We start from the raw sequence: 70,660 nt of genomic DNA on the forward strand, positions 1-70,660 counted from the left end.
GCAGGCCTGGTTTAGTGGTTAGAGCAGAGGGACAGCGAATCAGGACTCCAGGAATGTGTTCGCAACTCTGGGGTGAGAGTGGAGCCTCGTGATTAGAGTAGGGAGGAGGATAGGCTGAGAGCCAGGACTCCTGGGTTCTATTCTCAGCCCTGGGGTGGGAGTGGGGTCTAGTGATTAGAGCAGGAAGGGGGAGGGGTTGAGAGTCAGGACTCCTGGGTTCTATTTCCTGACTCTGTTGTCTGGGGAGGTGAACACAGCTTCCCACATCAATAACATGGCTCTCCCCAGCCCAGCCCTGCCCCCCCACCACCTCAGCATTGGGCTCTCTCCCCCCCCCACATCCACACCCCCTGCCGCCCCAGTACTAGGCTCCTCACCCCCAAACGTGGGATCTGCTACCAGCACACAGCGGCTGAGCCCTGGCCCAACCGTGACTCCATCCCCATGTGGGTGGAGCTGCTGGGCAGCACGGAGCGGGAGTTCTTCCAGGCGGTGGTGCAGCTGCGGAGCGGCATGGAGAACACAGCCCACCCCCCTGGGCTTCGCGGCGCTGCTGGTGGCTGAGGTGGATCAGTTTGTGCTCACCGCCCTCAGCCCCGACATGCTGGTGCAGTGGCTGCCCGGGACCTGGAAAGCCCCCTGGACCTGCTGCTCTTCAGCCTCACCGCACCCTGGCCCAGCCCCGGTGGGTGGGAAGGCGAGGATCTCCGGCTGCGGGGCTACCTGCTCAGCACCGACGAGCCCAGCCGGCCGCTCACCTCCTCACACGCTCCGGGAGCCCCTCTCGCCGCTGCAGCCCAGGCTCAGCTCCAGGGGACCCCGCTTCCCTCCCTCCCCGGCTCCTCACACACTCCGGGAGCCCCTCTCACCGCTGCAGCCCAGGCTCAGCTCCAGGGGACCCTGCTTCCCTCCCTCCCCGGCTCCTCACACACTCCGGGAGCCCCTCTCACCACTGCAGCCCAGGCTCAGCTCCAGGGGACCCTGCTTCCCTCCCTCCCCTGTCCTGGGCTGGCTCCCGATGGGGGCGGCTCTGCAGAGTTCTCTCCAGGCTGCAGGCCATGGGGCTGGGCATCCTGCTGGGCAGGGAGAGGGGGGTTCCCTTGGCAACGCTCAGGGTCTCTCCCAGCCCTGCAGGTCTGGGCCACTGTGAGGTGGGCAGCCCAGGGGACCCGCTCCCAGTGGCTGGGCTTTGGTGAAGCATGTGGGAGGGCAGGGATGGGGGCTCTCTCCAGGTAGAGCAGTCACAGAAACACCTGCCCCAGGGGATGCTGGGATGCTGCCTTCTCCTGGGGGGAGTGGGAAGGGGGCTGTCCCTGCCCCGTGCCCTGGAGGTGCCTGTCACTACAGCTGTTACCGATACCCCTAGAGACGAGGTGGGAGCCACACGAGCCCTGCTTCAGGGCTGGGCACGGCCGGCCGCGCATCAGAGCAACACACAAGGTGCCAGGATTGCTCAGTGTGAGCCGTTAGCACCTGCTTGAAGAGGGCAGGCGAGGGAGAGTGGCCCGTTAACATAGGACAAACAGGGGGGCTAGTGGGTTAGAGGTTCAATTCCTAACTGCTAGACCAGGGGTGGGCAAACTACGGCTCGTGAGCTGGATCTGGCCCATCAGGGCTTTGGATCTGGCCCGTGGGATTGCCACCCCCATGGCGCTGCAGGCCCCACACTGCTCCTGCGGCCCCAGGGGGCGGGGGGGGGGCAGAGGGCTCTCCACGTTGCCCTCATCTGCAGGCACCGTCCCCCTGCAGCTCCCATTGGCCGGGAATGGGGAACTGCGGCCAATGGGAGCTTTGGGGGAAGTAGCCGCAGGCGACAGCAGCACACAGAGCCCTCTGCCCTCCCCCCCAGGGCCACAGGGACGTGGTGCCCTCTGCTTTGGGGCCAGGGCAGGCAGGCAGCCTGCCTGAGCCCCATTGTGCACTGCTGCCACCCGGGCCGCTCCATGTAAGCAGCGCCAGGCCAGAGCCCAAACCCCAGAACCCTTCCTGCACCCTACATCTCAACCCCTGCCTGAGCCCCTCCTGCACCCCAACCCCTGCCCTGTGCCCCATGCCACACCCCTCATGCACCTCAGCCCCCAGCCACACCCCTCCTGCACCCCAACCCTCTGCCTTGAGCCCCCGCATAAACCCAATCCCTTGCCCTGAGCCCCGTCCTGCACACGCACCCCTCCCACACCCCTCCCTCCTGCACCCCAACCCCTGCCCTGAGCCCCATGCCACACCCCTCCTGCACCTCAGCCCCACCCCTCCTGCGCCCCAACCCTCTGCCTTGAGCCCCCTCATAAACCCAATCCCTTGCCCTGAGCCCCTTCCTGCACACCGCACCCCCTCCCACACCCCAACCCCCTGCCCCAGCCCTACATTCATCGCCCTGCATGCAATTTCCCCACCCAGATGTGGCCCTCGAGCCAAAAAGTTTGCCCACCCCTGTGCTAGACACTGAAAATCATGGGCTAAACAGACACTGGCTCTATGGCTTATTACAACCACCTGTAACCCACCAGCCCCCTTGTTCTCCTGCACCTACAGCAGTGTTAATGCGCCACCTCACATGGTCACTTACACCACGCGCTAACTCCTTATGCCGAACAATCTGTGCACTCGCCCATTGCCATGACGCTGGGAGACCCTCAGACCTGAAGAAGGGCTTGGTGTGGCTCCAGCAGAAGTTGGTCCAATGAAAGAGATTCCTCCCCCCGCCCCCGTCTATATCCTGGCACCCACTCGGCTACAGCTACACTGCAAACACCAAGTTCCCGGGCATAGGCAGCTGCTCCTTGCCGAATGGCTGTCTGTGAGGGCGCCATGGGGGGGAGAAGTAGTCTCCTCCCACCCATCGGGTTCCACTGCACCATGCACCTACCTGGCCTGGATCGGGGACATCAGCTGTAAGTTCAGCTCTGTGCTCCCCTGGCCAAGCTGGCTGCAGCACCGTGGAGGCAGGTAGCTTGGTACTGCCAACCCAGTCACCTCTACTGCCCGCACCCTTGATTCTTCCACACAAGCCCACCACACCAACCTGCTACAAGACAATCCTTGAGCAACACCGCAAAGACAACCTCTCTCCTCCACTACAACCCCCAACTTTGGTACCCACCAAGCATCCCTCCCAGCTCAGCCCAGACCGACCCTCCATCACGCACCCAGCATCCTCCCAGCTCAGCCCAGCCCAACCCTCCAGCACCGCCCCCCACATCCCTCCCAGGCCAACCCCTCCATTGCCTGCCTAGAAACCCCACTCATAGGACATCTGAGTGCAGGAGCTGCCTCCCCACTGCAGAGAACGGGCTGGGGGGAGCGTGGAGGGTGGACACTGCTGGGAAGGCAGCCGCAGGGAGCAAAGGCCGCACTGGCTGGCTCGCAGGCACCGAGAGGTGGGCAGAGGGGAGACAGGGCCGTAGAGCCAGGCTGGACACAGGCCCCGGGAAGCGGCTGGCCAGGAGGCGCCCTGCATGGCTGGGGGGTGTGCCAGTCTGAGCAGTGCTACTCCTCGCAGCCGCACACAGGGCCGGCTCTAGACCCCAGCGCGCCAAGCGCGCGCGTGGGGCAGCATTTTGCCGGCAGGGCGGCAGGCGGCTCCGGCGGACCTTCCGCAGTCATGCCTGTGGAGGGTCCGTTGGTCCCGCGGCTCGGGTGGACCCCCCGCAGGCATGACTGCAAGAGAACACCAGGAGCCGTGGGACCGGCGCCCGGCAGTGCGCCCCCTGCTGCGTGCCGCCCTGCTTGGGGCGGCCAAATTCTTAGAGCCGCCCCTGGCTGCACAGACTGGGCACTGCCTCCAGGGGCGTCCCCTGCAGCAGCAGGCCCCCCAGTGCTGCCCCCTGCAGGCCTGTGGTGTTACCGTTCTTCAGGAAGATGAAGAGCAGGATGACACGGATCTTGTCATAGGCCTGCACGCTGGGGTCCAGCAGGACGGGCATGATGATCTTCATGGGGTCCTCGATCATCTCCCCATCCCTGTCCGTCCCCATGGCCAGGTCCTGGGGGACAAGGGGGGCAAACACACAAGGCCCAGGTCAGGCTGCTCCGCTTCCTCCCGCCCCTGCAGGAATGGTTTGATAGGATAACGTGATTTAGTCAATAGGTCAATAACGTGCGACCACTGGTAATTAGTACCGAGGGTCAATGTTGGGATATTTTTCCTGAGTGTCTGGCTGGAAAGTCTTGCCCGCATGCTCGGGGTTCAGCTGATCGCCATATTTGGGGTCGGGAAGGAATTTTCCTTCAGGGTAGATTGGCAGTGGCCCTGGAGGTTTATCGCCTTCCTCCAGCATGGGGCAGGGTCGCTTGCTGGAGGATTATCTGCTACTTGAAGTCTTTAAATCAGGATTTGGGGACTTCAACAGCTGAGTCAAGGGAGAGAATTATTTCAGGAGTGGGTGGGTCAGCTTTTGTGGCCTGCATCTTGCGGGAGGTCAGACTAGATGATCATAATGGTCCCTTTTGATCTTAAGTTCTATGATTCTATGCAGCGGGATGGGGGACAAGAGGGCCCCACAGACCACAGCTCGCCTACCCCGTGTGCCAAGGCCCCCTTCTCCCTGGGGTCTGCTCCCCCTGGGGTGAGCAACAGGCCCCCAGGGAGTAACCCAAGCCCCATGTCCCCCTTCTGCACCCCCGGTGCTGCATGGTGGGGCTGGCCCTGGCTCCATCGAGCCTGCGGGTCTGAGACCCCTCTCTCCGGGCTGAGTCATGAGCCAGACTCTGCCCCCGAGCTGCCTTCTGCCCACAGACCCACCTGCTCCACGCTGCACAGGTTCTCCACCGATCCTTTGAAGTGCCGCATGCAGTGCTCAGCCAGGTTCAGGTGTGTGGAGTACTGCGGGGAGAGACCAGGGCACGGGGGAGTTTACCACATCACTGGCTGGTCCAGAGCACCTGCACCCCCCAACCCCCAAGGAGGGCCCCTCGGCCAGAGGGGCAGCCCCAACCGGCTGTATAAGGCAAGTATATAGGGCTTGTTTTGCCCAGCACTGAGGTGCAGCCACCTCTGGGATGGAGCGGGGCAGCTGGAGGGGAGGATCAGGAGGGAACCTGGGGGGGAAATGGCTCTGCCTGAAGGGACAGGTCAGCAGCTCTCATCAGGCAGTAAGGCAGTCCCATCACTGGGGCAGGGCTCCTGTCTAGATCTGGACAGAGCCCCCCAGAGTGCCCTGCCCCCCAGAGAGTCCCTACTGTCCCTCACCAGCCCCACAGAGCACCCTGCCCCCCCATCAGCCCCACTGAATGCCCTGCCCCCCGCCCACTAACAGCCCCAGCCCTATTACCTTGTTCAGCTCTTTCAGGTACTCGGGCATCTTCTTCAGCATCTGGGACAGGTCCTTGATGTTGGCCTGGTGGGAGGCAGTGGTGAGATCCTGGCCCCTCCCAGTGCACGGAGCCCCCTGCAGGGCAGAGCCCTCGCCTGGGGACAGCCGCAGCAGCCCAGCCACGCATGCCAGGGCCAGGGCGGGTCACTCAGGCCAGCTGGAATAAGCCGGGAGCCCCGCAACGCGAGTGCCCCCCGGGGTGTAAAGCGGCAGGAGGCCGGGGAGATGCCAGCGCTGGCTCTCTGCAGCTCTCCCTGCGCGGCCCCGATCCTGCTGTCTGACCTCGCCCCATGGGCCTCCGCCCTCCGCCACCGTGGGGAGTTCCAGAGCTCTGGCTGGGGGGCAGGGGGCTCCACATACACCTCTTAGCCCTTTATAGGCAAACCCTGGGAGCAATGGGACAGCCTCCCCCCCAACTGCCAGCCCCTCCTGGTGCAGCAGGGCAACCTCTCCTCCCCATCAGTGGCACTGGGATGGGTTCCCCCGTCCCGGACTCCCCAATCGCCCCCTCCCCAGCCCCCACCGCACCTTGTCCGTGGTCAGCCTCTTGCTCTCAGAGAAGGTGTGCAGCAGCTCCGTCACCTTCCTGCAGCAGGGAGAGGGGTCAGACTGGAGCCAGGCACTGCCTTGGAGGTAGGGGGTACCCTGTCCTATGCTACAGGGGATGGAGCCCCCGCCCCACAGGCACCAGAGTTCTCTGCCTCGAGAGCCTCAGACGGGATGGGGGGGCACTCTTCTTAAGTTACCCCAAGGCAGAGAGTTCAGTGCACCTCTGGGGGCTCCTGGCATCCTGCTGGGGGGGGGAATGGGGGCAGCAGCAGGCCCAGCAGGAGGTCGGTGAGGGACTCACTCAAGGGGGCTGTGAGGTGCATGGGGAGATCCTGGGAAGTGTCCAGGGGGATCCCTGAGAGGAGATGCAGACAGTGGCTCTGGAAGAGAGCGCTCAGGGGTCCTTTGGGGAGAGGGGCTGGGTCCAGGAGGTCTCAGCACTCAAAAAGGAGCATGTCTGAGGGACGGGCCCCAGCACTGGGGGGGAGGGGGAGGGGGAATCCTGGCAGTGAGCAGGAGAGGAGTGTGTTGCGGGGGTGTCCCTGCACTGCGTGAGAGAGGAGTGTATCCAAGGGGGGGTGCGGTTCCAGCACGGGGTGGGAAGGGAAGGGGAGGATGGGGGAAGAGGGTATCTGGCCTCAAGGAAAGTCTCCCATCCCCAATGCAGACAGTCCCAGCAAAAGTCCCCTGCAACCTGCCCAGGTCAATACTCCCCTCTCCCTGCTGCGTCACAGGCACCCACGCAGTATTCAGAGAAAACATTAAGAACATTCCCACTTCGTCACACCCCTTCCCCCGGCACACTCACTTCCGGTAGCGGATGGCTGGATACTCCTCCAGGGTTTCACACAACATGGCAATCTGCTCTGCCAACATTTCCTGCTCCTTGTTCTTTTCCAAGGCGCGGTAGGGGTTGAACCAGATGTGGAAGGTCTGTGGCCTGTCCAGGGAGTACACCTGGGGGGCGAGGGGAGCAGAGGTCAGACCCTGGTGCCAACCGCTGGCAGCCAGGCCAGCTGTGCCCCATACCACGCCCCTAAGATGCGCTGTTGGACCAGACCAGCCTGGCAGAGCCATAGCGAGCCCCTAGTGAGGGAGATCCCTTTGCCAGAGCCACTCCTGTTGTGGCAGAGGGACAGCGGCCCAGAGATTCACGCACCAGCCTGGGATGAAGACTCCCCGGCTTCAGGTCCTTACTGAGCTGCAGACTCCCAGGTGCCCTCGGGGTGTGTCTCTGCCCTGGAGAAGTCAATGTTGGGGGAGGGGGCTTGGCCACGCTTCTAGTCTGGTGAAAGCCCCAGTGTAGCCACGGGCAAACCTGGCATCAACACGTGCCTGCCGCTGTCGCTTATTTCACCGGCCAAACAGAACGAGCCATTGGGGCAAACGTGCTTGGACACCAATAAAACAGTATTGGCCATGAAGGGTTCGCTGGCGCAACAGGACGGGTGAACCAGCAAAGCCTCCTGACGGACACTCAGCTTATACCTGCCAGAGCTTCTCTTGGCACAGCTGGCACCAGTACCCCAGGTGAAATAAGCTACAGTGACGAAAGGACTGCTTTGCCTACCCAGCATCTACCCAGGGGCTCTGCCACCACATCTACCCAGGGGCTCTGCCACCACAGCTGCATCAGTTACAGGGGGGATTTTTGCTCTCATGTCCCCATGACAAACCCAGACCAACAAAGCTTTTGTGTGTAGACCAGACTCATGTTGCTCTGTGCCTCAGTTTCCCCATCAATGCATTTGGGATTGACAACACAGCCCTCCCCTCAGGGGCGTGAGGGGGGAAATCCAATGACGACACAAGGAGGGGATGGGGCGGTTGGGCAAAGGGCAGGCGTGTGGAGTATCGGGCTGTCTTGCAGGCCTGGTATAAACCATCAGTAAGAGCTGGTAAAGCCGGGGAGGCAGGGCCCTCCTCCCCCAGACATCTAAGCCAGCGATTCCACGTCTCACAGGGTGTGAGTAGCCGGCTAGTCCCTGCTGCCCTGTGCTGGCGATAAACCCAGGGCCCTAGAAGGGAAAGGTTCCCCCCACCTGCCCAGCCACGTTGAACACTAAGGGTGGGGTGTCGTACGTCACCGTCTGCCCCGCAGCCTGGCTCCTCCAAAGCCCAGCCACCCCTCACCTGGCTCTCGTAGGGCAGGAAGGCCACGTTGATCTCTTTGAGGGTTTTGATGGCCTTGGTGACCCGTGACTTCCTCAGCTTCTTGACCAGAGGCTCAGGACAGGCTGCAAGGCAAAGGCAGTGGGTGGGGGTGACAGGCACAGGGCTCAGGACCCCCAGCACAGTGCCGCCCCAGACAAGGCCAGGATGGGCACATCAGGGGCAGTAGTGCTGCACACCTGTGGGGAATCTGGGCAAGCCAGAGGGGACACACAGGAGTCAACGATGAATCCAGCCCCACCAAAGCAGAGTCACGCCGAGTTCTCGCCTTCTGCAGCATCAGCAACGAGGGGGGGCCACAATCTCTCCTGTGCAGCCCCGTCTCACACCCTCCCTCAGCCCCTCCACAGGGGGAAGTGACTGGAGTGTACAACTCAGGATGATGCACAAGGAGGAACGGGGATTTGGGCTCCCCCTGCCGCTGTAATGGGGAGAAGCAGATGTGACCCTGACACACTGAGTATTGTGGTGGTGTCCCATCCCCCCACCCCAGTTGGGACTGATGGAGCAATGCATGCTGGGAATGGTAGCCAGAGGCGGCCTTTCTGGGCGCATGCGGTGAGCCGTGTTGGCTGGAGGCAGGCCCGTGGGGGAGAAGGGGGGGAAGGGGTAGGTGGGGTCGTTCGGTCTGGTCTGCTGGGGCACTGGCCTGCTGGCAGAGAGAGACCCCCCCACCCGCACTGTGCCGCTGGCCAGGCTCCCAGCTGGGGAATCCGCTGTATCCTGATACTCACGGCTGATGAAGAAGACGTGAGCCGCCTTGTAGTTGAAGGTGGGGGTGCCCTGGAAGTCACTGATCAGAGCCTGCACCGACTGCAAAGGGGGGAGGGGGATTGTCAGCACCAGCCGAGGCCCCTCCCTGCTTCCCGAAGGGCCCAGCCCATGCCCAGCCCCTGGGGACTCAGGGTCCAGCATGATGCCGTCAGGAGGTGGGCTGGTTTTCAGCCCCCTGGCTCTGGGCTCCCTCCCACCTGGAAAGGGCATGTGCCCATGTGCCCAGGACAGCCTCAGGGCCCAGCCCCGTCTCTCGCTGGCACACAAGTGTCCGTGCTCGGCCACAGACGGGACCTGGCATTGGCCTTGCTGCTGAACTAAGTGAGCTCTGAGCAGTGCCCAGGGAACAGCCGGCCGAGCAGCAATCCCAGGCAGCCGCCATCAGGGCCCGCTCCTCCTGGTGCCACACTGGGCACCTGCAGCTTAGCCACACCAGCTAGCCAGGCAGGGTGTTCGGAAGCTGTTCAGACTCCGTGACCGGCATTGTGACAGGTGAGAACCTGGCTGCCCGGTTGTCACGTTATTGACGTGAACAGGGACCATATAGAACATGGTTGCGACCAAGGTCCTGTAGTGGAACCAAATCTTGTATAAATGGGGTCAAATAGGGTGTCTAAGACAAGGTTGTGGTTTGCTGGATGTATATGTGTATCATTTATGTAGTTGAAGTTATGAATATTGGCTCTAGACTGTGTGTATTTCAAACTTCTGCTATGCTTCTGGGTGACACCTCAGACAAGTTGGTGTTAGCTCTGCCTAGCCTGCTTGATGGCTCACTAAGGATCATCAGCTACACAACTGACCTATTGAGAGAAGGCAGATATGTAGGCAGACTTGCCTAGGTGACTCCAGACTCCATTTTGCTGTAATTTTCCATAGTAAGAACAAAGAGGTGTTCTTACACCTGGAAAAGATTATAAAAGGCTGATGCCTCATCTCCATCTTGTCTTCAGCCCTGCTTCATACTTCTGGAGGGACTTTGTTACAAGGAAGCTCTACACAAAGGACCGAATGACTCATCCCAGCTCTGGATGTACAGTACTCCAGAGACTTGATTTGAACCTGCAGTTTATTCTATCACTGCTACAAGCCTGAACTAAGACCTTTGCCATTACTGTATGTAACTGATTCCATTTGACCAATTCTAGCTCTCATCTATATCTTTTTCCTTTTATGAAAAAACCTTTAGATTTTAGATTCTAAAGGACTGGCAACAGCGTGATTTGTGGGTAAGATCTGATTTATATATTGACCTGGGTCTGCGGCTTGGTCCTTAGGGATCAGGAGAACCCTTTTTCTTTTATTAGGGCATTGGTTTTCATAACCATTTGTCCCCATAACGAGTGGCACTTGTGGTGATACTGGGAGACGGGAGTGTCTAAGGGAATTCCTTGTGTGACTTGTGGTTAGTCACTGGGGTAAGACCAAAGTCCTCTGGCTGGCTGGTTTGGTTTGCCTCAGAGGTGGAAAACCCCCAGCCTTGGGCTGTAACTGCTCTGTTTTAAGCAATTTGTCCTGAATTGGCACTCTCATTTGGGGCCCGCCAGAACCAGCATCGTTACACCTGGTCCTGAGCCCCAGCCCCCAGCTCGCAGGCCTCTACTACAGCGCTCCGTCCGCGGGCAGCACCTGTGGCTTCTGGGCTTCACCATGCTCCCCATGGGACTGCACTGCGGAGAGGTCTGTGGGACAATCTGTGCTTCTCGTGGCAAAGAACACGAAGCCCAGCTCCGGGGAAGCAGCCTCTTGGGGGCCCATACTAGCCCCATTCCCATCCTGAGGTCGTGCTGCGCATCCCCCCGGACAGCGCCACCTCCAGGCAGCACAAGGAGCTGCCCCAGGGTCTCCCCTGCTCCCCATCCACCTGCCCCATGCCCGAGCTCCTACCTTCTCCACAGGGCTGAGCAGGTAGATGGCCTCCAGGCTGGGGATTGGCTCCCGGCACTTATCAATATCTTCCACAGCTAGGAGAGAGCAGACACTGGGTGTGGGTCAGTGCGTCCTAGCCACCCACCCCAGCTGCTCTCCACTGGGATGGGGAGAGGGAAAGCCAAGGGGAACAGGGATGTTTGCTGGCAGCAGGCTGGGGGGTTCTGCAGGCTACAGTGCAGCAGCTGCTTTGATGTGGGGCCATGGGCTGCGATGCTGCCACAGTACGGAGCAGGAGGAACATCCCTGTGTACTATGCTGGGGGCACCCCGCTAGAGTCCTGGCTCAGCTCTGTGCCCTCCACCCTGGAGCAGCGAGCCAGCATTCCCCCTCCCCAGCCAGGACCCTGCTTGCAGCATGGGGGAGGAGCAGCAAGGAGTTAACGGGAGCTGAGAAAAGTGCTGAAGAGGTTCCAGGGGCTGAAAGCACCGGGCTAAGGGAACTAGAGCTGGCTGGGAAGGTACCAATAGCAAGGAGGGCGTCTAGGGGGCTGCAAAGGGAGGAAACTAGATGCAAACGTGAATGTAGACAAGTCAACTCCCCGACTGTGAGGTGTGTCCAAGGGGGAGGGGAGCCCTGGCGGGGGGAGCAGATGGGAGGGAGGGGCCACTCACGTGTGATGCCTTCGTCCACGATGTCGGACATCTTGCAGCACGACGAGAGGATGCGCGTGCTCGGGTGGTCCATGATCAGCACCTGAGGTAGTGAGAGGGGAGCTAGTCACTGCCCTGAGCCCAGCCGCCCACCAACATCATCCACGGCACAGCCAAGGGAGCCGAGCGACTGCTAAAGGCAGAGCTGACGGCTCCCTGCCCAGCCCTTCCACAGCAGAGCGGCAGGGCCATTACCAAGCCTGCTCTTGGCTGAGCTGGCCGTGCTAAGGACTGCGTGAGGAGCGACAAGGACAGCGGCTCCGAGCAGAGTGGCTGGTATGAGATGTACGAGATGGAGACAAACCGGGACACCCGGCCATTGGGAATGGTTCTACCCTCCTAGACTGGAGGAGATCAGCCTCTTCGCCCAGGTGACAGGGTGAGTCCTAGCTCCCAGTTCCCTGCTCTGATCCACCAGATACCCGCTCCCCAGCACTCCGACAGAACCAGGATCAGGGCACGGAGAAATGGAAGAAGGGGTCTCCGTGTTCCCCTAGGAAAGCCCTGTAGGCCATCGGCCCAACATCTCCACCGCCTTCCTGCCGTGCCGAATGAACCCATTGCTCTGTGCAGCCCAGCATCCCGCTGTACCAGATCTGGCCACTGGGAAAGCTAGTCCCTGTGCACCCTCTGCAGCACAGTCCTAACCCAATGCTCCACAAACCCCAGCCCAGTCCATGCCGGGGCTCAATAACCTGCCTGCCCAATGGTGCATACTGCCCCATGCTTGGCGCTCTCCTGTTCCTCCTCCCACCCAGGCTGGCTCACTGGGCCCAGTGGTCTGATCTGGTGTGTGTGGGGGGGATATGGGGCTAGCTGGACAAGCTGGGTCTGATTCAGCGCAGCGGGAGGGCAGACATACCCAAGCCTAGCTGGGGACGGATGGGATAGACAGAGCAGGGATCTGATCCAGCCTGGAAAACCTCAGGTTCCTAATGAATCCCAAGAGGCTGGAGGAGGAGCACAATATATGGATACAGCATATCCCCAGGGGGACACCAGGGCAGCAGGCCCGGCCGGCTTACCTTCCATTCTCCTTCCTTCTTCACGCTGCGAAAGACAACGCTGAAGATCTCTGTGAGGGAAAGAGACGGGGATTAGTGGTGGGGCTCGGACAAGATGGCTGTGCCCTGAGCCAGGACCCACTGGCTGGTGGAAGGACCCCTCGGGGAAGTGGCTCAGAGGCTGCTTTCAGGCCAGCTAATGATGTGCTCCTAGCGCCCTCAGTCAGCGACCGTGGTGGGCTGGCAGGCTAGATGGGCCATGGCTCTGATCACCCTTCCTTTCTGCCAGGCCAGATACGAGTGCAGCTGAACTAAGGATCTGGCCCTGTGCAGCAAGAGAGAGGGCCGGCTCTAGGTTTTTTGCCGCTCCAAGCAAAAAAATTTTGGCTGCCACCCCCAGAGCCCTAAGCTCCCCCCTGCCCACAAGTGCCCCCCCCCACCCTCACTCCCTGCCGCCCCAGCACTGGGCTCCCCCAACAGCACACAGCAGCCAAGCCCTGGCCCAGCTGCGACTCTGTCCCCATGTGGGTGGAGCTTCTGGGCGGCATGTAGTGGGAGTACTTCCAGGTGGCGGTGCGGCTGGGGGGTGGCGTGGAGAACGCGGCCTCCTCCCTGGGCTTTGCGGCGCTGCTGGTGGCCAAGGACCTGGAGAGCCCCCCGGACCTGCTGCTCTTCAGCCTCACGGTGCCCTGGCCCAGCCCCGGCCTTTTAAACCCCAGGTCTGTGGTCTGGATTTAGCCACAGGCCCCGTCCACTGGAGATTCAGCAGTGGCCTGGGCTTCTGAAGTAACGCAGCCCTCGCAGCAGGTCAGGGTGTTGCAAGAAGACATGGACTAACACATAGCAACTAACACCTCAGAGTCCAGCATGCACAAGGCAGCAGTGGCCATGCTGATCGAGTGTCAGGCTTTAACTTGTTCTCTCCTACATTACAGCTGTAGCCTAGGCCAGCTCTGCGATGGGGCTGGGCTGAAGCGTACTGTTTCATTATGGTACAAAGTGGCTATGATGTCATTTTTCTCCTCACACGCAGCCATTACCCGTTCTGACAGGCTGTTTATAACACTAAGATTACTAGTTTTCAGAGGTGGTCGGTGGGGAAAGGTAGGGGTGCAAGATGGAAGTTTTGCCTAGGGCACAAAATATCCTTCCACTGGCCCTGGTGGGAGTCATCCCAATGGAAAGAGACACCCCCCCCAAGGTGCAGCTCCTATGGGAGGGGGCAGCCCTTGGGGGTGGGACAGACACCCCCCTTCCCCTTCTGCTGTGTGACAAGCAGGTGATGGGGGAGCTCTCTGCTCTGACTGACACCTAATCCTCCCCAACTGGGCCCTGCCCCCCCAGACCTACACCCAACTGGACCTTGCCCCCAGCTCTGCACTTACTCTCACGCACCACTGCCTTCAACCCGGATGGAGCCAGCTTCACCTCCTGTCACGTCCACTCGAGTCCTGTTGGGGGAAGTGGGATTCAGCTGTGCGTGGGGCAGGGCTGGAGTCAGGACTCCTGGCTTCCGCCCCTGCTCTGCTCCTACCCTTGTGCGCGCCCTGGCCTCTCCCTGCCGTGCTCTGGGGAGTGTCTGTGACCCCTCACAGATGGATGGGCCCAGCCCCCCCTAGTGTCACTGATGGATGGGCCCAGCCCCCCCCAATGACTGATTTCAGTAGAAAGCAACTGGGGTGCTGGTGGGTCGATGTCTGCAAGGCTGATGATGTCCGAACACCGCAGCCCCCCACTTCTGGCGCTGCGGGGGCCGGGCCTGGGCACCCATGGGCAGGCACCTGGTGACAGGGCCACGCAGGTCCCCACTGAACCTCCACCTGGTCATGTGGGGTGCAGAGGGAGGTGGGGGCCTCGGGCAGGCTTAGAGCAAGGACGGGGTTTGGGTAGTAGGGCCTCAGCTCACTCCGGTCAGGGCCCCCCCCTGAGCTGGAAGTCCCCCTTCCAACCAGTGCCCCCCCCAGCCAGGCCCCTCACCCCGCCCCCGTCCACCCAGCCCACCCCCAGCCAGGCCCCTCGCCCCCACCTGCACCCAGCCCCCAGCCAGGCCCCTCACCCCCACCTGCACCCAGCCCCAGTCAGGCCCCTCGCCCCCTGTGACGTTATTGATATAAATGGGAACCATATAGAACATGGGTTGCAACCAAGGTCCTGTAGTGGCACCAAATCCTCAGTAAAGGGGGTCATATAAGGTGTCTAAGACCAGGTTCTGGGTTGCTGGTTATGATTATGCTGTCTGTATGTCTGTGTATCATTTTGTAGTTGAAGTTATAAGTATTCGCTCTGTACTGTCTGTATTTTGTATTATGCTCTGCCTCTGGGAAGTGTCCCAGACAAGCTGATGTTAGCCCTGCATAGCTGACTTGATGGCCCATTAAGGACCATCAGCTACACAATTGACCCATGGAGAGAAGGCAGACACGCCTTGTGACTCAGTGAAGTATGCAGAGACTTGTCCTTGTGACTGCAGACTCCATTTTTGCTGTAATTTTCCACAGTGAGGACAAAGGGATTCTTACACATGGAAAAGTCTATATAAGGCTGATGCATCATCTCCATTTTGTCTTCAATCCTGCTTCATACCTCTGGAGGGACTTTGCCACAAACTGAAGCTCTGCACAAAAGGACTGACCGACCCATCCCAGCGGGGGATGTTCTCCAGAGACTTAATCTGAACCTGCAGTTTACTCCAGCACTGCTGCAAGCCTGAACTAAGAACTTTGCCATTACTGTATGTAATTGATTCCATTTAACCAATTCTACCTCTCATCTCTACCTTTTTCCTTTTGTAAATAAACCTTTAGATTTTAGATTCTAAAGGATTGGCAACAGCGTGATTTGTGGGTAAGATCTGATGTGTATATTGACCTGGGTCTGGGGCTTGGTCCTTTGGGATCGATGGAACCTTTTTCTTTTATTGGGGTGTTGGCTTTCATAACCATTCATCCCCAGGACGAGTGCACTGGTGGTGATGCTGGGAGACTGGAGTGTCTAAGGAAATTGCTTGTGTGACTTGTGGTTAGCCAGTGGGGTGAGACCAAAGTCCTTTTTGTCTGGCTGGTTTGGTTTGCCTTAGAGGTGGAAAAACCCCAGCCTAGGGCTGTGACTGCCCTGTTTGAGCAATTGGTCCTGATTTGGCACTCTCAGTTGGGTCCCGCCAGAACCGCACTGTCACACCCCCCCCCTGCACCCAGCCCCCCCCAGCCAGGCCCCTCGCCCCCCCCAGCCTGGCTCCTCACCCCCCCATCTGCACCCAGCCCCCTTGCCCCCACACCTGCACCCAGCCCCCCAGCCAGGCCCCTGGCTGTACCAGGAGCTGGAGCGGGTTCGATGGAATCTCCTTCCCTCGCTCGTCACTTCGGGCAGAACGTGCTGGGCAGGCCTGAGCCACGCACACAGTCACTGGGATGGACTGCGCCACTCGGCTGGGAGCTCAGTCCCTTCCTGTCTTTAGTGGCGGGAAAATATGGTACAGTCCTAGCAAGGGTGGAAAACAGCCTGAGGTGACATTGTCCTTGGAGTGGCCAATAGGAGGAAAAACCGGTTGGATCCAGTTAGGACTGGGCCATGATAACAGTAAACAACAAGATGGCGGTCACAAGATGGCAGTTCAGATTCCATCTTGGATTGCTGCTCTAGCTTTACAAACTACACATTGAATTTAATAGACACATATTTTAACAGACTATAATCCTATAACAAAACACACCCAGCAGTATAAACAAGTCATTGTCTGTAGGAAATGTTAGTTTGCACTGACTTTGCTAATGCGTTTTATGTAGCCTGCTGCTGTACCCCCTGGAAGACCTCTGCGTACCCCCAGGGGCCCATGTAACCCTGGCTGAGAACCACTGGATTAGAGGAATGGTGGATGGTCTAGGAGTCAGGACTCCTGGGTTCAATCCTGACTGCAAGCAGAGTGGGGTCTAATGGTCAGAGCAGAGAGCCGGCAGTTAGGATTCCTGGGTTCTAGTCCAGGCTCTGCAATTGATTCATTCTGTGACATGGTTCGTTCTGCCTTGTCTGTGTGTGACATGTGGAGTGCAGAGACCTGCCCCAGCCCTTCCCTTCCAGCTGGGTGGTGCAGTAATTAATGGCCGTAGAGCCTGGGCTCCAAGATCCTGGAGCAAAGCCTCCTGGAGAAGGAATTTGTTTCCCCAGGCTTGACTGGCTCCCTACCCCATCCCTTCCTCCATCAATCAGAGCAAATCCCTCATGGCAGAGCTGTTGTGTGGTTAGCTGCAGTGCAGACCCAAGCTATTGTGCCCTGGCTGCTGTTCAGCTCAGGTTACAGAAACAGAACATGCTGTTAAACTCCCCCAGAAGTTTCAAATGGAAGTGAGAGTCTTCTTTGCACCCTGTTGTAAACTGTTCAGCAGCTGCTGCATTCCTACCCCAGAGGTGGCATCATTTCAGTGCTGGGTGAGTGATCCCTGTGTAGTGTTGTTAGACTAAGGTCAGAAGGGACCATTAAGATCATCTAGTCTGACCTCCTGCACAATGCAGGCCACAGAATCTCACCCATCCACTTCTATAACAAACCCCTAGCCTATGTCTGAGTTGTTGAAGTCCCCAAATTGCACTTTGAAGACCTCAAGCTGCAGAGAATCCTCCAGCAAGTGACCCGTGCCCCATGCTGCAGAGGAAGGCAAAAAACCTCCAGGGCCTCTGCCAATCTGCCCTGGAGGAAAATTCCTTCCCGACCCCAAATATGGCGATCAGTTAAACCCTGAGCATGTGGGCAAGACTCACCAGCCAGCACCCAGGAAAGAATTCTCTGTAGTAACTCAGATCCCAACCCATCTAACATCCCATCACAGACCACTGGGCATACTTACCTGCTGATAATCAAAGATCAATTGCCAAATTAATTGCCAAAATTAGGCTATCCCATCATACCATCCCCTCCATAAATTTATCAAGCTTAGTCTTAAAGCCAGATATGTCTTTTGCCCCCACTACTCCCCTTGGAAGGCTGTTCCAGAACTTCACTCCTCTAATGGTTAGAAACCTTCGTCTAATTTCAAGTCTAAACTTCCTAGTGTCTAGTTTATATCCATTTGTTCTTGTGTCCACATTGTTACTAAGCTTGAATAATTCCTCTCCCTCCCTAATATTAATCCCTCTGATATATTTATAAAGAGCAATCATATCCCCCCTCAACCTTCTTTTGGTTAGGCTAAACAAGCCAAGCTCTTTGAGTCTCCTTTCATAAGACAGGTTTTCCATTCCTCAAATCATCCTAGTAGCCCGTCTCTGAACCTGTTCCAGTTTGAATTCATCCTTCTTAAACATGGGAGACCAGAACTGCACACAGTATTCCAGATGAGGTCTCACCAGTGCCTTGTATAATGGTACTAACACCTCCTTATCTTTGCTGGAAATACCTCGCCTGATGCATCCTAAAACCGCATTAGCTTTTTTCACGGCCATATCACATTGGCGGCTCATAGTCATCCTGTGATCAACCAATACTCCGAGGTCCTTCTCCTCCTCTGTTACTTCCAACTGATGCATCCCCAATTTATAACTAAAATTCTTGTTATTAATCCCTAAATGCATGACCTTGCACTTTTCACTATTAAATTTCATTCTATTACTATTACTCCAGTTTACAAGGTCATCCAGATCTTCCTGTATGATAGCCCGGTCCTTCTCTGTGTTAGCAATACCTCCCAGCTTTGTGTCATCCGCAAACTTTATTAGCACATTTCCACTTTTTGTGCTAAGGTCAGTAATAAAACAAACAGTTAAATAAAATTGGTCCCAAAACTGATCCCTGAGGAACTCCACTAGTAACCTCCTTCCAGCCTGACAGTTCACCTTTCAGTATGACCCGTTGTAGTCTCCCCTTTAACCAGTTCCTTATCCACCTTTCAATTTTCATATTTATCCCCATTATTTTCCAATTTAGCTAATAATTCCCCATGTAGAACCATGTCAAATGCCTTACTGAAATTGAGGTAAATTAGATCCACTGCATTTCCTTTGTCTAAAAAATCTGTTACTTTCTCAAAGAAGGAGATCAGGTTGGTTTGGCACGATCTACCTTTTGTGAAACCATGTTGTATTTTGTCCAAATTACCATTGACCTCAATGTCCTTAACTACCCTCTCCTTCAAAAATTTTTCCAAGACCTTACATACTACAGATGTTTCAAACTAACAGGCCTATAGTTACTCGGATCACTTTTTTTCCCTTTCTTAAAAATAGGAACTATGTTAGCAATTCTCCAGTCGTACGGTACAACCCCTGAGTTTACCGATTCATTAAAAATTCTTGCTAATGGGCTTGCAATTTCATGTGCCAGTTCCTTTAATATTCTTGGATGAAGATTATCTGGGTCCTCCGATTTAGTCCCATTAAGCTGTTCGAGTTTGGCTTCTACCTCGGATGTGGTAATATCTACCTTCTGTGACGGTGCTGCCCGTGGGAACCAGCTGAGGTCACTCAATTAGGGTGAACTGCAAACCAAACGGGGCAGACAAACCCCAAACACTGGTGGTTATTCCAATACTTAGATTTACCAACCAGCACAAAACAGCTTCTACAGTACCTCACTGGTCACTTAGAAGTCCAAACCACGCAGTTCCCTTAAAGTACCCAGCCTCAGGCCTCCATCCAGACACACCTGTCAGATATGATGATGATTCCTGAGAATTTTACTTCATCATATAAAAGAAAAGGTTCTTCCAATCCCAAAGGATCAGCCACATATCCAGGTCCAATTATAACTTAGATCTTACCCAAAATACACGCTATAGCCAATTCTTATTAACTAAGCTAAAATTTATTAAAAAAGAAAAGAGAGAGTGTTGGTTAAAAGATCAATATACATACAGACTTGAATTCAATTCTTGAGGTTCAGAAACACAGTAGAGATAAGCTTGTAGTTGCCAAAAGTTCTTTTAGAAATAGTCCATAGGTTACAGTCCAATTTCCATATTCAGGGTGGCTCCAGTCAATGACTGGGGATCTCAATCCTTGTGGCTTAAGGTTTCCCCCTCTTGAAACCCAAAGCAGATCTGAGATGAAGAAGGATCGTGTCCCAGGCTTCTTATACATTTCCAGCAGCCTTTCGGCCTGAGAAAACAATAGGCTTAACTCCTTCTCCCAAATCTCCTGGCAATTAGCACAGAGTAATTTATCCATTAAACAGTTCAGATACAGGTTAGCACAACCTTCAAGGAGACACATAGACAATAATACTATTTTACTCAAGTATCATTATAAATGTTAATATTTCTTTTTTTATCTTTGAATTAAAACTATAGCAATAGATGAGACTTGTTTGCTGACATCACAAGACCTGAGCAAACATCTCCCCTTCTACCTCTAACAATGCAGACTTGCATTTCAAAGCTCTAGTCATTTACATATCTTCCTAACCAGTCCTCAAGGTTCACCCATGGGTCAGGTCAGTCTATGAGTTAATTAACTCTTTCTGGCCCTGTCACCTTTCAATGAGATATTATATCACACTCATAACGTCACACCTTCATATCCTCATTCCCAATTGTCATCCTTCCATTATCCCTAAGCTCCTCATTAGCCTTATTAAAGACCGAGGCAAAGTATTTATTTAGATATTGGGCCATGCCTAGATTATCTTTAACCTCCACTCCATCCTCAGTGTTTAGCGGTCCCACTTCTTTCTTTGTTTTCTTCTTATTGATATGGCTATAGAACCTTTTACTATTAGTTTTAATTCCCTTTGCAAGGTTCAACTCTACATGGCTTTTAGCCTGTCTCACTTCATCCCTACATGTTCTGACCTCAATAAGGTAGCTTTCCCTGCTAATCCCGCTCATCTTCCACTCCCTGTAGGCTTTCTGCTTTTTCTTAATCACCTCTCTGAGATGCTTGCTCATCCAGCTTGGTCTACAACTCCTGCCTATGATTTTTTTCCCCTTTGTTGGGATGCAGGCTTCTGATAGTTTCTGCAACTTTGACTTGAAGTAAGTTCTTCAGTCCAATCCACTTGCCTAACTAATTTACTTAATTCTTTAAAGTTAGCCCTTTTGAAATCAAAAACCCTAGTCCAAGATGTATTTTTGTTTATCCTTCCATCTAGTTTGAACTGAATTAACTCATGATCACTCGAACCCAGGTTGTCCCCTACAACCATTTCTTCTATGAGGTCCTCACTACTCACCAAAACCAAATCTAAAATGGCATCCCCCCTTGTTGGCTCTTCAACTACTTGATGAAGAAATCCATCAGCTACCACATCCAGAAAAATCTGAGTCCTATTACTACTACTAGCACTTGTCCTCCAGTCTATATCTGGGAAGTTAAAGTCCCCCATGATCACACAATTCCCATTAGTGTTTACTTCATGAAAAACATTAAAGAGGTCTCTATCCATCTCCAAATCAGATCCCGGCAGTCTGTAGCAAACCCCAAGCACTATCTCAGGGGAGGCTCTAGTAGCTTTCTTTCCCAATGTGATTTTTGCCCAGACAGACTCTGTCTTATCCATTCCATCCCTTCTTATTTCTTTACAGTTAACCTCATCATTGATATACAATGCTACTCCACCACCTTTGCCTTTATTTCTGTCTTTCCTAAACAGCACATAGCCTTCAGTACCTGTACTCCAGTCATGACTACTATTCCACCATGTTTCTGTTATCCCTATAATATCCGGTTTCACTTCCTGCACCAGTAGCTCTAGTTCCTCCATTTTGTTTCCTAGGCTCCTCGCATTAGTGTACAAACAGCTTAATTTTTGCCGTTTGGCTTCACTGACATTCTTTATCCGGTTAGGCACAGACATTCTACCACCAGTATCACCTATTAGACTGGTATCTACACTACCCTTCCTCCTTATGTCCATTCTTCTGCTCATGGCTGTATCCTCTCTTACTTTGTTTTCTTCCCTCTCGGTGTTAAGTTCCGGCGTGGAGATTACCTGGACATCTCCCAACCATCTCCCCCAAATTCCTAGTTTAAAGCTCTCTTAATCAGTTGGGCGACCCTCCATCCTAGAAGTCTATTTCCCTCCTTACTCAGGTGAAGTCCATCCCGAGAGAACAGTCCTCTGTCCATGAATGCTTCCCAGTGGCCGTACATCCCAAAGCCCTCCTTATAGCACCACTGCCTGAGCCATCTATTGATTGCCATAATCTTGTCACACCTTTGTTGCCCTTCTCTAGGAACAGGCAGAATCCCACTGAAGATCACCTGAGCTTCGATTTCCTTAAGCGTCTTCCCCAGCCTGGCATAGTCTCCCTTGATACGTTCCAGCGAGAACCTAGCCGTATCATTTGTTCCCACATGAAGGATAATCAACAGATTCTTTCCCGCTCCCTTTAAGATCCTTTTCAGCCTCAGGTCCACATCCTGTATCTTAGCACCCGGCAGACAGCACACCCTTCTGTTCTCCGGATCAGCTCTAGTTACAGGCCTGTCTATTCTTCTCAGTAAGGAGTCCCCAATCACGCAGACCTGCCTTTTCCTGGTGACAGTATGATTCTCTGGTCTATCGCCTGCTCCCACTGGCCGCAAGTCCTCTCGATTCCTGTTCACCCTTGCAATCCTCCGCAACCCATCCTGTAATCTCCTGGGGCTCATATTTGGTGTTGTCTCCATTGACTCTTCCCCTCTTCCTGTAGGGCTAGCTGCTCTTCTCTTTTTCCTTGCCCTCTCACCTTCAGTGACCACCTGCTGTGTCCCTTCTTCATTTTCCAACTCTGCAAACCTGTTCTTGAGCTTTATTTCTCCTTCACTGGCCCATCTTTTCCTCTGCCTGGTTCTTAGTTACATGCTTCCATCATCCACTTTCCTCACCCAGCAGTCTCCCCTCAGAATTCTTTGGCCCTGCTTCCATCTGCAAGTCTGAGAGTATCCCTTCAGCCGCCTCATATATTTGCTCCATTATCTGCTCGAACCCCCTTCTAGACTCGACCAGAGTTTCCACCTGCACCTCCAGTCCTCAGATCTTTTCTTCCATCTGCTCTATCAGGCAGCACTTCATGCAGACAAAACTCTTTTCAGGTATGCGCTCCAGGATCATGTACATGCCACAACTTCTACATCTGGTCATCCTCATTGTGACTTTAACTGCTGCCTCTGTATCAGTCATAGCCTTCCCACTGAAAACCTGTTAGTCAAAGAAACAAAAACCAAAACAAACCCCCAACAGGCACCAGAACACTGGCAGACCGCCACCCCCCTTCACTAACCTGTTGGTTCTTCTGCCACGGTCTAGGTCTCCCCTGAAAACTCCCCCTGTAAACTCCCAGTGAAACTCCCCTGTTTACAGCTGTTTGCTGGCTGCTGTGCTGCTGCAGCTGTCTATGCCGCTGCCTGACTGGCTGGCTACCTTTATAGGACCCCTAGGCAGATAAGCCCCGCCCCCTAAGCAATGCTCAGCTTCTCTCCCAGCACCCTGCCCCTAGCAGCCTCCACACATACAAACTACACAAAATACAAAAATACAAATACCTGCTCCTCCAACAGAACTCCCAGTGAAACTCCCCTGTTTACAGCTCTGTTTGCTGGCTGCTGTGCCGCTGCAGCTGTTGCACATCAGCTGTGCTCCATTCAGAGATGTCTGCATTTCAGTGCCAGGTGAGTGATCCCTGTATAGTGTTGCTGTGTTACTACACTGCTGCTGCGCTCCACCCCAGAGATATCTGCATTTCAGCACTGGGCAGGCAATCCCTGTGCAGTTTTGCTGTGTGTTGTTATGCAGCTACTGCCCTTCACCCCAGAAGTGGCTGCAATTCAGTACAGGGTGAATGTAAGTCCATGTCTCATTTTGCCCGGGGGTGGTTGTTATAGAGCCACTGCAACCCCTCACCTGCACCCCAGCTTGTAGGAGGGCTTATTGAGCCCCCCGAAGGCCAGAGAGTTACAGCCCTTGCCCTCAGCCCTGTGGTTCTTTAGGTAGAACCCCTAGAGCTCGGGCTCCCCCATCACTCCCCAGGGTCAAGCCACTAGCGGGGTCTCTCTCCCCCTTCCTGAGAGCCTCACACAGCCCCACAGTGAGCAGGCTCGGCCTCCGACTCACCACACAGCTGCCTCCCATTGGGCCCTGGGCGCCCCCCCCCCTGCATTTCCATAGGGCAATACGAGTGCGGCGGGGCAGAGCGGCTGTCAGGGAGCCCCTGTAGTAAGAGGAGGTCCTGAAAGATAAACCCTTATCAGAGGCCCAGTATGAGGCCTAAGGCTTGAACTAAAGTAATGGTCAAGACTTTACTAACATAAAGCAAAGTTAAGCTGTGAGCCAGAGGCAGGCCCTGCTCTCAGAAGCTGGCAAGAAAAGGGCTGATGCTGCGAAAAGAGACACCAGTTATCAGAACATTTGCATACTTGTATACTCCTCACAGATAACAAGGAACAGGTTGACCCATCCCAATGACAGGGCCAAAAGGGTAATATGATGGAGAGTTGTTTTGTTCGAATCAACATGTACAAAGTGAGAGGCGGCACCTTACTACGTAGAAGGGTTGTACCTTGCTAGGTAGAAGGGTTGCACCTCAATATGTCAGGAGTGATGTGTAACATGTTTGTACCGGTGTATAAGAATGCATCCCTGGGGCAGTGTCTTTGGCCAGCCTCGGGGCAGTGGAAAGTCCCACCACTGACTGAGCTGAGTCCATTGTCAGGGAGCACATAAGTACTAGCTAGCCACACCTCAGCAGCACCTTGGACTTCTATGCCGGGGAGCTGGAGACTGTGTTTTTCTTCGACAATTAACCTGGCCGACGTGCCTTCGTTTCTTACTAGAGTCTGTGGTCATTGGGGGTTTTCTCGAGATCTGCTGTGTCAGCTGTGTGCACAGAGCTGGGACAGCACACAGAGGAACACACGCACGCAGCCACCCCCAACCCCCTGAGGGGCTAAATCTAGAGACGGAACCACCTACTGGCTGGGGCTCGAGCCGCTGCCTCAGCACCCAGCTCCCCCTGCCCTCCCCCCGCCCATCACCCAGGGTGGGGATCTGGGGCTACAGCCTGGCCCCGCGCGGCAACCATCCATGGGCCACTCTGCCCTCAACGCCCGCCCAGGAGGTGCAGCCGCCTCCCCAGCAGCGCAAGGCAGCAGAGGCCTTTCTTCCTAACAGCCCCCCCCCAACACACACACACGCTGAGGAACACATGGTAGTTTCAACAGCTGCTTTATTAAAAGTTACAAAGGCCAACACAGTGCAGGGACACACACCTCCCTGGTGACATACACTTAGAAACCTCTGACAGTGTAGGAACTAGTACAGAGAGTTGATATTTCTTTAAAAGCTGCAGCATAAACATAATAATAAAAAGTTTCTTAATTGTGAGTAAATAAGATTACATTTTTGTACTGTTAGCTTTGTTACTGGTCCATGGTGCATTTATACAGTCGAGTTATTTTTCTAAGAGACTTTGTACATTCAAAGAAGTCACTGCAGTGATGAAGATAAAACAGAAATTACTTCAGCAGGCAAAGAAATCCTTGCCTTTCTCTCCCTCTTCATCCTCAAAGAAACAGGCAAGACCTCAGATAGTTAATTATAAGCCAACAGAGCAAAGTAAGGGAGGAAAAAAGAGACAAGAGAAAGGAAAAACTATACAGAGGAAGTAGAAACAAGGACTGGAAAGAAATTAGAAACAGACAGATTAGAGGGTACACACAGTGGTGACTCTGGGTGAAACACCAACTTATTTCTTTCCCTCCTCATGGAGAGTAGTCAGCCATACCGAAAAAGTTTGTCGAGAAGAGGGAAGAGGCAACGACATTTGTTACCAGCCTTTCCTGAAGTCCTAAGGGAACACTCACTCAGAGGACTAGTTTGTGAAGTAATGCAAACAGATTACATATAAATATATATACATTTTTAAACTACCTTTGGCACTGATTCTACACTGGAAACATCTTGCTGGCTTGCAGAGAAAAGTTTTCACTGAACTACTTTTTGGCGAAAGACAAAAAACCCAAACAAAACCAACTTTGGTAAGTGTCTACATTACAAACACTAAACATTTTTAAAGATACTCTTTCAGATTAAACTGACACCAAAAAGTGTCTTTTGAAGAGAATGTAAATACCTTCTAGAGAAGTGTTTAATCAGAAATACCACAAGGCAGCACTAACGGTTCAGTGCTCCAATATTTAGAACTTCAATAATAGAATTTAACTGCATATTCATAAAGGGTGGCAGGTTCTTCCACAACTAGTCAGAAGGCATTAATGGAGTAAGGCAAGGCAGGCAAAGTCTGTTCAAATGGCAGATGTGTTAAGAGTTTCTTCCAAGAAGGCACAAATTTAAGATTTGGTTCCCATCCCTTAGTAGTGTGTCAGAAGAGACACCTTTAAATTGGGGCATGAAGGAGACAGCGAAGAGGACAGATACCCAAACATACTCTTCAAATTTATCTAGAACGCAGTAGTCACTGGCAATAATACATTGCTTCTAGATTCTGAAATGCAAACATGAAATCCTCTTCACCAGCTCATACTCAAGATTACCAAGGCACTGTGCAAGGTGTGGCCTGTGCTTATTAGTATTTTTAAATTAGGAGTGTAACTTTTAAATAAAGGCACATTTCCTATAAATGAGAGAAAGTTATCACATGACTAATCCAAATCATTTTGCTTTATACATCAGTAGGTGAGAGCTTGAGAATACAGCAGGTTTGAAGGAGAGAGATGGCTTCCACTGGTTTGCATTTCTTCTTGTAATTCATGAGGATACACTCCAGACTATAACAGAAAAATAAGGACTGGAAAAGCAACAGTCCTCTTGCCCCACATCAAAGAGGCATAAAACAATTCTGCAACTTAAAGACTTAAGCTACGGAACACTCAACATATTCAACAAAAGGAAATTCTAAATCATTTCCTGTGTTTGTTTTACCATAGTTTCATTCTTGCACGGGATTGGCTTTTAGAATTCATGTCCTGGGTATTTCTCACCTATGGTCACAATTCTGTTTGTAGCATCACAATTAATTGCTGTAGATTGTGTTACAAACAGGCCCAAAGATGAGAAATGAATATGCTGTCAGAGCTGGAGAGTAAATTAATTCTGCTGGAAAGCTTGTTAACAGCTACATCACAAATTCAAACAGCTGAACACCAAGCAGTGTAACTAGTCATAAGCTCCCTGGCTCTGCTATGACCAGAATATGAATCCACAGTCTTCCTTGCACCCAGGGCTGGCTCCAGGCACCAGCTAAGGAAGCAGGTGCTTGGGACGGCTAATACAAAGGGGCGGCACTTCGTCCACCGTTGGGGCCGCAAGTCCAGGTCTTTGGCAGGAATTTGGCGGCGGGTCCCTCAGTCCCACTTTTCCTCTTAGAGCTGCCGCCGAAGTGCCGCCAAAGAGGAAGAGAGGGAGTGAAGGACCCGTTGCCAAAGTGCTGCCGAAGAATGGAGCAGCACTATTGAACTGCCGCCGAAGTGCCGCCGATTGGCTTTCCCCACCCCCCACCCCGCCACTTGGGGCAGTAGAAACCTGGAGCCGGCCCTGCTTGCACTCACCAGAAACATCTCCACTTGCATTTGTATTTACAGGTCTGTTACCAGTTATAATGATGGGCTTGTGGCTGTTGTATACATACGGGTACATCTGCCAACATTCAGAAATTGGGACAAGTGAAATCTGGATATCAAACCAGGGAGCATGAATGTCTTTTCTCTTACAGCTTCTACTGCAACACACTTCTGTTTAAACAGCTTGTTCACCGGTGATGAATCCTTGAGAACTGCCTGTCCTCCTCCTCTCCCAGGCTTCTGCTCCAGCAGGGAAGCTAGTGCATGAAGTCAGTGGTGTTTCCTGCACTCAAATGAGGCTTGTCAGATCAAGGCTCTTGCCTGAACTGAGTCTAAGGGCAGGGTTTTAAGTGTAGACCTGCAGTGGCACCAGTGCAGCTGGACTGCTGTAGTGCTTCAGTGAAGACAATACTACCCTGATGGGACAGCTTCTCCCATTGGCATAGTTTATGCACCTCCATGAGAGACAGTAGCTATGTTGAGGGGAAAAGCTCTCCTGGCCACATAGCGCTGTCTACAGTAGGGGTTAGGTAGGTGTAACTGCGTTGCTCACAGGTGTGGATTTTTCACACATAGTTCTATCAATAGCATGCAGGGATAAGTTTACAATGTAGACCTGGCCTAACTACCTTGCTATCTGGGAACTATTGAGGATTGGAGAAAGAGTCTCATATGAAGCTTCCCTACTTTTTTTGTTCTTTGTTTTGCCTGACTTCTGGGCTGGAAGACAGCAAGGGGGCTCTGATTGGCTGGAGTACCCATTTGGGGATTAAAAGGTAATAACTGGAGCTATACCAATCTCCTAAAACTGGAAGGGACCTTGAAAGGTCCTTCACCTCCTCTTTCCATCCACCTTCTCCGAGGTCACTGAGAGTGACGGGTATCGTGGCCAATGGAAAGCCCCCAAGCTCTGGTTCTAATCCCGCCCGGTGGCCTATTATTGTCCAGTCACATTCTGGGAGTGATAACATTATGCAATGTGGAGTGGGGAGGTTCCAGGTTGCAAAGGGGAGTGTCCCTGACACGCTGGGTGACCCAGCCAGCCTGAGCAGGTTGCAAGGGCCAGATTCACAGAGGGATGTAGGCATTGCAAAGGCAGCTTTTTGCCTAAGCTAGCCAGGGGGAGATGCCAGGGAGTGGGGCATGCACAAAGCCCTGCCTCCCTTGGGGAATTTGGCACCTAAATCCAAGCTGCAGGGAGGTGCCTCCCTCTGCTTGGGATTCCCAGCTGTGATCTCTTTCTGGGAGTCAATGCAGGAAGCTGGGGTGTAGAGGGGAGAGATACATAAGCCCCATGAGCAACGCATGAGTGAGGGCACAACAGGACTTCACCCCCTAACTCACCTGAAGGGCCAGTGCAGTAAGTCTGCCCAGAGTTTGCCTACTGGAGCGGGACCCCATAAGCATGTCACACAGAAAGATGGAGCAGGAGTACTTCCCTTGTAGCTCTTAGCCACATGGTCAGCGCATTCGCCTGGGGTGTGGGAGACAGAAGTGCGGATGTGCATCTAGGGTCTCACGGTCCCCAGGTGATACCCTAAGTGCTGGGATAACGGTTGTGAGGAGCTCCTTCGCCGCTAATACGGCCTAAACTCCTAACTCCAGGAGAGGGGTCACATCTAGGTTCTCGGAGTTCGATATATCGTGTCTCATCTAGATGCAATATATCGAACTCCGAACGCGCTCCTGTCGACTCCAGAACTTCACCACCGTGAATGGAGGTGGCGGAGTTGATGGGGGAGCCGAGGACTTCTATCCCGCGCCGTGAAGACGGGTAAGTAGTTCGAACTAAGGTAGTTCGACTTCAGCTACGTTATTCGCGTAGCTGAAGTTGCGTACCTTAGTTCGACCCCCCTCAGTGTAGACCAGGCCTAAGAATCCCCAGCGGCAGGACACACCTCCCTGTAGCCTGCGCTTAGGTGCCTACCTCTGAGAGAGGGGCAGGGCTTAGCACACTACATCTCCCATTGGCCGCCTTAGCCGAGGAGCTGCCAAGCACATTGGCTTTTATGGATCCCATTCTGAGGTGCCATCATCCCCCATTCTTTGAGCACTAGACACAGGCTTTTTGAACCCCAGGGATTTTCTAGGTACCTGACACTTAGCTGTGGGGACCACTCAACATTGCAAGGTTATGTTTCTTTGTGAGTCCAGCCCCAGGTGCCTAAAGTGGCAGCTGGCACCTCAGGTCTCTTGTGAATCTAACCCTGAGGGTTTCTAACATGTTCAGTTCCTCAAGATACTGACCACTGTAGCCTGACCCAACAATGCACTGAAGTACGTCTAATTGACTGTAAGCAAATGATGAACAAACCCTTTCCAGTCATTACCTTTAGCTGTTAGACAGCTGAAGAGGTCAGAAATCTTTGACCAAAAAAATATTCTCAACAAAACAAACAGTTTCACTGACATCCATTTTATTTTATTTTATTTTTTGTGGGAAAATCTCATTTTCAATTAAATGTTTTTATTTTATATTGGGAACATTTTAAACAGCGGTTTCCATTTAGAATTATTATTTTAACTTTATTTTTTGTACTGCCAGTTACGTGCTAAGGTGGCTTATGTGGGCCTCCTTTTCTTACTTCAATGTAATCTTATGTTTGGTAAAAAATACCAAAAGTACCGATGTTTTGAAATGTCAGAAATCAGAACATTACTGAAAAGCTCTTTCAATCAGGAATGTGGACATTGTCCATGACATCACTGTTGGGTTTTCTTGGAAGAGAGGATCATTGAGTAAATTCCTCCACCCAGAGTTCTTGACTCACCTTCCTCAGAGATCCCTGCTTAACCCCTTTGACTACTAGTCCCCTCCTCTCTCAGCCCCACTCCTTTGACCTGGCCCCAGGCCCATGGAACAGGCCACCCACCCCTACTTGCTTCCTCCTACCCTCATCTCCAAGCAAAAGACTATTTCCTCTGCTTCTGCCCATTGGCAAGCCCTGCCATCACTTCCTTCCTCTCTCACTCTCCTCCTTCCCCTGCCTAGCCAGTCCCCCTGTTCTGAACAGTGCCCAGGGTGGCCTCTGCCCAGCACTGCTGAGGACACAGTTGAACTGGGGAACTCACTGCCACAAGATATCACTGAGACAGAGAGCTCAGCAGGTGAGACAATGGAATGGATTATGAGAGCCTCCATGGTTATGTTAGATAAGAGAATGAAATAAACCCACCATGGTTAAGGTCTCCATGCGGGAGCTAGGATCCCAGGAGGGGCATAACCACCTGGTGAGTCTGGGCCAAGTCAACTCAGAGATTCTACATTTGAGACAACTCTTATTCTGTGTTAATAAACCAGTCCCCAGAAGGGGTGAGTAATTCAAATGCATCAATTGTAGGAGATGGATTAATAGGGGAAGCAGAAATATTCAGGTGGTGACAGTTCTGACACCAATTTAGACCTAGTCCTAACCCTAATCTAATAAAGGATGAGTTTTCAAATGTAAATCATCAGTGGAACTACTCACATGTTTAAAGTTAAGCACTTTCTAAAGGGGTTTTCTGGATCAGGGCCTTAATAATCATGAGCTTTGAGAGCAGATTCTCAGCTGGTGTAAGTTCTCAAACTCAATTGATTTCAGTGGAGCAATGAAAATTTAAACCAGTTGAGGACTGACACTTTCATTTTAAATGAACCCTGGTGTGATAATTCAATGTATCCACTCAAGGAAGAGAAACAGGGCATGTTAAAAAGGTTGCCAGTGAAAATGGCTCAAACACCAGTTACTTATGATGAGCTGCTTGTAAGTGATCTGCGGAGTAAGATAGTCATAGATATTCTTTGGTAAATAATGTTTAATAATGAATACTTATAGACAGACATGAAGAGGGAATGAGTCACAATAAATGGCATTATCTATCTATCTATTGATCGATCTCTCTCTCGAATCACATACTATGCTTTTGTCCCTCATATATGAATTGTATATACCAATGCCCAAAGATGGGTATTCTAATACTAATAATAGGCCTGCTTTGTGAGATCCTTTCTTAGCTTGGATGTAACTAGTTTTACAATGGATGATGAATGAAATACCAGGTTGTGATGCAGCAGGGAGTGGAGAGTATTGACCTGGGGACTGTCTGCTTTGGGGATGGGAGACTTTCCTTGAGGGAAGACACCTGAGCATACAACATGAGAGCCCAGGAAGGGAGTTGGGGCCAGGTGACACCTTCTGCCTGGAAAACTAGAAAAAGACTGCAGGAGGAACCAGGGGGAGCGGGAGTGAGATGTCTGGAGGGGGTTTCAGTTTAGAGGTGGCTGGGGAAATGGAGGGAGCTCCAGGACTGGGGTCTAAGCTCCCTACCCCCCAAAACTGAGGGCTCCTGGTTGTACCTACAAGCTCTGTTGGGGACTGTGTTCCTGTCGTCCAATAAACCTTCCATTTTACTGGCTGGTTGAGAGTCACGGTGAATCGCAGGAAATGGGGTTGCAGGGCCTTGACTCCCCAACTCTCCATGACAACTGGTAGTAGCAGTGGGATCTACTGCAGTTTGTGGATGGCACTTCCTTCAGTAAGTGATTGGGGAGTAGTAAAATGAAAGGGGGTTGATGGGGACCAGGCATGCTGAAGAGTCAGAGAGGAGCAGTTTCAGGGGGCGGAGGAGCTCTGCTTACTCCCTGGGAGTGTGTGACCAGAGAGACGGACTGTTGCAATACCGGGGTCCCCCTTGAGACTGTGGTGAGTAGGCGCATGGGCGGAGGAGTCTGCGGATCGACCCTGGGAGAAAGGTGGTGTCCTGGAGAAGGGCTGGCATGCTAGGGGTTACCCCTGGAAACCGAGAGGAACTGTGAGCACACAGGCCTGAGAGTGCCCATCAGGAAAGACTTGCTGAGCTCATAGGCCTGGCCCAGAAGAACCTGGCCGGAACATAGAGGAAGCAGAAAGTCTGGTATGACCACACAGTGCAGGTCCGCACCTACGCTACTGGGGATCAGGTGATGGTTCTCATCCCTGTGAGAAAAAAATTGCCACAGGCCTCTTGGGAAGGCCCTTTGAAGGTGGTCAAGCAATTAAATGAGATAAACTATGTGATGGATCTGTCTAACCGGGCGCATCACTGCAGGGTGTACCATTTGAATATGATGAAGCCATATTACGACAGGGGGAATGTGGTGTTGGCCGTGTGTGGACATTGGGAGGAGCAGGGAGATGAGCCTTTAGTAGATCTATTCCCTGACACAGGACATGGCTCCCCCCTGGAAAAAATTCCTCTCTCTGATCGGCTAACCCCTGCCCAGCAAGCTGAGATCAGAGGGGTGCTGCATCTGTACCAACAGCTGTTTTCCACCCAGCCTGGACTCACTAATCTGACTGTCCACTGGGTGGAGACAGGATCGCACTCACCGATAAGATGCTCTCCCTTCCGAGTCACAGGGAAAACAGCTCAGGATCGGGAAAGAGAGGTCAATGACATGCTGGCTTTGTGGGTGATGCAGCCATCTTCCAGCCCTTGAGCCACGCCGGTGGTGCTGGTCCCCAAAAAGGATGGGTTGATCTGGTTCTGTGTGGACTATCGGAAGCTCAATGCCATCACTGTATCTGATGCCTAGCCCATGCCCAGGCCTGATGGGCTCCTGGACAAGCTGGGAGGAGCTCACTACCTTACCACCATGGATCTTACAAAGGGTTACTGGCAAGTGGCACTGGATGCACATGCCAGGCTGAAATCTGCCTTTATCACCTCCTTGGGGCTCTGTGAGTTCCTGACCCTGCCTTTCGACCTCAAGGGAGTGCCGGCCAACTTCCAGCACCTGGTGGATCAGCTACTGAGGGGGATGGAGAGTTTTGCCGTATATTGACAACATCCGTGTCTTTAGCCAGACCTGGGAGGACCACGTGTCCCAGGTTAGACAAGTGCTGGATTGACTCCAGGAGGCTGGGCTGACCATAAAAGCAGAGAAGTGCAAGGTGGGGATGGTTGAAGTGTCCTACCTGGGCCACTGGGTGGGGAGTGGCTGCCTAAAGCCAGAACTAGCCAAGGTGGAGATGATCAGAGACTGTCCCGCTCCCTGAACCAACAAGCAGGTCCAAACCTTTATTGGGATGGTAGGGCATTATCAAAGATTTGTGCCCCACTTTAGCGCCATAGCCGCCCCCATCACTGGACTATGCAAGAAGGGGAAGCCAGACAAGGTGGTCTGGACCAAGCAGTGCCAGAGGGCTCTCTGTGTGCTGAAGGAGACTCTGGTCAGTGGCCCCATTCTGGCAAACCCAGACTTTGACAGGCCCTTTATGGTGTTCACTGACACCTCAGACACGGGACTGGGGGTGGTGTTAATGCAGGAGGATGAAAAGGGGGAGAGACACCCCATTGTGTACTTGAGCAACAAGCTGCTACCCCAGGAGCAAAACTATACAGCCATCAAGAAGAAATGCCTGGCCCTGGTGAGGGCCCTTAAAAAACTAGAGCTATATCTATTTGGTTGACACTTCACTGTGTACACTGGCCACTCTTCGCTGACCTGGCTACACCAGATGAAAGGAGCCAATGTCAAGCTCCTGAGGTGAAACCTGCTCCTGCAAGATTATGACATGGACGTGGTCCATGTGAAGGGAAGTGCCAACATGATAGCAGATGCGTTGTCCCAGAGTGGGGGCCCTGAACTTCCCCAGGTCACTGGTCAAAGTGACCCTGCTCAGTTCAGTCTAGAAGTGGGGAGAGATGTGATGCAGCAGGGAGTGGGGAGTATTGACCTGGGGACTGTCTGCATTGGGAATGGGAGTCTTCTCTTGAGGGAAGATACCTGATCATGTTACATGAGAGCCCAGGTGTGGGGTTGGGGCCAGGTGACACCTTCTGCCCAGGAAACTGGACAAAGGCTGCAGGAGGAACCAGGGGGAGGGGGTGTGAGACAGCTGGAGGGGGTTTCAGTTTAGAGGTGGCTGGGGAAATGGAGGGAGCTCCAGGACTGGGGTCTAAGCTCCCTGCCCCCCAGAACAACTTGACTGAGGAGTACCTACAAGTTCTGTTTGGGACTGTGTTCCTGTCATCCAATAAACCTTCTTCTTTACTGGATGGCTGAGAATCATGGTAAATCGAGGGAATTGGGGGTGCAGGGCCCTGACTTCCCCACTCTCCGTGACACAAGTCAGTGCATGCTATGGTACTTTTCCATTTAAACCAATATTATAAAAATATGACACCAGGCAAATTATTCATACCAGTATTTACTAGAGAGAGAAGGTGAACCTTATGCACAGCTTATCTCCAGACTTGAAGAAGAGCTCTGTATACATTTGAAATCTTGTCTCTCTCCCCTGCAGAACTTGGTCAAATAAACAATATTACCGTAGCTACCGCATCTCTCTAATATTCAGGGACCAACATGGCTGCAACAACAGTGCATATATCAGTGTTTATGTCACTATTGAATTTAGCTTTGTGTCTTTGAGCCAGTATCAAACCAGCAATGTTGATGGAGCTACTCTGCTTTAGCAAAGAATTAGCTAAGATGTGGAAAACACCGAGGAGTCCTTGTGGCACCTTTGAGTCTAACACATTTATTTGGACATTAGCTTTGGTGGGCTATAACCCACTTCATCAGATGCATGGAGTGAAAAATATGGTAGGCTGTATATTTATACCTGTCTACTGTGTTTTTTACTCCATGCAACTGTTGAAGTGGGTTTTAGCCCACAAAAGCTTATTCCCAAATAAATTTGATGCCACAAGGTGCCACAAGGACTCCTGGTTGGTTTTGATGATACAGACTAACACAGATACCCCTCTGCAACCTGAGATGGGTTAATCCTAACTCTAATCCAATAAAGGATGAGTTTTAAAATATAAATCATCAGTGGAACTACTCACGTGTTTAAAGTTAAGCACTTTCTAAAGGGGTTTGCTGGATCAGGGCCTTAGTGCAAAACATTAAAAGGAAGTGAGATAAGGATTAATAATCATGAGCATTCAGAGCAGATTCTCAGCTGGTGTAAATTCTCATGCTCAGTTGATGTCAGTGGAGCAATATCAATTTAAACCAGTTGAGGACTGGCACCGTCCTATTTAATGATCCCTGGTGTGATAGTTTAATTTATCCACTCAGGGAAGAGAAACAGGGCATGTTAAAAAGATTGCCAGTGAAAATGGCTCGAACACCAGGTACTTATTATCAGCTGTTTGTAAATGATCATTGGAGTAAAATACTCATAGAAATCCTTTGGTAAATAATGTTTAATAATGAAATGAGTCACAATAATTGGTGTTATCTATCTATTGATTGATCTATTGATCTATCTCTCGAATCATATACTATGCTTTGTCCCTATATATGAATTGTATATCTCCATGAACAGAGATGGGATTCTATTACTAATAATGGGCCTGCTTTGTGAGATCCTTTCTTAGCTTTAATGTGACTAGTTTTACAATGGATGATGCATGAAATGCCAGGTCAGTGCATATGACATCAGGCAAATTACTCATACCAGTATTTATTAGAGAGAGAAAGTGGACCTTGTGCAGAACTCATAGCCAGACCTGAAGAAGAGCTCTGTATACGTTTTAAAGCTTGTCTCTCTCTCCTGCAGAACTTGGTCAAATAAATGATATTACCTCACCCACCGTTTCTCTCAAATATGAGGTGACCAACATGGCTGCCACAACAGTGCATACACCAGTGTTTATGTCACTATTGAATTTAGGCTTGCGTTTTTGGGCTAGTATCAAACCAGTAATGTTGATGGAGCTACTCTGCATTAGCAAAGGATTAGCTAAGATGTGGAAAACACAGAGGAGTCCTTGTGGCACCTTTGAGACTAACACATTTATTTGGACATTAGCTTTGGTGGGCTATAACCCACTTCATCAGATGCATGGAGTGAAAAATACAGTAGGCTGTATAGTTATACCTGTCTACTGTATTTTTCATTCCATGCATCTGATTAAGTGTATTTTAGCCCATGAAAGCTAATGCCCAAATAAATTTGTTTGTCTCTAAGGTGCCACAAGGACTCCTTGTTGGTTTTGATGATAAAGACTAACACAGATACCCGTCTGCAACCTGAGATGGTGAATTCACCCATGCATCTCTGTTGCACTCACATTCTCCCGGCCACCATTACCCATTCTTGGATCTTTGTGCGTATTGGCCATTGGTCAAATCCTGATCCATTTGAAGTGAGTGGCTAAATCCCAGTGATTTAACAGGGATCAAAATTGGCCTCATTATCCTGTCTGATTGTCTTTAAGAAATACTCCACAGCTTCCTCTTCAACAAACAAACAAACAACGCTTTCCCACCATGGCACAAATGACACAGCATTGATTTATTTATTTAGGGTTTCAATAATAAAAAGATGTTTACCTAAGGCTCTTCCTTACACATCATTACAAGTACGATGATATCCCAGTCCTATTCATATAATTATTTCAACAGAAACTCAACCATGCAGACACTTCTTGTGCACACCTTTATCATTGTGGAAAGAAAACTTTCAGCTCGCTCAGAAAACCCCATCAAACCGATGACATTTGGGCACCCCTCAATAGGTAAAAAAAATCAACTATGCTGTCTAAGTGAACACTTGCCATCTGCCCAGTCATTCGCACCCTAAAAACACTTTGAACAAAGAAAGAAATCAACCCACCAAAAACTGAAAAACAGAAATGGAGACAAAAACCAAACAACTACTGCACTGATACTGCAATCCAATTTTTACTTCAAAAAAGAAGAGCCCGACACTCCTTGAGGTTCACTAAGGACTTTGATATGGCTAATGATTTTGTGAAGAAGGTGCTAACATAGCATGGTGATGGGTGGCAGTACGCAATACTGTGATAGATAGAGACACAGGCAAAGACATTGACAATGATATTATTTACATTGGCATGCATTTACAATATATCCATTGACTTGAGTCGTGTTTTCATTTTTGCCACAGAAAATTCCCCATTTTGCATAAAGAGATGACAAACCATGTTCTCATGGAGTCAATTATATCATCATTTGATTATATTTATAAGGAAAGATAGAAGGAAGTTAAAATCAAAAGAGAAAAATGGACATTTTCTTGGTTGTAAATAACTTCCGTCCAATGAGTTTCCTCAGGGCAGCTTTGATCTCCTTGTTCCTCATACTGTAGATGATTGGATTCAGCATTGGAGGTACCATGGAATAGAAAACATCCACCACGAGATCCAGATGTGATATGGACCTGGAGTTTGGTTTCAGGTAGGCAATGATGCCAGTGGAAACATACAAAGAGACAACAGTGATGTGAGGCAGGCAGGTGGAGAAGGCTTTTTGCCGGCCCTGTGCAGTGGGGATTCTTAGCACTGATCTGAAGATCTGAACATATGACACAATTATTAAAACAAAACAGCTTAAAGCTAAGCATGCACTGAAGACAATAACCCCCGTTTCACTGAGGTCTGAGTCAGAGCAGGCAAGCTTGAGTAGCTGGGGGATGGCGCAGAAAAACTGATCCACCACATTTCCTCCACATAAGGATAATGCAAATGTGTTTCCAGTGTGCAGGGCAGAGTAAAGAATCCCACTGATCCAGACACTTGCTGCCATTTGGACACAAGCTCTCCTGTTCATCACTCTCTCATAGTGCAGTGGTTGGCAGATGGCGACATATCGATCATATGCCATGACAGTCAAGATGCCGAGATCAGCTGAACCAAGGAACATGAAGAGAAAGATTTGGGCGACACATCCAGAATAAGAAATCACCCTGGTGTTCATTAGGGAATTGACCATGGATTTTGGGACGGTGACAGAAATGGAGCCAAGGTCTAGGATGGCCAGATTCACCAGGAAGAAGTACATGGGGGTGTGAAGATAGTGGTTGTGGGCTATGGCTGTGATGATTAGAAGATTCCCCAGCAGGCCTGCCAGATAAATTATTAGAAACACCACAAAGTGCAAAATCTGCAGCTCCCGAATGTCAGAGAATCCCAGGAGAAGGAACTCGGTCACGGTGGTTCGGTTGGACATTTTCTTCCTCAGCACGCTGTGTGATGGCTGTGGAGGGAAGAAGAAGGTCCATACTCAGGATTCGATTGTCAGAGAGAATGGCCTTGATTCCCTTCTGAGTAATGTCCCATGATCTACTGTTAAATGTGCACAACACTCCTCCCATCCTTCCATTGACTAGGAGCAGTGAGTGCTCCTCAACTCTGACAATCAGATCACTAGAGAGACAAGTTAAGTGAAGTAATATCTGTTATTGGACCAACTTCTCTTGATGAGAGAGACAAACCTTCAAACCACACAGACTACCTCACCCACCTTGGCTCTCTAATAACCAACCAACACTGGAATCTCCATCTCTGGAGATATTTAAGAGTTGGTTAGATAAATGTCTATCCGGGATGGTGTAGACAGTATTTGGTCCTGCCATGAGGGCAGGGGACTGGACTCCATGACCCCTCAAGGTCCTTTCCAGTCCTAGAATCTATGAATCTATAAACTGGGGACCAATGCGGCTACAACTACTGCCTGCAATCAGCCCGCTACTCAGCCCATTAATGTCAATTGACATAACTCTCTTACAGTCCACGGGGCAGCATCTATTTACACTAGGATGACCAGATGTCCTGATTTTATAGGGACAGTCCCAATACTCGAGGTTTTGTATTATATAGGCTCCTATTACCCCTCTTCCCCCCCCACTACACACCATCTGTCTCAATTTTTCACAATTGCTATCTGGTCACCCTAGTGTACACCATGTGAGTATTGGGCCTAAGATGCCAGTTGAACAAATGCATTAAAGACTGGACCAAATTACAACGCAAGCCCACAGATGTAGCAAAGATGGTCCCTCTGCTCTGTCAAACAACAGAGATAAAACTTGGGCATGAAACTAAAGTACTAGAACTCCAAGACCACCTGATTCCCACTAGGGAAATATGACAGACTCGCTGAGCATCCAAAGTGTAAGCTTGTGTATACTGATTCGTTCCTAAGCTCTGTATATAGATGACCTGATACCTGGTTACAAATTGACTGATGGCATCAATCCCAGCTCCACTCTCATCTCTGGGTGTTGATGGGCTAGTAGAATTGCTCAGTGACTTTATGTCTGGCCTGAGTGGGGCAGCAACCGTCAAAAGACCTGAGTTGTGTTATTATCTCTGCCAGTGGCTTGCTGTGTGACCTTGGGCCGGTCACTTCTCCTCCCCTCACTCCCTTGGTCTGCCTGTTTTTTTATGAACTCTATGGGGGATGGGCTGTGTCTTATCATATGCATGCTCAGTGCACCCATTTACAGTCGTCTAGGTCAGCTGGCAGCAGTGTTGCACACGGGATATGGTGATAGACCAGGAGGTCTGGATTCCTGTCCCATTGACCTCCTGGGGTCTGTCAGTGCTGCAGTGGGGAGCATCTTCCCAGCTCCAGTAAACAGACATGGGGTAGCTCTGCTGAAGTTACTGTAGAAAACTTACCCATGTAGCCCTGAGGTAGCCTGGTCAGCAGCTCAGGCTCCATCTGTCTAAGTACCCATGGAGTTCAGCTGGGTTTGTACTGAGGTTCAAAAAGAATTAGATAAATTCATTGAGGATAGGTCCATCAATGGCTATTAGCCAAGATGGACAGGGTTGGTGTCCTTAGCCTCTGTTTGCCAGAAGTGGGAATGGGTGATAGGGCATGGATCACTTGATAGTAACCTGTTCTGTTCATTCCCTCTGGGGCACCTGGCACTGGCCACTGTTGGAAGACAGGACACTGGGCTAGATGGACCTTTGGTCTGACCCAGTATGACCGTTCTTATGTTCTTATGTTCTTATGAGGTGGCTAGACTGAGCCATTCCCTCTGCCGCCGGCACTTACTCTGTTATTTTTACAGCATAGCTAGTGAAATCTGCCTACCTGAGCTGGGAAGCACATTCCTAGCTGCAGTGTAGATGTGCCCTTAATGTCCTTGGGCAGGGTCCAGACAGATAGGCTGCAACCTCTTGACTGAATCCCGACTCTGAGTTTCAAGGTGCTAGTATGCCTGTTAGGTACAGCCCATATTCCCTGGGCTGTCAACTCTGCTGTTTACTCAGTCCTGCCATCCTGCTGCTAATTCTTTGACATAGAAATAAAAAAGAATAGGACAGGATGATGGTATTTGAAATTATGGTATCATTGGACAATATTACTGCTTCCTACCCTGCCGGAAAGATAATTTCCAAATACAGCTGGTGAAAAATGTACTTGTTAAACTGTTTTAAAAGAAAAAAATTAGTTTTCAGTTAAATCTATCTATCTATCTATCATCGATCCAAAGGCCATTTTTTTCCTTTTGTGAACGGGGAGTTTTGGTTAGACTTTTCCAGTTTTCGGCGGTTTTCAGCAGAAAATTATTTGGTTCTCTGTTGCCAAATCCAATTTGAGTATTTGGGGGACTTGTATGAAAAGCCAATATTTACTAACAAAAAGGAAAGAAAAAAAATCTGACTATCCCTACTTGTTTGATTAAATAGATAGCAAAAGTCATAAAGAGTTAAAATTAGAAGTCAGATATAGGTTCTTAAATTTGCCCTGTACATTAAGACTCTAATATATTTAATTGAAATAGCAAACTTACTGCGTTGGTCTTTGGATAATTTTTCCCAATTTGTGATGCATTTGATCCTCCGGTGGTAGAAAATTTGGCCACTATCTATCTATATATGTCCATTCACAACAGTCTATCACCTTATCTCTCTCATGTAAACCTCACTGCATTATCCAGCAGCGATTTCCATGTCTCATAGATGGATTTCCTGAGTCGCTGGTCTCTCCGCAGTTCCTAGCGGACAGGGAGCCACTCCACAGATGGGTGCTCCCTGCTCCCCTCCTCAGGCAGGCTTGGCCAAGAGGTGATGGACTAAATGCAATGAGGGACTGAAAACCCCTGAAGATCTAGAACTGCTCCTGGGTTGTGCAGGCATCAAACACCATCACAGCTCAGTATGTCCCTGCTCTAAATAGCTGAATCCAGTCTCCAGAGCTGTGAGCCCAGCTCTGATGTGACTTCAGGAACAAACCACCTGGACAACCTGTCCTAGCCAACTCTAACCCCACAGAGGGGGAACAGCACCTGCCCTGGATCTCACACAATGGCAACATCCTGAAAGGACCCTTGGCTAAAAAAACAAGGCAGATTTGGCTAAGGTATTTGACAAGTCAAATGTATATTTATAGCACAGGCATGTGACATACAATAGCTAAGAGACTAGCAGCACCAGAAGCTTAGCTGGCCTGGAATAACCTGTTCCTTCATTAACTCCGCATGATTACTACTGGGGCAGCAGAGAATTTTTTCCCCTGCATTGCATCAGCAGCTCTTGGGAGGCAGCCACCAGAAGAAGCCACAACTCAGGCTACCGAGGGTGCTCAAAGTTGGACACTAAGAGGAACCCAGAGGCAAGCATGAAAAATGAAAGGTCATGTCCTGAGCTGGTGTAAATTGATGCAGTTCCATTGATTTCAAAGTAGCTAGGGCCATTTACACCAACAGATGACCTGGCCCTTTGATTTCAATCGAGCTATGGCCAATTTACACCAACTGAGGGCCTAGCCTGTCAGAGTTCACTTTGTTTATTTGGGATTGCGGGTATCTCTTGAAAGTCCTTTATGTGTGTGGATGGGGATAGGGTGTTGTCATAGACTGAAGCTCCAACAGTTTCCCCTGAATACCACCGCCCTCTCCTCTAAAGTCTGTCTAGGGCTCATCACCCTGTCTTCCAAGGTGTCTTGTTGGAGAATCCAACTCAAACATTTGGGAAGCAGCTTCTCCAGAATGGCTTCTCCACTAAGGAGCGGGGCGGGGGTTGCTCAGCAAATGACCCTCCAGTGACTCAGGAGGGAATATGATAGAGGTTTATGAAATAAGAACTGGTGTGGGGGAAGTAAATAAGGAAGTGTTATTTACTCCTTCCCATAAAACAAGAACTAGGGGTCACAAAATGAAATTAATAGGCAGCAGATTTAAAACAAACTAAAGGAACTATTTTTTCTCACAATGCACAGTGAACCTGTGGAACTCCTTGCCAGAGGATGTTGTGAAGGCCAAAATTATAACAGGATTCAAAAAAGAGCTAAATAAGTTCAAGAAGGATGGGCCCATCAATGGCTGTTAGCCAGAATGGGCAGGGATGGTGTGCCTAGCCTCTGTTTGCCAGAAGCTGAGAATGGGCAACGGGATGGCTCACTTGATGATTACCTGTTCTGTTCATTCCCTCTTGGGCACTAGGTATTGGCCACTGTTGGAACACGGGACACTGGGCTAGATGAACCTTTGGTCTGACAAAGTATGGCCGTTCTTATGTTCTTACGTTCTTGTGTTCAGTGCACAGAGCTCTGCCTAACGAGGCTTTTGTTCCATCTGCTGACAAAGACCATGTGATCTGGGACACACTGTATTGCACTGAAGAACCAGAGCGATTTCTCTGCAGACTTCAGGTATTTGGAAGCATTTTTCAACCCCTGCTGTTGCTCTACATTGGAGAAGGTGTTCTTGTTTGGGGCTGAATTTGGGATGCCAGGGCCAGGTCCTTCAGCCCTTACTCAGCATTCTGGCAGCAGTCAGTGGCAGTGCAGTCTGAGCAATGGCTGCAGGAATGGGACCATCCAACTGGATAATCTCTGACATAGATATAGCCTTGTGGCCTGAGCCATAGGATCAAGTCATCACAATATTTGTATTTCTTATCTATCTTGCCTGATAAGAGAGCCCAAACTGTTGGTCTGTGCCCAGTACGGTAAGGTCACATGTAAAATTCATTGAATTTGTCCAACAAGTTCTAAGCAATTTATCCAGCATAACATTCTCCTTCCTTCAGCAAGCAATTTTCCTATTAACTCACTGTAATTTTCCCCCATTAAGCAAATGGCAAAATTTTCTCCACCAATGAGCTAGCACATTTTCCTTCTTCTACCAGCCACAGTTTTCTCTGCCCTTCACTACCCCTACACTTCTCCACCTTCCAAAAATCACAGACATTCCCTCCTCCATCTATCTTTCCCCCCCACCATTTACAATCTACACCATTCCCCCAACCAACACTAGCCTTCTTCCCTTTTCAATGATAATGAGAACATGCCTCATTCACCAACCATAACATTCTCCCTCCTAAATCAACAAAACCTCCATATAATTTTTCCCAGTTGTTTCATGTCCTGTGTTCATGGCTTCAAGGAAAGCTTTGGAGAATGGGTAGGCCATAGGCCACATCCTGAAGTTTCACAGACTTGGGCTGTGTGTTCAGAGGGCATTCCACTGTCAATGAACCAGCATTGGTTTTATCAGTTGTCTCAGCAGATTATGGTTCTCCTGGTGTCTAAATGAAGATAGGAGAGGAGAGACGCTGCACTTTCATGTTTCTAACGATCACAACTTCTGGAAATATTTTGAGCCAGGGTTACTGGGGCTTCCAGGATGAAGAGCTGAGAGTCAAGCTCCTATTCTAGCCAGGGACCTCGAACTGTGATCTCTGTTCCAGGGATAAAGAGTAGAAGAAAGTCAGGGAGTAGGGAGCCTCCTGCAGGAGATGCAGAGAGGAGAGCCAGGGCCAGAGAGGACTGTTGAAGAAGCTCTCCAGAGCAGCCAGAGGGGAGGCCTGGCTTGAGTGACCTGCGCTGCAGAGCAGGAACAAAACCCGTCAGAGGGAGTTAGGAGCCCAGGAGGGGCATAACGGCCTGGTGAGTCTGGGCAAATGCAACCCGGAGATTCTAGATTTGAGGCAATTCTTATTCTGTGTTACTAAACCAGTCTCCAGAAGGGGTGAGTAATTCAAATGCATCAATAGTAGGAGATGGATTAACAGGGGAAGGAGAAATATTCAGGCAGTGACAGTTCTGACTCCAGTTTAGACCTAGCCCTAATCCTAATCCAATAAAGGATGAGTTTTCAAATATAAAACATCAGTGGAACTACTCACGTGTTTAAAGTTAAGCACTTTCTAAAGGGGTTTGCTGGATCGGGGCCTTAGTGCAAAATATGCAAAGGAAGTGAGATAAGGATTAATAATCATGAGCATTCAGAGCAGATTGTCAGCTGGTGTAAATTCTCATGCTCAGTTGATGTCAGTGGAGCAATATCAATTTAAACCAGTTGAGGACTGGCACCGTCGTATTTAATGATCCCTGGTGTGATAGTTTAATTTATCCACTCAGGGAAGAGAAACAGGCCATGTTAAAAAGGTTGCCAGTGAAAATGGCTCAAACACCAGGTACTTATTATCAGCTGTTTGTAAATGATCTGTGGAGTAAGATATTTATAGAAATATTTGGTAAATAATGTTTAATAATGAAATGAGTCACAATAATTGGTGTTATCTATCTATTGATTGATCTATTGATCTATCTCTCGAATCACATAATATGCTTTTGTCCCTATATATGAATTGTATATCTCCATGCACAGAGATGGGATTCTAATACTAATAATAGGCCTGCTTTGTGAGATCCTTTCTTAGCTTTAATGTGACTAGTTTTACAATGGATGATGCATGAAATGCCAGGTCAGTGCATATGACACCGGGCAAATTTCTCATACCAGTATTTATTAGAAAGAGAAGGCGGACCTTATGCAGAGCTCATTTCTCGACCTGAAGAAGAGCTCTGTATGTGTTTTAAAGCTTGTCTCTCTCTCCTGCAGAGCTTGGTCACATAAATGATATTACCTTACCCACTGTGTCTCTCAAATACGGGGTGACCAACATGGCTGCAACAACAGTGCATATGACACTATTGAATTTAGCCTTGTGTCTTCGGGACAGTATCAAACCAGCAATGTTGATGGAGCTACTCTGCATTAGGAAAGGATTAGCTGAGATGTGGAAAACACAGAGGAGTCCTTGTGGTGCCTTTGAGACTAACACATTTATTTGGACATAAGCTTTTGTGGGCTATAACCCACTTCATCAGATGCATGGAGTGAAAAATACAGTAGGCTGTATATTGATACCTGCCTACTGTATTTTTCATTCCATGCATCTGATTAAGTGTTTTTTAGCCCACAAAAGCTAATGCCCAAATAAATGTGTTTGTCTCTAAGGTGCCACAAGGACTCCTTGTTGGTTTTGATGATACCGACTAACACAGATACCCCTCTGCAACCTGAGATGGGGAATTCATCCATGCATCTCTGTTGCACTCACATTCTCCCAGCCACCATTACCCATTCTTGGATCTTTGTGTGTATTGGCCATTGGCCAAATCCTGATCCATTTGAAGTGAGTGGCTAAATCCCAGTGATTTAAAAAGGATCAAAATTGGCCTATTATTCTGTCTGTTTGTCTTTAAGAAATACTCCACAGCTTCCTCTTCATCAAACAAACAAACAACGCTTTCCCACCGTGGCACGAATGACACAGCATTGATTTATTGATTTAGGGTTACAATAATTAAAAGATGTTTACCTAAGGCTCTTGGTTCCCTAACACATCATTACAAGTACAATGATATCCCAGTCCTATTCATATAATTATTTCAACAGAAACTCAACCATGCAGACACTTCTTGTGCACACCTTTATCATTGTGGAAAGAAAACTTTCAGCTCGCTCAGAAAACCCCATCAAACAGATGACATTTGGGCACCCCCGATAGGTAACAAAACATCAGCTATGCTGTCTAAGTGAACACTTGCCATCTGCCCAGTCATTCCCACCTTAAAAACACTTTGCACAAAGAAAGAAATCAACCCTCCAAAAACTAAAAAACAGAGATGGAGACAAAAAACAAACGGCTACTGCACTGACACTGCAATCCAATTTTTACTCCAAAAACAAGAGCCAGACACTCCCAGAGGTTCACTAAGGACTTTGATATGGCTAATGATTTTATGAAGAAGGTGCTAACATAGCATAGTGATGGGTGGCAGTACACAATACTGTGATAGAAAGATACACAGGCAAAGAGCTAGACAATAATATTATTTACATTGGCATGCATTTACATTACATCCATTGACTTGAGTCGTGTATTCATTTTTGCCAATGCAAATTCCACTTTTTGCATAAAGAGATGACAAACCATGTTCTCATGGAGTCAATTATATCATCATTTGATTATATTTATAAGTAAAGATAGAAGGAAGTTAAAATCAAAAGAGAAAGATGGACATTTATTTGGTTGTAAATAACCTCCGTACAATCAGTTTCCTCAGGGCAGCTTTGATCTCCTTGTTCCTCATACTGTAGATGATTGGATTCAGCACTGGAGGTACTATGGAATAGAAAACATCCACCACGAGATCCAGACGTGATATGGACCTTGAGTTTGGTTTCAGGTAGGCAATGATGCCAGTGGAAACATACAAAGAGACAACAGTGATGTGAGGCAGACAGGTGGAAAAGGCTTTTTGCCGGCCCTGCTCAGTGGGGATTCTTAGCACTGATCTGAAGATCTGAACATATGACACAATTATTAAAACAAAACAGCTTAAAGCTAAGCATGCACTGAAGACAATAACCCCCGTTTCACTGAGGTCTGAGTCAGAGCAGGCAAGCTTGAGTAGCTGGGGAATGTCGCAGAAAAACTGATCCACCACATTTCCTCCACATAAGGATAATGCAAATGTGTTTCCAGTGTGCAGGGCAGAGTAAAGAATACCACTGATCCAGACAGTGGCTGCCATTTGGACACAAGCTCTCCTGTTCATCACTCTCTCATAGTGCAGTGGTTGGCAGATGGCGACATACCGATCATATGCCATGACAGTCAGGATGCTGAAATCAGCAAAACCAAGGAACATGAAGAGAAAGATTTGGGCGACACATCCAGAATAAGAGATCACCCTGGTGTTCATGAGGGAATTTGCCATAGATTTGGGGATGGTGACAGAAATGGAGCCAAGGTCTAGTATGGCCAGATTCACCAGGAAGAAGTACATGGGGGTGTGAAGATAGTAATTGAGGGCTATGGCTGTGATGATGAGAAGATTCCCCAACAGGCTTGCCAGATAAGTCATTAGAAACACCACAAAGTGCAAAATCTGCAGCTCCCGAATGTCAGAGAATCCCAGGAGAAGGAACTCGGTCACGGTGGTTTGGTTGGACATTTTCTTCCTCAGCACGTTGTGTGATGGCTGTGGAGGGAAGAAGAAGGTCCATACTCAGGATTCGATTGTCTGAGAGAATGGCCTTGATTCCCTTCTTAGTAATGTCCCATGATCTACTGTGAAATGTACACAGCACTCCTCCCATCCTTCCATTGACTAGGAGCAGTGAGTGCTCCTCACTGCTGACAATCAGATCACTAGAGAGAGAAGGTCAGTGAGGTAATAGCTGCTATTGGATCAGCTTCCGTGTATGAGAAAGACAAGCTTTCGAGTGTCACATACTACCTCACAACCTTTTCTATTTAATATTCTGGGACCAACCTGGCTACAAGTACTGCATACAATCAGACCACTACTCAGGTGTGTTATCACACTGGTGTCAATTAGGATAACTCCCATAAAATCCATGGGGCTACATCAGTTTTTACACCATCTGGGGATCTGGCCCAAGATGTCACTTGAACAAATGAATTAAAGACTGGGACAAATTGCAAAAAAAATCCACAGATTGAGCAAATATGGCCCCTCAACTCTGTCAACCAACAGAGGAAAAACTTTGGCATGAAACTAAAGTACTAGAACCCCAAGACAGCCCAATTCCCACTTTCTAGGGAAATATGACAGACTAGCTTGTCTGCAACAATTCCTCCACAAACTCTGTTTATAGATGACCTGCCACTTGGTTCCAAATTGATTAATGGCACCAATCCCAGCAGCACTCCCATCTCTGAGTAAAGATGGGCTGGTAGCATTGCACAGTTACTGGTAGGTTGTGTCGTTTCCCTCTGTGACTTTATATCTGGTCTGTGCGGGTCAGAGGCAGTCAGGAGAGTTTTGTTCTTGTCTCTGCCAGTGACTTGCTGTGTGACCTTGGGACAGTCACTTCCTCTCCCTATGTCTCTGTTTCCCGTTCCTCCCTTTCTCTGACTTTTCTTTTATGAGCTCTGTGAGAGTAGGTTGTGTTTTATCATGTATCTGCACTGTGAACCCATTTACAGACTCTGTGCTCAGCTGGCAGCAGTGTTGCACACGGGATATGGTGATAGACCAGGAGGTCTGGATTCCTGTCCCATTGACCTCCTGGTGGTCCATCTACACAGGAGAGGGGACTAGCTTCCCAGCTCCAGTAGATGGACATGGGCTATCTCTGCTCAAGTTCTGCACAAAACATACTCACGTAGCCAGAGGTAGCCTGGGCACCAGCTCAGGCTCCATCCAGCTACGAACCCACGCTGTTCAGGCAGGTTTGTATTGAGGTGGCTAGACTGAGCCGCTCCCTGTGCTGGCCCCATCTACTCCGCTATGAGCTAGTGAAGTCTGCCTACCTGAGTTTGGAAGCATGCCCCCAGCTGTGGTGTAGATATGCCCTTAGTGTCCTTGGGCAAAGTCCAGACAGGTAGGCTGCCACAGCTTGATTCAACCCAGACTCTGAGTTTCAAGGTTCAAGCATGTCTGTTAGGTACAGCCCATATTCCCTGGTTATCAGCTCTGCTGTTTATTCAGTTCTGTTATCCTGCAGTTCTGTCTTTGAAAGAGAAATAAAAATGGATAGGACCGAATGACAGCGTTTGAAATTATGGTATCACTGGACAACATTAGTACTTCCCACCCTGGTCAATAATATTCTGATTTAACTCTTTTTAAAGAAAATTTGTGTTTTCAGTTAAACACATTTTCATGGAAAGTATCTATCTATCTATCTATCTATCTATCTATCTATCTATTCAAAATCTGATTTTTTTCTGGGGAGGGGGAAGATTTTGGTTGGAATTTTTCAGTTTTCAGCAGAGAACGATTGGTTCTCTGTTGCAAAAATCCCAAAGTTTGGAAATTTGGGGGACTTCTATGAAAAGATAACATTTTCTAATGAAGAAAAAAAGACAATAGCAAACTTACTGTGTTTGTTTTTGGATAGTATTTCCCAACTTGCAAAGCATTTGATCCTGCAGTGCTAGAAATTATTGGCCACTATCGATATATCTCCATGCACAACAATCTCTTTGTCTCTCTCATAAACCCATCACCGCATTATCCAGCACTGATTTTCATGTTCTGTCACTGGATTTCTGAGTTGCTGGGTCTCTCAGCAGTTCCAAACAGACAGGGATCCACTCCACTGATGGGCACTTCCTGCTCCACTCCTGGGGCAGGCTTGGCTGAGAAGTGAAGGATTAAATAGGCTCAGGGACTGAAAGTCCCTCCCAGCTGTACAGATTGACATGGCTACAGCCCAGGAAGTCCCTGTTCTGGGGCTAAATAGTTGAGTGATGTCTCCAGGGTTGTGAGCCCAGCAATGATCTCACCTCTGAACAAACCACCCTGACAATATACTCTAACTGACCCCACAGAGGGAGAACACAACCCAGCCTGGATCTTACACAATGGCAACATCTCTGGAAGAACCCTTGGCTAAAAAGAAGGCAGGGCTGAGGCCCAAAGAGTGTCCCAAGGTATTTGCAAAATTAAATATATATTTATAGCACAGACAGGTGACCTACAATAGCTAAGAGCACCAGAAGCTCCCCTGGCCTGGAATAGCCTGTTCTTTCATTCATGCCGCATAATTACTTTTGGGGGAACAGAGTTTTTTTTCCCCTGCATTGGATCAGCAGCTCTTGGAATGCAGCCACCAGAGGAACTCACAGCCCAGGCTGCTCTGGCTGCTTGAAATTGATCACTAAGAGGTAGCCAGAGGCAAACACTAAAAAAGAACCCTCATGTCCTGAGCTGGTGTAAATTAAGACAGTTCCATTGATTTCAGAGTATCTAGGGCTACTTATGCCGAATGATGGCCTGGCGCTTTGATTTCAATTGTGCTATGGCCGATTTATATCAGCTGAGGATTTGGCCTGTCAGAGTTTAGTTTGTTTAGTTGGGATTAGGGGGTGTCTTTTGAAAGACCATTTTGTGTGTGGAGGGGGATATGGCCAGGTTGGAGACTGATGGTCCTCACTGTGCCATGTCGTTGTGTAGGTGATGAACCTATGTCTCAGAGATGGCCAACAGCAGATGCACCACACATGGCCAGGAAACAGCCTATAGCCCTGGGTAGAGAGGAGTCTGATTGCAACTCGGTTCTGGTTCTAAGTCCTGTGCTTGGACCACGCTCCAGATAAACCTTCCATAAATTAAGGCCCAAGCTGAACAACAACCAGCCACCACTGCCACCTCCTGGCCCGGGGCAGGAAACTGAGGATCTCACTGGAGGTTCCACAGGTCATGTCCACCAAGGCTGGTGACCTGTTGGAGAATCCAACTCAAGCATTTGGAAAGCAGCTTCTTTGAAATGGCTGCTACACCTGGGGTGGAGGGGCATTGCTCAGCAAACCACCCTGCAGGGCACAGAGCTCTGCCTAACATGGCTTGTGTTGTGCCCCTAGAGTCCTGCTGACAAAGATCATGTGATCTGGGACACAGTGTCCTGCACTGAGGACCCAGAGCCCTATCTCTGCACATTGCAGGGATCTGAAATAGTTTTTCAACCCCTACTGTTGCTCCACCATGGAGAAGCTGTGCTTGTTCGGGGCTGAATTTGGGATATCAGGGCCAGATCCTGCAGCCGTTGATCATGGTTCTGGCAACAGTCATTGGAAGTGATGTCTGAGCAATGGCTGCAGGAATGGGCCTAGGGAATGAGCTTAGGGACTGTGCTCAGGGTCTGGCCAGCCATGCAACTGTCCCAGACTGGATACCCCAGAGCTTCCGGTCTCTTGGGACCCCTGGCTCCCCAGGCTTCACCTCTCAGCATTAATTCCAAACAGCCAGTTGGCCTGGGAATATGGAAGCTTTTAGTTTCCTGGTCCAGGACAGTCTGCATGGCAAGGTTAGCCCAGAGCTGTGGACACTGAGATTCCAGGCTCCCAGCTCCATGGCATGGAATCTGGAAGCCCTCAGAGCCCTGTCTTGAGCCAGGGTTCTTGGGGATTCCAGGCTGAAGAGTGAAGAGCTGAAGCTCCCATTCAAGCCAGGGACCCCCAGCTGTGATCTCTGATCCCGAGATAAAGAGTAGAACAATTTCAGGGAGTAGGGAGCCTCCTGGAGGATATGCGTAGAAATACCCCACAGCTTCCTCTTAAACAAACAAACAAACAAACAACCCTCTCCCACCATAGCACGGATGACACAGCATGGATTTATTTATTTAAGTTACAATAATTAAAAAGATGTCTACCTAAGGCTCTTGGTTCCCTAACACATCATTAATAACACAGTAATACCCCAGCTGTATTCATGTAATTATTTCAATAGGAACTCAACCATGCAGACACTTGTCACACCTTTATCGTTGTAGAAAGAAAATTTGCAGCTCGCGCAGAAAACCCCATCAAGAGGTGAAGTAGGGGCACCCCCAATAGGTAACAAACCATTGACAAGGCTGTCTCAATGAACACTTACCATCTTCCCAGTCAGTCCCACCTTAAAAACAATGGAACAATGAAAGAAATAAACCCACCTACCGATTAGGTAAAAAAAATATAAACTAAAAATCAGAGTCAGAAGCAAAAAACCAACAGCTATTGCACTGATACTGCAATCCAATTTTGTACCCCCAAAAAGAAGAGTCAGGGACTCCATGAAGTCCACTAAGGACTTTGATATGGCTGCCGATTTTATATAGAAGGTGCTCAGATAGCATGATGATGGGTGGCAGTATACAATCCTGTGATAGATAAACAGACAGACAGACAAATAGATGCTGATATTATTCACACTGGTATAAATTTATGGTAGCTCCACTGACTCGAGTGGTGTTTTCATTTTTCCCCATGCAAATTCCCCTTTGTGTATAAAGAGATGGCAAATCATGTGCTCATGGAGACAAAAATGTCATCAGTTGATTTATTTGTAAAGAAACAAACAGGGGTGGTGGAACTAAGGGTGTGAGGGGTGCTGCAGCACCCCTTGGCTTGAAATAGTTTCTATTATATGCAGGGTTTATAAAGTTTGGTTCAATGACTCTTAGCACCCCCACTATAAAAATTGTTCCAGCACCCCTGGAAGCACAGAAGGAAATTAAAATCAAAGGAGAAAGATGAACATTTTATTGATCATGAATAACCTCTGTCTAATCAATTTCCTCAGGGCAGCTTTGATCTCCTTGTTCCTCATGCTGTAGATGATCGGATTCATCACTGGAGGCACCACAGAATAGAAAACATCCACCACAAGATCCAGACGTGATGTTGAACTGGAGTTGGATTTCAGGTAGGCAAAGATGCCAGAAAAAATAAACAAAGAGACAACTGTAATGTGAGGCAGGCAGGTGGAGAAGGCTTTATGCCGGCCCTGCTCAGAGGGGATTCTCAGCACAGTTTTGAAGATCTGAACATATGACACAATTATTAAAACAAAGCAGCTTAAGACTAAACATGCACTAAAGGCAATAACACCACTTTCATTGAGGTCTGTATCAGAGCAGGCGAGCTTGAGTAGCTGGGGGATGTGGCAGAAGAACTGATCCACTCTGTTACCTCCACAGAAGGATATTACAAATGTGTTCCCAGTGTGCAGAGCAGAGTAAAGAATACCACTGATCCAGGCACTGGCTGCCATTTGTATACAAACTCTCCTGTTCATCACTCTCTCGTATTGTAGTGGTTGGCAGATGGCGACATATCGATCATATGCCATGATAGTCAGGACGCCGAGATCAGCTGAACCAAGGAACATGAAGAGAAAGACTTGGGTGACACATCCAGAATAAGAAATCACCCTAGTGTTCATGAGGGAATTGACCATGGGTTTGGGGATGGTGACAGAGATGGAGCCGAGGTCTAGGATGGCCTGATTGACCAGGAAGAAGTACAAAGGAGTGTGAAGGTCGTGGTCAAAGGCTTTGGCTATGATGATGAGAAGATTCCCCAGCAGGCCTGCCAGGTAAATCATTAGAAACACCACAAAGTGCAAACTTTGCAGCTCCCTAACATCAGAAAACGCCAGGAGAAGGAACTCGGTCACAGTAGTTCGGTTGAACATTTTCTTCCTCAGCACATTGTGTGATGTCTGTGGAGGGAAGGAGAAGGGCAACAGTCAAGATTAGAGTGACAGAGGAATTACCTTATTTCCTTCTGAGTAATACCCCATGATCTGAATGTCAAAGGTGCACAGCGCTTGTCACTTCAATTGACTAGGAGCAGTGAGTGCTCCTCACCTCTGACAATCAGAGCACTGGTGAGACAAGGAGGGTGACGTAATATCTGTTAGTGTACCAACTTCTGTGGGTGAGAGAGACAAACTTTCAAGCCACACAGACTACCTCACCCACCTTGGCTCTCTAATAAAATGGGACCAACACGGCTACAACTACTGCCTGCAATCAGACCATAACCCAGGTGTGTTATCCCACTAGCGTCAATTGGTATAATGCCCTTACAAGACGTGGGGCTGCATCACCATCTGAGGATGTGGCCCAAGGCGTCACTTGATCAAAGGCATTAAAGACTGGAATAAATGACAGCCCAAACCCACAGATCGAGTAAATATGGCCCCTCAACTCTGTAAAACAACAGAGGAAAAACTTGGGCACAAAACAAAAGTACTAGAACTCCAAGACAGCCCAGTTCTCACATTCTAGGAAATAGAACAGACTCGCTGAGCGTCCTAAATGCCAGAGGTAGCATGGGCTTCAGCTGACTACGAACCCTCAGAGTCCAGCCGGGTTTCCGCTGAAGTGGCGAGATTGAGCTGCTGCCTTTGCTGCCCTCATCTACTCTGCTATGTTTAACACAGAGCTGGTGAAGTCTGCCTAGCTGTGTTGGGAAACTCGCTCCCAGCTGCACTGTAGATGTGCCCTCCATGTCCTTGGGCAGGGTCCAGGTAGACAGGCTACAACAGCCTGATTGAACCCGGACTTTGAGTTTCAAGCTGCTAGTATGTCTATTAGGTACAGCCCATATTCCCTGGGTGTCAGCTCTGCTGTTTATTTAGTTCTGCCATCCTGCAGTTATGTTTTTGAAACAGAAATAAAAATGGATGTAACAGAATGACAGCGTTTGAAATTATGGTATCATTGGACAATATTAGTACTTCCTACCCTGGTCAGTAATGTTCTGCTTTAACTCTTTTTAAAGAAAAATTGGGTTTTCAGTTAAACAAATTTTTATGCAAGGTCTCATCTATCTATCTATCTATCTGTCTATCTATCTATCTATCTATCAGAAACTGATTTTTTTTCTTTCTGGGGGATTTTGGTTGGAATTTTTCAGTTTTCAGCACAAAATGTTTGGTTCTCGTTTGCCGAAACCCCAACATTCAGGGATTTTATGGATTTCTATGAAAAGTCAACATTTTCTAATAAAATAAATAAATCGGACCAGCTCCATTTGCTTGATTGAACTGATGGCAAACATCGTAAAGAGTTTCAATTGCCGTTCATACTTATGTTCTTAAATTTTCCCTGTACATGAATAGTCTAACATATTTAGTTGAAATAGCAAACTTACTGTGCTGGTCTTTGGACAATTTTTTCCCAAATTGCGATTCATTTGATCCTCCAGTACTAGAAACTATTGGCCACTATGTATCTATATATTTCCATGCACAACAGTCTATAACCTTATCTCTCTCACAGAGCCATCACTTCATTATCCAGCAGCAGTTTCCATGTTCTGTCACTGGTTCTCCTGAGTTGCTGGGTCTCTCTGTAGTTCCTAGCAGCCAGGGACTCACTCCACAAATGCGCACTCCCTGCTCTCCTCCTTGGGCACGCTTGGCTGAGAGGTGATGGACTAAATGGGATCAGAGCTGAAAGCGCCTCCCAACTCTAGAGCTGATACCAGCTTGTGCAGCATCCAGAGGCGGCTACATCACAGTATGTCCCTGCTCAGGGGCTAAATAGCTGAATCTGGTCTCCAGGGCTGTAAGCCCAGCTCTGATGTGACCTCTGAACAAGCAGCCTGTTCCTTCATTAACTCCACATGATTACCACTGGGGGAGAAGAGAATTTTTTGTCCTCCATTGCATCAGCAGCCTTTGGCATGCAGTCACCAAAAGAACCCACAGCTCAGACTGCCCTGGGTGTTTGAAGTTGGTTACTAAGAGGTATCCAGAGGCAAAGACTAAAAACTTAGGACCAGGTCCTGAGATAGTGTAAATTGATACAGTGCAATTGATTTCAGAGTAGCTAGGGCTATTTATGCAATTGATGACCTGGCCCTTTGATTTCAATCAAAGTCTGTGGAAGGGATAGCAATGGCAAGAGGGAATCAGGCTGTAACAGTGGTTTAGAATTTCAGTTTCCTAGCCAAGTTGTGAGCCTGCCGTTTACCATAAGAACATACAACTAGACATGACCCGAGCCATCAAATCCAGGCCCCTGATATCACTGGCAACTCTATCATACAAACCTGACAATAAAGTTATCAAGCTCCATCTTGAAACTACTTAGGTTGTTTGACCCATTGCTCTTATTGGGAAGCTGTTCTGGACCCTCCCTCCTCTGATGGGTGCAAATCCTCTTCTCATCTCCAGCCTGAATTTACCCACAGGCAGTTTCTCCCCATTTGTTCTTCTGCCAACATTGTCCTTTAGCTTCAATAGCCCTTCTCCTTCCACGGTGTTTGTCCCTCTGAAGTATTTATGGAGAGCGACCATATCCTGCCTCAGCCTGTGTTTTGCTAGGCTAAACAAACTTAACTCTTTTAGTCTCCTCTCACAAAATAGGCTTCTCTATCATCACAATAGAACAACTATTGTTCCTAAGATTGTTGGGTTGGGGTTGTAATTTGTTCCATATTTATACTGCATATTATCAAACATATTTTGAACCAGATTGCCAGAGAGTGGAATTAGATGTGAAATGAATCAACATGTCTCTTAGGAGGGCATACTTACCAACAGATGTCAAGAGAGTTGGAAAGTTCCAGTGGAGCAGGGAACCTTGGAAATAGCCTCAGATAAGGAGTGTGTTCCAAAAAGAGAAAATAGATAAGGAGCAGAATGATACACAATGAGAGTAACAAGGGTATAACTGCCCTGAAAAATGAGGAGGTGGTAGAGCCCATCTGCAGAGAACTATGGAGAAGTTCTTCCCCAGTTCTTGGTAACTATATGCCTCCCTCTGTGTGTGCTATCCTTACTAACTGATAATCAATACATCCAATCAAATTGGACTTTTCCGAGGTTTGTTAAAAGTAAACTAATCTGAACACAAGAAAAGCCCTCTTGCTAAGTATATAATCAGAGTTGAAATGTTTACCAATTATTGATTATCAATTTACACTCGTGTGATAATGCTCTCCAAAGGCAGCACACAATGTACTGAGAAGGAAAATGTCCAGCTGAACCACTTTGTCATGTTTCTGGTGATGTGTCTGACACCCTTGACAGGGAATCTTCTTGTAATCACCATTGTAGCCCTTAACTGCAACCTTCACATCCCCATGTACTTTTTCCTGGTGAATTTGTCCATTCTAGATCTCGGATCCATTTCTGTCACTGTCCCCAAGTCCATGGTCAATTCTCTACTGAACACCAGGTTGATTTCTTATTCTGGATGTGTTGCCCAAGTTTTTCTCTTTGGCTTCTTCACTGTGACCAATATGTCCTTATTCACCATCATGGCATATGACTGATATGTCGCCATCTGCCAACCACTGCATAGAGTTTATGTTTAAATGGCAGCCAGTGCCTGGATTACTGGTATTGTCTATGCTTCATTGCACACCGGGAACATCCTCAGATTATCCTTCTGCCACTCCAATGCCATGCACCAGTTCTTCTGTGAAATCCCCCACTCAAGCTTGCCTGCTCTGACTCAGACCTTAGTAAAACTGGGGCTATTTTCTTTAGTGTATCCCTATTTCTAATCTGCTTTGCTTTAATAATTGTGTTGTATGTTCAGCTCTTCACTACGATGCTGAGAATCCCCTCTGAGAAGGGCCAGCATAACGCCTTCCTCACTTGCCTTTCTCACCTCATTTATAAAATCATGAGTGATGTTGAGAAAGTGGATAAGGAAAAGTTATTTACTTATTCCCATAATACAAGAACTTGGGGTCACCAAATGAAATTAATAGGCAGCAGGTTTAAAATGCAGCACACAGTCAACTTGTGGAATTCCTTACCTGAGGAGGTTGTGAAGGCTAGGACTATAACAATGTTTAAAAGGGGACTGGATAAATTCATGGTGGCTAAGTCCATAAATGGCTATTAGCTAGGATGGGTAAGAATGGTGTCCCTAGCCTCTGTTCGTCAGAGGATGGAGATGGATGGCAGGAGAGAGAACACTTGATCATTGCCTGTTAGGTTCACTCCCTCTGGGGCACCAGGCATTGGCCACTGTCGGTAGACAGATACTGGGCTAGATGGACCTTTGGTCTGACCCGGTACGGCCGTTCTTATGTTTGTCATCTCCTTCTTTTTCCCTGCTGCCTTTGCCTACCTGAAACCCTCCTCCAGCTCAGCATCAGAACTGGATCTTGTGGTGGGTGTTCTCTGTTCTGTGGTGCCTCCAATGGTGAATCTGATAATCTATAGCATGAGGAACAAAGACACCAAAGCTGCCCTGAGTAAAGTGACTAGGTGGAGGTTATTCACCAGGAATAAAACAGCTGTCTTTCTCCCTTGAACAAGTTTTCATGCTGTGTTTCAACAAAGCGGTGGGGGAGGGATAGCTCCGTGGTTTGAGCATTGGTTTGCTAAACCCAGAGCTGTGAGTTTAGCCCTTAAGAGGGCCATTTAGGGATCTGGGGCAAAAATTGGATATTGGCTCTGCTTTAAGCAGGGGGTTGGACTAGATGATCTTCTGAGGTCCTTTCCAACCCTGATATTCTAAGATATAGTCAACTGATGACAATGTCTTCTTCCATGAAAACACAGCATGCAATCAGTTGTTTATGTAGTGGTAAAATCTACATCAACAACACTCAAGTTATTGGAGTTACTGTAGAATTATAGCAGTGCAAAGAAGATCAGAATGAATCTATCTATCTAATCAGTTTTATGCTTCCATCAGTCTATCAGAGTGCCTGGCAGATAAAACCAGTAGCCAAAGCTAAATCATGTTGGACTTCCTGGAATCTCTTTTGGAGTGTGTGTGTGTGTGTGGGGGGGGGTGGAATTCCACCTAGGACATGAGGGGCTTTTTTTGTTTCCTTGATTATCTCTGATTTCTTTGTTTTGTTTCATTGGTTGGTTGGTTGATTAGTTTCTTTGTTCCAGGTGGTTTTTTTGGGGGGGGGGAGGGCTTTGAAAGAGTGGGGTATTTTGAGTAGATGGGGATATCAGGTGGGTTTTTTTTTCATATACTGGAGATATCAGTGTCATCATCTCGTTGGTGGGGTGTTCTGAGAGAGTTAAAGTTTTGCTTCCAAAAATGATGACGAGGGAAAAGAGTTTCTGTAGATATTCAGATGGCTGAGTTCCTACTGAATGATTATTTTAATGTTTCAGAGGTTTTAGTATATTATTAATTAGTTGTTAGGGCAACTGGAGTTTTATATAGGCATCTAGTGCTCCAGACATGCCCTATATAGCTATATTATACCTATGTCTGATCTACACTTAAAATTTAGATCAACATCACTCAGGAGTGTGAAAAGGTCTGGGTGATGGAGCTATGACAAGCTAAGCCCAGGTGTACACATAGTAAGGTCGATGGAAGAATACTTCAATCTAGCTGCCATTGCTCAGCTAGGTGATTTTCCTATTAAGCCCCCATCCCTCACTATTGGTTGTGTCTATGCTACAGGGTTATTCTGGCACATCTATGGAACCTTGACTATGCTGCTATAGTTCCCAAAGTGCCAACACGGACTCCAAGACTGAACTGTCAGAACTAGTGCCAAACTTGTTTCTCTCTGTAGACCAGCTGTGTGTAGATGGCCTAAATATACCTGCAGCGCACACCCTCAGTCCCACCTCTTACAATCTATGGTCATGTTTCATTTTGGAGGGTCTTGAGTGTGGGGGCATTAGTACCACCTTTTTTGTATCTCACAGGAGGGGTAAGGAGTGAGGTTGTGCTTTGGTCAGGAACAGGCATTTCTTTGGCTTTTAGTGTCTCTTATTCTCCCCCACATCCTTCCTTGCCCCTCCTAATTGGTTTCTTGACCTTGGCTTGAGAGAGGAGCCAGGCAGCCTTCCAGAGTATGCTCGTATATTACACTCCCACCATGTCCAGGAACACTTTAACCATATCCCTTATCTTTTCTCCTTGTACTGTAAGCCTCATCTGGTTGTGGGAAATGCAACACACAGTGTCTTTGTTCACACATATTAGTAAGAATATAAAAGTATCAGAAGTCAAACAAAACCCAAAATTCTATCTCAGGCTAACAGGCCTACATACTAACAGATTCATCAATTTCCATGCCAAAAGGGACCATTGTGATCTTCTAGTCTGACCCCTGCATAGCACAAGTCTTAGGATCTCCTGCAGTGTTTCCTGATTCCAGCCCATCTTCTGTGTTTACAAAGTCATTTAGGCACCTAAAGATGGAGACAGGCACCTAGTGTGATTTATCAAAGCTCCTATGTGAGCTAGGTGGCTAAGTCCTGTTCATTTTCTATCGCAGTTAGGCACCTAGTCTTCTTAAGTGAATTGTAAATCCCACTGGGCACCTATTAGAACAGTTAGGTGCCTAAGTCCTTTTGCAATCCTGGCTCTGTCTCTATCTTTTTAACTTCCAAGGCCTGGGATTCTCCTGAATTTCAGAAATATTAAGCCTGTGATTTGCAAAAAGAACCTAATAGAACAAACCTTGGGTTTATATGGCCACTATGTCACCATCTGCAAACCCATGCAGCGTGAGACTGTAATTGTCTTTATCCAGGGAACCGTGGGCACTTACAGGGTTAGGCAGCAGTTGAGCAGAGGTTTTGAGGATGTAAATTTTGGACTTTTGTGGATCTGACCACTGCTCAGTGGGGTTGGGTTGGGACAGTTGGATTAGAGATGAAAGCAATTGCTTCATCTCTTATCTCCCAAGCCAGCCTGTCCTTTCCTGCTCTGAGATGTCTGTAGCAGTTACATGGAAATGGGATATGAACTGAGACGTCATGTCCTTTCACACATCCAGTGGGGGCTAAGGCCAGGGATTGTCCTGCTTTCTAATGATTCCTTATTGGGGCACAATCTAGTCTCAGGCCTTGACACAGCATTAAGCTTCTGAATGGTGTTCAAGGGACATATCAGCCCGAGGATTCAGGTACTGATAGCAACCAAAGCAATCAGACTGAGAGGAGAATCCCCTAGGAAATCCCCATGAGGAGTGCAGAGCTGTGATTATCCCCACTGGGAATTAGCAGAGGAATTATTGGAAAACATCTTATCAGGATGGGCCAAAGTTATCCTAGGTTCATATCCATTGATTTTCATGGAAAGGCACCAGGAACGGGGTTGGCCCAGTGGAGGGACCTGCAGCTTGTGCAATTAGAGTGGGAACAAAGGGAATGTGGGTGCTTCAAAGTCTGGAACAATACAGTGGATTCTTAGTCTAGGCTGTGATCTGTGACAGGGGTTGTCAGAGTGGCTTAAAAGAATCAGGTGCTCAACTCCCATTGACTGAACCATATGTGTGACCCACCTAGATCCTGGAGACCCTTTCAAATTATCCAACCTTCATTCAGAAAGATTTCTAAAAGCCCCTTGTTATTTTATTTTTCATTGCTCACCCTAAGCTTGCATGGCCAGATGATTAGCCGAAGTGTCTAAAGTCTTAATTTTTTCAATAAAACATATAGAAGCCCTGGAAGCAGCTGTGCAGTCTTCCCCCACTCACCAGAAACATGCCTATAGCCTCCCCAGCAGGGACATTTCTCTAGATGTCAGAAGCAGGGGCTTGAACCTGGCTCTCCCTCCTTCCAGACAAGTGTCCTAAACATCAGGATGGAAAAAGTCTTGGGCTTTTCCCCCGTTTTTCTTGTTGGAACCATTCCACTTTGTCTAAATAATTAACTCCTCATTGGGACAAAGATAGTGACTCTGTAGCCAACAGTTGGGGGCTCTGTGAGAGTCCGTTTTCCCTAATTCAGAGCAGCCCAAGCCGTGACCACTTGGGCTGTTGGCTCTGTTGGCTCTTTCTCCAGAAATTCCATCTTGCCAGAGGCGATGTATAGGGGAGGTATGAGGGTCAAGTACCACCCGAGATGGCCTGCCAGGGGCAGGGAAGGAGAGGGGTTCTGTCCTTCTCTCCCTGTGCCTCCCTCTGGAACATTTGGCTGCTCTCCCTGGTGAGGTGAGTGTGTGTGTGTGTATGTGAAAGCGAGTGTCCCAACCAGGCTCTCATTGGCAGAAGCCTTCCCTCCCTCATCCTCCCACAATTAAAATGGGCTGGGGAGAGCAGTGTGGCCGCGGGCTGTGTGCAGGGGGCAGGAGGGGTCGTCGGGCTGGGGAGACACATGGGGTAGTCACGCGTTCTCCCCTTTAGCCTGGGGATGCAGCTGCCTGGGAAGCCCCACCTACCAAGTGCCCTGTGAGGTGGACTGCTGAGGATTCGTGAGCCTGGCAGCCAGGCAGCCAGGCAGTTGTGGAGCAGGTTGGCTGGCAGCTGGAGTGACAGGACCCCAGGAGGAGACGCACTGGCCAGCCAGATAGCCTGACTTCCTGTCTGGTGTTGTCAGTTGTTGGCTGTGTCTGTGTTCTTGTGACAGATTTTCATTACTAATCTGCCCGGGGCCCACAGTTGATCTGGCTGGGGCCACAGAATCTTTTGGGGAGGAGATGACAAAGCACACACCAAGTGTCTAAATTTTTAAAGCTTTATTGATAAAATAATAAAATAACAGTGGAGAGTGCTGGAAATGCTTCCACATCACTCAGAGGAAGGAAGAAAACATTAATGCCCCAAGTCCTAACCCACTTTCATATTCACATATGCCCAACCCAAAGCTGGCCAAGCCTGGGTGTAACGTAAAAAGAAGAGAAGAAGAAGTGGGGAAAGGTGGATGGGAGTGCTGTCCTGGGCCCAGGTCATAAGAATCCGCTGTGTTCTCCGATTTGCTTCAGCTCTCAGGAGGGTTTTTAAGTCCTGGGTTCTTTTGGGGGGCATCTCCTTCAGGAACCTTTGTTCTCCATGCTCTGTGTACCAGTTCAAACCAGCCTTCCACGGCTTCCTCAGCTTTCCCCAAAATACATCAGCTTCAGGGCCGTGAGACAGTTCTTTTTGTTCCTGGTTGGCCTTTGCCATCGCGCTCCTTTCCCAGGCCCCTGCATTTCTTTCAACAACTCTCCTTCCCACGGCTAGTCCGGTGGGGTGGGGCGGGGTGGACTTCCCCCTTCTGTCTTGGCAGGTAGCAGATGGCCTTGGGATGGAGTCAGCTTCTTATATTCAGACTGAGCTTGCTAGCTGCAGTGTCGAGTTAACCCATTCTCTGCTCTTCTTCTTTCTCCCCCCCTCGGCCTCTCGGACTCTGCAAAGGAAACTTCCAGTCTCCACTCACACACCTTTGACCCTCCCCAAAATGCTATGCGATGCTTGCAACAGTGTTAACAATATACTGTGCTGATCTACCTTCCCAGGGGACTCCCTGAGGGAGGGGACCAGTGGGGTGTTTCCTTCTCTCTGCATGCTGCATTGGCTCTGGGCATTTAGCCAGTATGGCAGGCTCTGATCGAACTGCCCAAGAAGACCACAGACTCAGTTCAGAAGCCAAGGCACTTGGCCAGGTTTATTGTCAATGAAGAACAATAATAGCACCCCATAGATTGTACAGGGATACTAAGACACGTATGCCCATTACAATGGGCCTTCTTCTCCCCCCTCAGCCAGACAAAGACACCACCTCTGTGACCCCCCTTCTATACACTGATACAAACAAGTTACATGTTGCCCTTCTGACATATTTAGTTATCACCTTTTACCTTGTACCTGTTGGTTCGATCAAAACATCTCTATCCATCATCCTGTCATCCTGACCTTATCCTTAGGAGGGGTTGGTGTGTCCCTGTATCACTTTCAATCACTGTATCACTGGTATCGGGGTGTATTGATATCGCCCTTCTGGGGTGCGTGTACTGTGCCTAGCACTTCTTTGGAGTGTTTCTGTTTTTGCAGCACTAGCACTATTCTTGCCAAGTTCACGTACCAGACAGTGACTCTGAAAGCAGGCCTCTGCTTTGTAACCAGGCCTGATTTTTGCTCAGAGCCTGACTCTTGCTAACTTGGCTTTACATCAGCAGGGCATGACTTTTATTTAGGCCTTAGCCTGAATCATGGAGCCTGGTGTAAGGGCTTTCTCCTTCTCCTACACCTGGTTTCCAATGAATGTTTTGAGGAAATTGACACATTCCCATAAACAGCTTCACCTCTGTTGAAACTGCATGATCTGACCAACTAGACAGAGAGAATCATGAACAGAAAAATTGGCATCTATCTATCTATCTATCTATCTATCTATCTATCTATCTATCTATCTATCTATCATCTATTTTAGGGCTTTATATTGCCACCCATCATCATGCTACCTAAGCATCTTGCACACAAAATCAATAGCTATAGTAAGGTCTCTAATGAATTTCATGGAACCTTTGGTTCTTCCCCTTTTTGGGGAAAAAGGCCCTGCCTGGGAAAGAAGAGTTTGGGGTTTTATATTTGTTGACATTTGTTTTAGAGAATCCCAGGAGACAGAAATTGGTCACGGTGGTGTGGTTGGACATTTTCCTTCTCAGTTCATTGTGTGCTGCCTCTGTGGAGGGAAGGACAAGGGTTAGGATTAGAGTGCTCCTGACCTCTGACAACCAGCTCACTTGTCAGGTGCATTATCACATGAGTGTTAATTGCCCTAGTTTTCTTACAGTCAATGGAGCGTTGGCCATTCCCACCATCTGAGGATCTGGTCCAAGATGGGGCTCAATACAATGCAGCATAAAAATGGAATAAAATTACATTCCAAATTAATGACTCCTACGAATGACAGTTGTCCTATTGCGGCAATGGGGAGCCTGTTTTACAAGAGGTGGCTAAAAGAGTTCAGCTTGTTTAGCCTGGAAAAGTTGAGGCCTTCTGTGAATGCAGCAGGGAGTAAACACCAGGGAAGGAGAAGAGCTATTGATGCTACAAGACATTCTTTGGATTCTTTTCTTGAATCTTAAACTGACCAGCTGTGTGACCTTGGGCCAGTCACTTCCCCTCCCTGTGACTCTGTTTCCCCTCCCTCCCTTTTTCTGCCTGGTCCACAAGGACTGGGAGCTCTGTGGGGAATAGTCTATGTCTTACCATGTGTATGTTCTGTGCACTCACTTACAGCATTTTGTACTCCGCTGGTGGCAGTGCTGTACAGTGGCTATGAAGCTACACCAGGAGATCAGGTTTCTAGACTCATTACCCCTTGTATGTCCCCAGGCAGGGTCAAACTTTGGCTGCCTGGTTCAACTCTGACCTTGACTGTAAAAGTGCTAGTGTGTATAGAACATATTCTGTGGGCTCTTAGCTTTGCTGCTACTCAGCTTTGCCATTCTGCCATTCTTCCCTGTGAAATCAAAATGAAAATGGCTGCAATAAAATGAATGGTTTTGAATTTATGGTGTCATTGGACAATATTAGTGTTCCCCAACCGAACTTAATGCTATGTTTCCAATGTGGGGTGAGGTGGCCAGAAATTTTCTCTTTAAATTCATTTGAAAGCAAAATCGAGTTTTCAAGCCAACAACTTTTCCAAATAAGTTTCAGCTACCCCCTCTGTGTGTATGTATATACAATTATATCTATATCTATTTTTGCATATATATCCTATTTTCACATATCTATAGATCTAGATATGCAAAGCAAAAATAGGATTTCTGTTTTTTTTCTAGATACACAGAAAAAAGAAAACTCCTTTTTTTGGGAGGAGTGACCGTTGAAAATGTTCTGTTTTCAGCCATTTGTGGCTGAATAGGTTTGGTTGTTGGTTGCCAAAACCCCACAATTTGGGAATTTTGGGGACTTCTTGAAAAATCAATTGTTTTTCTGCTTAAAAAAAATCTATGGGGCTCAGTATGCTTGAGAGGATTGATAGCAAAAGTCTTAAGAAGCCTCACTTGTTATTCATATATATATGAATATATAACTGAAATAGCAAACTTACTGTGACAGTTTCTGTGGAATTTTTCCCAGCTTGTGATGGCTTTGATCTTCCAGAACTGAGGAATCATGGATCATTCTCTGTCAATCAATCACTGTATTATCCAGCGGCCATTTCCATGTCCATTTGTTGGATTTCCTGAGTTGCTGGGTCTCTCTAGCAGCCAGGGATCCAACCCACAAATGGGAACTCCTTGCTCCCCTCCTTGGGCAGGCTTGGCTGGGATGTAAAGGACTATGGGCTTGTCTACATGAACATTTATTTTGTGGCAAGCTGGGATGTGAATCTACACTGCACTAGCCAGTGGGTTAACAGTCCATATGACCCTGCTGATCTTGTCCTGTTTCAAAGAGCACTGGATCAAAGTGCTGTAACCAACTGTTACTGCATGTCAGCAGGGTGCGTAGGGACAGTCTGCAGCGAGTTAGAGCAGGGTCCTTTCACTCACCAGCTGGCTGTGAACTCATTGTTCCTACAAAGAAGCCCGAAACGGGATCAGGGACTTAAACCTCCTCCCAGCCCCAGGGTTGGCTTTAGCCAGTGCGAGGCCAGATTCATGGGGCATGTGCTCTGTGGGCGACACTTCGGATTTCCGCGCTCAGGCTGTCGTAGCGGGGCCGCGGGGTTGCGGGGCTCCAGCTGCGGGAGCGGGCCAGACGCACTTGCGACCCTCGGGCCAGGGGACCGGGACCGCGGGATTGCGGAGCTCCGGCGGAAGGAGCGGGGATGCGGGGTTGCGGGGCTCTGGCCGAGGGAGCGGGACCGCGGGGTTGCGGGGCTCCGGCCGGGAGAGAGGTGCTGCAGGGTTGTAGGGCTCTGGCCGGGTAGCGGGGCACTGGGGTTGCGGGGCTCTAGCCTGGGTAGAGGGGCCTCCGGGCTCCGGCCGGGAGTGCAGGGTTGCGGAGCTCCGGATGGAAGAGCGGGGCTGCGGGGTTGCGAGGCTCCGGCAGGGCTAGCGGGGCCACGCGGCTCCGGCAGAGAGAGCGAGGTTGCGGGGCTCTGGCCGGGGTAGTGGGGCTGCGGGACTTGCGCGCTCAGCCCGGGGAGTGGGACCACTGGGTTGCGGGGCTTCAGCCGGAAGAGCGGGGCTACGGGTTTGCGGGGCTCTGGCACGGACAGTGGGGCTACGGAGTTCCGGCTGGGAGAGCGGGGCGGCGGGGTTGAGGGGCTCTGGCGGGGGTAGCGGGGCCGCAGGACCTGCCGCGCTTTCACCGAGGTAGCGGGACCGCGGGATTGCAGGGCTCCCGCCAGGAGAGCGGGGCTGCGGGGTTGTGGGGCTCTGGCCAGGAGAGCTGGGCCGCGAGGTAGTGGGGCCTCCGGTTCCGGCCGGGAGAGCGGGACTGCGGGGCTCTGGCCGGAGGAGCAGGGCCAAAAGGCAAAAGCTGACATTGACATTGTTTCAGTCTCTGTGTTACTTGACATCGTGTGTTCATTGTCACCATAGAAGGGAAGGGCTCTGCATAGATGGAAATTTGCCTGGGCATCAGTAGAAAATGTTCAGTAAAATTTGCTTTAAAAATTAAGCCTGGTGCTTTGTCATCTTGTGTCATCATTTTTATTTCTTAGCTTTCAGCTATTTAAGTGAACTCTAAAACTTTCATACTGACTTTTTACTGTCTGACATTGTATCTCTCTAATCTCCTTCAGAACCATCATCGACTTTTTTTTCCATTTTAATGGTATCAGAGACAGTGAGAAAAATAGCAAATAAAGGTACATGACTATCTTTCTATCTCTACGGAGAATGATAGACATACATGCATCTGTCTCACATAGAGAGATGTGATGTATTCCCTGCAAGCAGCTCTAGAGCTGACACTGGCTTGTGCAGGCCTCTGACAGGGTCACTACAAGATGTCCCTGCTCTGTTGCTAAATGGCTGAATCCAGTCTCTTGGGCTGTGAGCCCAGCTCTGATCTCACCTCTAGAGCAAATCACCTGCCCCAGCTGAGCTTAACCTCACAGAGGGGGAACAGCACCTGCCCTAGATCTCACATGGTGGCAGCTTCCCTGGAAGGACCCTTGGCTAGAAATTAGGCTGAGCTTAGGCCCCAGGATGTCCCCAGGTGTTTACAGAATAAAATGTGTATTTGTAGCAGAGACGTGATCTAGAATAGCTCAGAGCCCAGTGGCACCAGAGCCCCAGCTGGTCTGGAATAGCCTGTTCCTTCATTAGTTCCACATATTTAACTCTGGATGAGCAGAGATTTTGTTTTTTTCACCTGCATTGCATCAGCAGCTCTTGGGATGCAGCCACCAGAGGAACCCACAGCTCAGGCTGCCCTGGCTGCTTGAAGTTGGTCACTAAGGGTACGTCCACATTATCATTAGAAACCTGCAACTGGCCCATGCCAGCTGACTCCAGCTCACAGAGCTCAGGGGCTGTTAATTGTGGTGTTGACATTCAGCCTTGGACTGCAGCCTGAGCCCTGGGACCCTCCCACCACGCAGGATCCTAGAATCCAGGGTCCAGCCAGAGCCCAAACATCTATACCACAGTAAAACAGCCCCCTAGCCTCAGCTCCATGAGCCCTAGTCAGATCACACAGACCAGCTGCAGGGTTTAATGCTCTAAGAGGTACCCAAAGGCAAAGACTAAAAACTAAGGGCCAGGCCCTGAGCTGATGTAAATTGACTTCAGAGTAGCTAAGCCTATTTATGCCAACAGAGGATCAGGCCCTACAAAGGAGCTGTGGAGGATTTTCATCAACTGGGGATCTAGCCTTTGATTTCAATAGTGCTACAGCTGATTTACACCAGCTGGCCTGTCACAGTTTTAAATCCATATTCTTTGCATGTGAATCTGAGTGGAAGTTGAGAAAAAAGTTCAAAATTGGTCCGCAATTTCTTAGCTCTTTACCCCATTTGATTCATTACAAGAGTGTAACTTCTAATGGTTACAGAGTCATTCATTCCCACTAGCTATTGAATTTGGGAGGATAGTCATTATTTATTTGCAATTAAAATTGGAAAATGTAAAAGGACAATAGACACGTTCTCTGATATTTTTTTTTTATTTTGTCAACCCTGCAATTTTCTGTTGGGAAAAGTTTTGAGTCAATGTTTTTAGCCCTCCTGGCTCAGATAATGCAGTCGTGGTGTTTCATATAAACACTTTAAATAGGTTAAACAATGACTAATGGGACTTGTTTTTGTGATCAGCTCTAGGGTTGAGTTATGATTGTTCCCTCAGTTAGAGGTGATCATGAGGCTGATTTCACTATTAGATAAAATTCGTCCCTGAGCAGTCTTCAAAGGGTGAAGTCGAGTGGTATTCTCAGTGCAGCTTAAAGCAGTAAGAAACTCAACTGTCAAGGAAATTCAGTGGTATGTCAGCACCTAGCTCCCTTTAATTTGTTAGTCTCATCCTAAATCAGGACATCTAGGTTCTGTTCCGACGGCTGACACAGGCTGTGAGTGTGAGTTTAAACCAGCTACACAACCTTGGTGTGTTCCAGTTCCCCTGTCACTGCCCAGTCACCAAGCCTGGGATTTTAAAGAGTTGAAAGGATGTAGACACCCAAATGCCATTGATAGTTTCTCCAGAAAAAAAATCAGTTCTCATAGAAAATGTTCAGGAATTGTTATTCTTTGGGTTTTTATATTTATAAATGAAAACTCAAAATAATTCCAAGAAAAAATTAGAGGAGAAAAAAATCACTTTCTGGACAGCTCTCCTCAGCCCCTAGTCTACTGGAATCTTTTAAGAATCTGGCCACTTAATTTGGTGCCTGAGTGGGAAGTGAATTCTTCTGAAAATTGTGGTCTAAGGGGAAAACTATATCTCATCCCCAGCACTGGGCAAGGTGTTTTCTGACCTGTGGTGAAATGCCAAGTATTGGCTATTGCCAAAGCTGCTAAGTATGTACATTCTGAAGGACACTCAGAGGAATGTCAAAACTCACATGCACATTTATCTACACACCAAATAACGTACACAGACTAAAACAGACACATTCATGCAACATTATTCACTAGGAAACACACACTCAAAGCAAAGTCTCAGAAATATACACATATAATGTAACCTTGCAAAGGAACACATAGGCTGGCTAGGCCTACACTAGAAACATTTGCCATCATAGCAGTGTCATTTATGGGTTGTGGTTAATTCTGTGATATTTCGATACCGGCAAAAGCCATAATGTGAAGATGGCTACACTGGCGTAAAGGTCATTTTCCTGTATAGCTAATTTCTCTTGAACAACTGGTCTAAACTATAGCAACCAAAGCTGGCAAAAGCTGTATTTACATTAGGAAAGTTTGCCAGGATAGCTATATTGGCAAATCTTTTCTAGTGTTGACCTGGCTATAAGTTGTCTAGTTGTCATTTCGCTCTCCCTCTTTCTCTCTCTCTCTCTCTCTTTCTTACACACACACACAGTCAGGATTTGTGTATTGTGCAGCTTCAGGTGTAATTTCCAGCTCAAGCAGAAATATCTGTGCTAGCTTTGACTGAGCTAGTCAGCTAAAAATAGTCATGTAGACGTACCCACAGCGACAGTGTCTTCTGTTCATCGGGGAAAATTCTCAAAGCCATCTAATTTAAGAACCTAAGTCTCATTTTCAAATACAACTTAGGTGCTTATGAGTTTAATAGGGCCATAAGAGGGCCATTTAGGTGCATAGTAGGATTTTCCAAAGCACCTTTGCACTTACATGCCACTGAAATCAATGAGTTTTACATGCCTGTGTGCTTTTGAAAATCCCACTAGATGCCTCAGTGCCATTACCAATCTAGTCCTAAGTCTTATTGACTTTGAATGGGACTTACGCTCTGGAGTGACTAAGGCACTTTTGAAAATGGGACATTGGCTCCTAAGTCGCTTAGGTGCTTTTGAAAATGTTATCTCTTGGCTTTTACACAATTCCCCTCTTAGAGACCCAGTCAAGTGCCCTGGGGTTCCTTGAAGAAATACAGCTTCCTCCTGAGGGTGTCTGTCAAGGCCCCTTTCACCTTCATGTTCCTCAGGCTGCAGATGATCAGGTTCTGCAATGGCATTCCCAATGTGTTTAGGACCCTGGCCACTTTGTTGAGGGCCAAGGAATGGCTTTTCCTGGGTCGGCTGTAGATGAAGATGGAACTCTGTTGTATTAATTTTGATGGAAGAAATGAGCCCAAAGAGTCAAATGTGTTAACATGACCCAGTCACTGTCCAGTATGAAACCATTTTAAACAAGGTTCAGGGTTTGGTATACAGAGACCTCAGCCTGCTCAGTGTCATGGCAAACTCATTATTAAAAATCCTTTAAACTTTTTATTAAAGATACAAAGAAGAAGGGGAAACAGGTAAAGCATTTGAAATGCAAAATCTTAAGTAAGGCTTTTATTTAGCACCATCGCTTGTTCATTTTCCCTTTAGCTGGAGAGAGTCTTTGGAATGGAAAAGAAAAACAAAACCAAACTTCTCTGACTGTCTTTTAGATGATGTCAAAAATGGCGATAACTGTTCTTTTTCAGGAAAATAAATGAAATTAGTTCAAAGGGGCTGGTGCTGGGGTTGTTGCGTCTCTCGTTAAAGTCTGATCCCGTTTCAAATCAAGCACATGCAAGAGGGGAGAGAAAAGAACAGCCAAGGTAGAAAATGCAGCTTTTGTCTCTGACGTTGACTCTTACTCACAACCTCACCGCTGGAAAAACACAGGTCCAGCACATGGTCTTACCAGTCACAATGAGACTTGACAAATTGTACCAGCATCAGTCAACCTGTGCAACTCTTTGCCAGAGGATGTTGTGAAGGCCATGACTATAACAGGGTTCAAAAAAGAACCAGATAAGTTAATGGAGGA

At 48.8% G+C, this 70,660-nt stretch overlaps 4 protein-coding genes across 5 annotated transcripts; all 4 read right to left on the reverse strand.

Annotated features, from left to right (window-relative positions):
• Positions 1-3,743: 3,743 nt before the first annotated feature.
• Positions 3,744-35,976, reverse strand: LOC120379976 (syntaxin-binding protein 1-like). The gene is made up of 12 exons (XM_039497488.1): positions 35,926-35,976; positions 13,779-13,824; positions 12,415-12,464; positions 11,351-11,432; positions 10,695-10,771; positions 8,768-8,846; positions 7,995-8,098; positions 6,670-6,818; positions 5,841-6,009; positions 5,271-5,336; positions 4,742-4,822; positions 3,744-3,983 (listed from the first exon to the last, which is right to left on the reverse strand). The coding sequence occupies exons 1-12, from the start codon at positions 35,974-35,976 to the stop codon at positions 3,744-3,746; spliced, it is 1,194 nt and encodes a 397-aa protein (XP_039353422.1).
• Positions 35,977-36,235: 259 nt separating this feature from the next.
• LOC120379794 (olfactory receptor 14A16-like) lies at positions 36,236-40,154 on the reverse strand. The gene is made up of 2 exons (XM_039497316.1): positions 39,704-40,154; positions 36,236-37,852 (listed from the first exon to the last, which is right to left on the reverse strand). The coding sequence occupies exons 1-2, from the start codon at positions 39,719-39,721 to the stop codon at positions 36,869-36,871; spliced, it is 1,002 nt and encodes a 333-aa protein (XP_039353250.1). The 5' UTR covers positions 39,722-40,154; the 3' UTR covers positions 36,236-36,868.
• A 5,029-nt stretch (positions 40,155-45,183) lies between these two features.
• LOC120379799 (olfactory receptor 14A16-like) lies at positions 45,184-52,035 on the reverse strand. Of its 2 annotated transcripts, none has more exons than XM_039497326.1 (2): positions 51,927-52,035; positions 45,184-46,894 (listed from the first exon to the last, which is right to left on the reverse strand). In XM_039497326.1, the coding sequence occupies exon 2, from the start codon at positions 46,865-46,867 to the stop codon at positions 45,932-45,934; it is 936 nt and encodes a 311-aa protein (XP_039353260.1). In that variant the 5' UTR covers positions 46,868-46,894; positions 51,927-52,035; the 3' UTR covers positions 45,184-45,931. The 2 variants fall into 2 exon arrangements, with proteins under 2 accessions (XP_039353260.1, XP_039353259.1); XM_039497325.1 differs by lacking the exon at positions 51,927-52,035 and adding an exon at positions 48,193-48,322.
• LOC120379977 (olfactory receptor 14A16-like) lies at positions 50,984-52,843 on the reverse strand. Its single transcript, XM_039497489.1, has one exon. The coding sequence runs from the start codon at positions 52,841-52,843 to the stop codon at positions 51,887-51,889; it is 957 nt and encodes a 318-aa protein (XP_039353423.1). The 3' UTR covers positions 50,984-51,886.
• Between the last annotated feature and the right edge of the window lie 17,817 nt (positions 52,844-70,660).

The sequence above is a fragment of the Mauremys reevesii genome, linkage group 13 (genome assembly GCF_016161935.1).
Source record: "Mauremys reevesii isolate NIE-2019 linkage group 13, ASM1616193v1, whole genome shotgun sequence".
NCBI lineage: Eukaryota > Metazoa > Chordata > Testudines > Geoemydidae > Mauremys > Mauremys reevesii.

What these genes read in the sequence shown, in the direction of transcription:
- LOC120379977 (XM_039497489.1), bottom strand. Translation starts at nt 52,843, where the DNA reads ATGTTCAACCGAACTACTGTGACCGAGTTCCTTCTCCTGGCGTTTTCT.
- LOC120379976 (XM_039497488.1), bottom strand. Translation starts at nt 35,976, where the DNA reads ATGGCCAATACGCACAAAGATCCAAGAATGGGTAATGGTGGCCGGGAG. An exon ending in GAAGGCAGTGGTGCGTGAGA is followed by an intron (nt 12,465 to 13,778) that starts GTAAGTGCAGAG and finishes TTTCCCTCACAG; the next exon opens with AGATCTTCAGCGTTGTCTTT. An exon ending in AGAAGGAAGGAGAATGGAAG is followed by an intron (nt 11,433 to 12,414) that starts GTAAGCCGGCCG and finishes TCACTACCTCAG; the next exon opens with GTGCTGATCATGGACCACCC.
- LOC120379799 (XM_039497326.1), bottom strand. Translation starts at nt 46,867, where the DNA reads ATGTCCAACCAAACCACCGTGACCGAGTTCCTTCTCCTGGGATTCTCT.